The sequence below is a fragment of the Bolinopsis microptera genome, chromosome 9 (genome assembly GCF_026151205.1).
Source record: "Bolinopsis microptera isolate Bmic1 chromosome 9, MBARI_Bmic_1.0, whole genome shotgun sequence".
NCBI lineage: Eukaryota > Metazoa > Ctenophora > Tentaculata > Lobata > Bolinopsidae > Bolinopsis > Bolinopsis microptera.
In genome coordinates this window covers 7,682,652-7,754,740 of record NC_087080.1, presented here as the reverse complement: position 1 = coordinate 7,754,740, position 72,089 = coordinate 7,682,652, and the positions used below count along the sequence as shown (strand labels likewise).

The following is a 72,089-nucleotide window of genomic DNA, read 5'->3' as shown; positions in this document are numbered from 1 at the left end:
GGTACACAATGTGAGTGAAAATATAGTGAGTGGTTACTGATTGTGAGCGAGATGTGAAAAAACATTAAAACTTACTACTGCTAGAAAACTTAAACTGTATGCAATAAAAAGGGAATGAAATAAAATATCTAAAATTCTTCAGTACTAGCTATGATAAAACGTTTAATAGTATCCAGTTCTTCTCTCTTGTTAATTGTAGTGTTCAGATTAATAATAAACATCGCTTTAAAAATCTTTCTTCTGACAGTATTGGGTTCAATTCTTAAAATATCTACTTCTAAACTGGGATTTAACCCCTCATGACGGTAAGTACATCATCTTGTACATCATCTTGTCATCTGCACTCTGCAGTGCATTAACTTTAATTATTTAAATTGACCGAAAATGAATAATAAAGCATACGAAACAGCTGAATATTAAAAAACAACATATGAATCTAGTGTTTAAGCACGCTGGTTTGTTGTTTACTTTAAACACGGGCGCGTGCCGGCAACAGGGCAACAAGCACAAAGGATAGTTTTTAAAACTATGAGACTTACTGAAGTGTTCTATATCGCTGAAGCTCATAATTATATTCATAAAGTTAAGAGGTTTTGGATTTTGTACCGAATAACAATGGTTATAAGTGGCACGTGCCTGAAGTTAAAACTGTGTGAATAAGGGGCAGCAACCTCACCTTCTTATAGCCACTGCATAAGGGCCGGTTAATAGCCGATTAATAGCCGGTTAACATCCGACTAACATCCGGCTAAGCGGTTAAATTAACTGCCCCATTGTCTACATAACAAGTGGTTTGTTTTCAGGGGTGTTACAGTTTCTATTTGGTCTGACGTCAACGACTCTCAACGTTCTTGTTTTTATTGGCTTCATCAGACTTGGTAAGGAACTCGGCAGGCTCGTTAAATTATCCACGTTGGCATGTTAATGTAGTTATTATTTAAAACACATGTTCGTTTTGCAGATCCTGCTCCTTGACTGGCGTACGGCTATCTGCTAAGTAAATTTACTGACTGTCAATCAGCCCTTCTTCAGATCTTTAGTCCAATTTCTGAATTTAAAAAACTCTCGCTAATTGGCTAATTGCTTTTTTTGCCATGAACATGTTGCCGAATGATGATTAGTTTTAGAGAAAGAACATCTCGAAAAATGCAGTTAACGTTTACGATGCCGCGGACTATGACAAATTTGTACATCCTTGATGGATAAACTATGAAATATATCAAAAATAAGCACAAGAATAACCAAAATCGATAATAAAAGGCCTCTGCATTATATTCTCTTGTCAAAAGCGTACGTGCTGCGCTGCTGCTAGAATGTAGATGCACTCGGACTCCTCCTTTGTCGAATATAACAGGCGTTGAGAGTTTAAGTAGCTTGCTGAATACTAAGGCTTCATCGGCGGTTGTGTGGATTTTGAAAAGTTATAAACAAAGCACTTGTAAAATATGCAAGTTTTTTATTCTTCCTTAGAAATCTTACAACGGATAACGTCTCTTTTTCAGGAGTAAAAGGAAAAGTTGCTAATGTTTTGTACTGTGTATTGTCAGTATCAGATACATTGACTGGCATCTCTTCCATTGTCTACTCAATCCTTCTACTAGATGATGGTAACCTAGAACTGCTTACCGGTAAATCTGAATTAAGAGTCTTATTTATTACAAGTGGAGCAATATCTAAAAGTCCAATTTCTATTTTTTAAACGTTTTTTATACTGACTATTAGCTATCTAACTTAGTAATTTTTGTAACAAAATGAAGGTTGATACAAATTGTTATAATCAAGAATTATTCAAAGAAAATCCACAAGTTGTTAAAAAAATCGCCAGGTGACGAATCGTTTTTCAACGTTTTTAAGCTGAAGGAGGGTTTCCGGATCTGTGTTTGGTTAGGCCCACTCTTCGCATTTTCAATGATGATGACAATATCCCTCATCAACGTTATCACTTGTTGCAGAACTTTCGCTGTTGTTGCCCCCTTCTACTACAAGCTTTATCTCAGGTGGGAACGGTTTTTATTTTTTGAAAGTTTTTGACAAGTTTTCACTTTCTGTAACGGCATATCGTCCTCGTGTGATCATGTTCGTGAATATTGGTCGGCAAATCCCAGATTTAGCAAATATCCACCTGGTGCTTTGTGAATGATAACTATTCAAACAAAGGGAAACAAATGAAACACTACTGCTTTGTTATGTAATTTACACATAAACATACACTCTTAGATCACAGCCCCATAGAAGAAACTCACAAATTCCGGAACCGCAAATGAACAATTATGTATGAAGAATAATACAATGTAATGATACAATGTAATACAGACATTATCATGTGGTAACAAATGAACAATCATAACCTCATCACTATTTTCTTACGTCAGTACGAACACCATAATGAATTGTATATCCAACCACAAGTTACTGGTCCTGGTTTATTTGTAATTTGTATAACTATAACTAATTAAGCAATATTTATGAGATTTACAAGTACTTAGCGTTTTATCAGCCTATCAAAAGCCTTCATAATAGCATCTTGCCCTCAGATCCATAATCAATAGAGCTAATCTTAAGCTTATACTTATAGCTACGGCTTGTCCAATTTCATTATACTGTCCTGCCACATAATTAACATAAATCACAGTGTTGTAAGAATTGTCTTGATCCATAATTTAAAACAAAATCTCCAAGTTTGAGTGCCATCGGGTATGTGGCGATGACGATGCTAAGGAGCTAGATCGAGTGATACCATTGTCAGAATATAGTGGTATCATAATAATCATGGTTGGGATTTAGCCTGTATTTGATGAATGCATAAAACTTAGAAGTGAAGTGTGATCAGATTTAACAGATATATTCGTAGGCGATGTTAATAAAAGAAACAATGAGTGAAGCACGGGGAGTAAAATAAGATTGCTTTAATCAAACAAAGTTTTGTGACCAAACATGCAGTTACCTTGATTCAAACCGGTAATCAGGATACACGTATACAAACCTGTATCGGAAGGAGCAACAACAACCACAAGAATGAGGTGTATCGTACTATGAGTCGTATCGGTATAGTATCTGTATAGTACTAGTAGTACGATACCAGACATATGAACTGCAAGTGCTAGTTACAACACGGCTAATGGCTATGTCGACCATTATTAGAAACGGCTATAAACTATAAACGATCATCTCGTCGGAACAATTCCGACACTTCCAAACTGGTAGTCGGCCGGAAGTTGACAAATGACATATCTGTAAGAGTGACATATTTGTAAGAGATCAGGACTAGTCATCAAGTCATGTGTTGACAATTAGTTGTAGTCTGTACAAATTGAGATATATATTCATTACCTACGATTGTCGGTCTTAAATATGTTTGTTTCAAGTCAAGATTTACTGTCAAATTAACACGACGTACTGCACTTGCGAGGCAAATGGTCGGCACGTTCACTTTTATTCATGCGGAAAGTTGTAAATGCGCACGTGCTCATTTACAACTTGTAAGGAGTACAAAATCTCCATCTTACTAAAACTGCCGAGATTTACTGAACTCCAACTACAAATATTGGTGATTTTAGTATTCTTGAAAAAATTAACGAAGTTTAAAAAAAGTATTTTTCTCCACTACACGTTTTTTTTTCTCCACTACACACCTTTTTCTCCACTACACGTTTCATGCAATTTGATAGCTTTTGGCTATCAAATTTCAAGTCTTGAAAACAAAATGGAAGTGAAAAATGTCGAAGTTTTTCTAAAAACTACTTTTCTCCGTGATTTAAGCTAGGTATTCCAATCATTTTGAGCAAATAAACATTTTTTAAATTTTTGCTTATAAGCTATTGATAATTATCCAACTAATTGATTAACTGACGTAAAAATTGTCTGCATAAAGTTTTTCTTCCTGATAATATGAAACACCCTCGATTAATCTGCAACCTTTTACGATGTTCACAACTAAAGATATTTGACAAACAAGAAAGGTGATAAAAAGTGGTAACGTGGCAAAAAGTGGCCTTAAGACACGTGGAAAAGTTTGGAAAAGTTGGTCAGCCAAGGTAACCTAATGGGACTCAATACGTCCAAAATTTTTTGTAAGCTTTGTGTGTCGGCAGATCGATTTTTTCAGACGGATCTGTCTGTACTAATGAATAACATTAACAAAGTGCAGAGTTAGAGCAGTTTGAATGCAAAACATCAATACCGGCATTAGTCATCCGCGGATACGTATCATGATCTACATATCGCATGTGGTATTGCACTCACGCGATAATAAACGTGAAATGAGTTGGTAGTCAAGTTTACTACAAAATAAGAAGAGCGCAATTTATTTTATTCGGTCTAAATTTTATTTTATTGTAGTCTGTCAGGCTGTTAAGAGTGATCAAATCAAACAGATATGACTATATAATACTGGCTTTGAACAATATATTTTTTATGACATCATAGATTTAAGTTATGTTCAAATTTCAAAAGGTTCGGCGATATAAGTACAAGGTCATAAATGAGGAAATTAATGCCCAAAACAGCAACCTCCTGTTTGCCTCGAATGATTTGTCTCAATAACTTTAATAACTTAACTTTTGTAGTATAACAAATCTTAGGCCGCGGCCGATATGTAATAGCAACATTACTAATTTAACGTTTAAAATTCGCATCACCCTTATCCAGTCTGATCGTTACAAAATTAGTCTGATAAGGCCAAAATTTAGGTTTCTCCTTATCGCCTAGTGGCTAAGCCTATAGAAGAATAATACTTGTCGATTATTTCTGCCTCTCTATATTAAATCGAAAAATTATGCGAAAACGGAATACCCAACAAAGAAATAACACCATCATAAACGAAGTAAACGGTCGATATAACGAAGAGGTGGGCCGGGAAAAGAAAGCAACAAAAGAAAACGCTCCCTTCTCTCGTCTCTTTATGTGGCAATTTGCTAAACAATCCACGTTGCAAGATGTGGGGAGCTGGTGAAAGATAAAACAGCTGCCATTGCCAAACATGAGCTGCACGTTTACAGCTATGTCTAGTATTACAGAGAGTATAGAGTCTCATTGTGTCATGTAATGTAGACAGAAATTGTGTTTAGTCTTAGAAGTGAGCAAACTATTTCCCTATTCATGACCCCTGTCCCTAGTTCATACTTTTAGGTTCGTAATCCCTCTTTATGTTTATAATCTCGATTCTTTATCACGGATCTTTAGGTAGCTATACTATACACAGTGAACACATTCGACACATTGAGCATAAAGGGAGAGATGCTATAGCAATGGGAGAGATTCTATAAGCAAAGCATAGCATTAACAGGTACAAGCAGAGAGGCAGAGGAACAAGCAGCAGTACTAATAGTAATAGGCGTGAACATCAAACATACATACAATCGCAGTAATCGTTATTATGGGTCTGGTACGATGGTGGTTACTCCAGGTTACTGTTGTTATGTTGAACTGTCCATTAGACAGATTACCATAACACATGTTTCATTACCTTAACACATGTACCATTACCGTAACACACACATCCTATATATAGGATCACATCCGGGTGTTATAACTTATATAAAGGGAGAGCAAAAGGAATATTTGTTTGTCAAATTATTGATTCAAAAACGCCGAATATCTAAAAACTCGTGATATATGTCGACATTATCTCAATAGTTTTAAATATGAGAGATGCTATAGCAATGGGAGAGATTCTATAAGCAAAGCATAGCATTAACAGGTACAAGCAGAGAGGCAGAGGAACAAGCAGCAGTACTAATAGTAATAGGCGTGAACATCAAACATACATACAATCGCGGTAATCGTTATTATGGGTCTGGTACGATGGTGGTTACTCCAGGTTACTGTTGTTATGTTGAACTGTCCATTAGACAGATTACCATAACACATGTTTCATTACCTTAACACATGTACCATTACCGTAACACACACATCCTATATATAGGATCACATCCTGGTCTTACATAGAGGGAGAGCAAAAGGAATATTTGTTTGTCAAATTATTGATTCAAAAACGCCGAATATCTAAAAACTCGTAATATATGTCAACATTATCTCAATAGTTTTAAATATGAGAGATGGATTTTTGGTTGTTATATATAACAACTAAAAATGTTTCATATGCAAAGGCACGTTCACCACAATCTGAACAGAGGCAAGGTGGCGAGTAATTAAACAGATAAAGAAAACAGAGTTTCAAGGGCTAAGTATTACATATCACTATTTGAGCTGTGGTTATGTAACACGGACGGCAGGGCGTACCTAATGTTATATTTATAAGTGAAACAAGTTTAGTTTAGTGACATTGACAGAGAAGAATTATCAAATGGAAATAAGAAATACAAAAAGTTACAACATAGAAAAGAATTTCTGAGCAAAACTTTTAACAATTGACTCGATTATAGACTCACTCGAAGAAGTCTATAGATTATCGCTCGGATTAATTAGATTATAACTAAGACAAATTAAGCTGTTACTGTTAGCTCGAAAACTTAACAATTGAGATTAGTCAAAGGCGCTCTTCAGATTTACACTCAGAACTGCCACGCTACAATACGCGACGGTGCAACGCATCAGTGTCGCACCACGCGACACGCGTCACGCGTCACGCGACCCGGCCAATGGGCTTCCCGATAGCAGCCACCCTGTACTCGCGATCACTCGCGGGGACCAATCAGAGGGGCTGGCTGGTCAGGTGCGCAAAGAGCTGACATCCAACAGACTACAATAAGTAATTTTCAAATAATGAGCCTTAAAGTTTTGACAATTAACAGTAAATGCAAGTTTCCGTAAAGTTGAACATTAACTGCAATAAAAGCATTGGTTCTATATAATTGGTTCTATATATATACCCGAAACTACAAATAATAATAATAATGCATATAATAAATAAACCATGTTCCATTAAAGCCTAAACTCTCTCCAAAATACCCTAAATAATAATACATTACACAACATGCACTACTTTACCGTTATAATTTACTTAACAAGAATCACGTCCCTTAATAATAATAATAGAACCGGTGCGTAAAAAGGACACAATTTGTACAAAAATTTAATTCGTCATCTCATAGATCTAATATCTAGAATCTCATGACATACATAACATCGAGATTTGCGATCACATTATCTTAAAATAACTTTAGATTTGTTTGGAGAGGCGAATCATACACAGTTTAGGCTCTTGAAATCTTCGATATAAAAATCATCTTGAGAGAACCTCCTCAAATTATTTGTTATATAGTAGTGTTGAAAGTATTAAAACGTAAAGCTGAGGTTAGTAGATTTGAGACGAAGACCGAAGTAGCAAGTATAAGATATATATATATATATATATATATAAACAAAAGCTCTAAGAAACAGATAGTAAACAAAGTAAACATTTCTGTCCCCTAATCTTTCTCAAACAAAAGTCATGCAATCTGCATACTTCTCCATTTAACTCTATTCTGAGCAATTAACGTTAATCAGTTCAAATCACATAAATTATTTAACGATAATTTTCGGACACTAAGGTCGTGTAGAATCAGTGAGAAAAGGTTTGACTGCGATCTTCCACGCCGCCCTTGAAGCTGTAAGGTGTTGACAGCAAAAACAAGCGACGAATAGGCTGGGCCATCTGTAGGCCCACGCAGTACATGTCCGAGCATCCTCCACCGACTACGAGCCACTTTAGCTGACAATGGTTCGCTATTGCAGCGTTTATACAAGTTCTTGTTGGAGATGATGTGAGGGTATTTGTAATTCAAAATTGATCGCAGATGACGTCTGTGAGCAATATCTAGTTTTTCCAATACTGATTTAGGGGCAGCCCAGCAAGATGAATTGTACATTAAGACGGATACTACCAGAGCCTCATACAACAGAAGCCTCTTGCTCAGAGGGATCTTATGGTTCCAAGCTTTCTTGTATTTGTTAAACGCGGCATATCCCAGACATATCCTTCTAGAGATGTCCTCCTTGCTACAAAGCATGGAGCCAAGCGTGATACTCTTTCTCCAGAGCTCGTTCCCTGCAATTGGCTTACCCTGATCGTCTTTAGCTCCCTTTTCAGCTAAGTACACATGAGTGAAATCAGTTTTGTCTTCGTTAACGAAGAGATTCCAATCTTTAAGGACTTCTGTTGCAATAGGCAACAGCTCCCTCAAATTGTCTTCATCTTCATCATTGAAGTCGATATCATCAGCATACTCACTGTCAAGTGGAAGACCAATATCGGTGATAGGTGGGTTAGGCCTATTCGTTGCAGTTTCAAGCCTGTTACGGAGGTCACGCAAGGAACCCGCTAAGACAAGTGTGAACAAGCATCCAGACAGACAGTCACCTTGGAATGCACCGAGAAAACTCTGGAATTCAGCAGACAGTGTACCGTTGATGTTGACTTTGAGCTTGGTGTTGGAAAGCAAAAGTCTTACCAAACGGACTTCGTCATCATCACAGCCACACTCAACAAGAAGATCGAGGATGGTAGATCGTCGTATAGTGTCAAAGGCACTAGACATGTCGATCCCCATACGATGGTATTCCCACCTCTTCCTCTGGACAACTGATAACATCACACGCTGGCACCATACAATGTCAGCACATGATCTACCCTGCTTGTAAGCACATTGCCATGGACCAGTGAAGGCATTGACTTTATTCTCAATTCTCTTCAAGGTTGCCATTGAAAGAATCTTTCTAACAGCATTTGAGAGAGTGAGGGGTCGTAGATTCTTCACTGGACCAATGGGCTTATTTGGCTTCTGTAAGGGGGTAATGTTTGCCTGTCCAATGGGGTCAAGGTAGGAATTGGTCTCGAAGCTTCTATTGATAATGTCTGCAAAACGTCTGTGTACTGATCCAGTAGAATACTTGAGAAGCTCATTAGGAATCCCATCTGGGCCGTTAGCTCGACCATTTTTGAGACTTCTAGCAGCTGATCCGATTTCTTCACTAGTGAATGGCTTAACTAGTGGGCGAGGAGGTCCTACAAAAGGTTCTAAAGGTGCTTCATCACGAGTAAGTTGTTGCTCAAGGTACTTAGCAACTACGGCAGCTTTACCAGTGTCTGTTGCAATATTGCACCCTTGCTCATCATGAACACCAATACTAGAAGGGGCTTTACTTTTAGGTAAGTTCAGGGTTCGAACAGCTTCAAACATTTTCTTACTATCTGTTGTTGAACTGATGGTATTACAGATAGCATCAGCAGCAGCTGATCGTATGTTAGAAAGTCTCTGCTTGATCTGATTGGTGAGGCAGTTAATAGATGATCTAAGTGAGGTTCTGTCTAAAGACTGGTTATCATTAAGCTGCTGTCTCAACAAGTAACGCTGGCTAGATAAGTTTTTCACCTCATCATCGTCGCTGCGATTACGTTTCCTGTGTCTGATGACACCAATTGACGATTTTGCAGCATCCTTTATGGACTCAAGTAAGCCATCCATATAAGATACAGAATTTAATTATGATGATGTGCTCAGTGTAACGGCGTGAGAACAATAACCGGCAAGTTATTTTGTGGAAACTTTCCCAATAACCCAGCCGCGGTGATATTTCACCATTTGGTTAGCACCACTTTCAACTATTGTGCTGCAATTACACACACTAATAGTGTACGTGATCCAAACAACAAAAGTGTTACCTTTCAGCTTCAAATTATAAGGTCCATGGTCCGGGAATAAAGGAAAACAATTTAACGAATAACAACTAACGGGACATTGTACCTAACTAAGTAACTAGTGTATCTACGAGTACATCACTGATCATTGATCACATCACTGATCAGACGATCAGTGCAATCAGTGATCAGAGTCCATAACACATATACATTAACGTTCCGCCATTTCATTATTTATTTATGGGACTAATTTGCGAACTGGATAAGTTCTGTACTTCACATTGTAGGATATTCCACGAAAATTCTTCGAAACAAAAAATACACTTCGCGGTATGAACAATGTACAATGCCATAATGTACATTGTACACCATGTATCAAGGGCCTCGGTGATACAGGGAGCCTGGCTTATAGCTGCAAACAAATAGAAACAAGGAAGCAGCAGAGTGGTATTAGATTAGATGAATATTTACATAGGATAAGGCCGGAATGTTTCTTTCGTGACCTCACCAATGTATGATCAGTGTTTTTGTTGATACACTAATTATACCGGATATTTTACTAGGTAAAGAATTCCTGGTAGAGAATTAGTGTAATTGTTACTGGGCATGATATTGTAGATATCCTTTCTTTGAATATAAGAACCAACTCAATCATATGAAAATTTAGGATCAACGCGATCAAAACTTAGGGCTCCGCATTTTAAAGTGATCGTAAAAGACAGTAGAAAAGTTGAAGCAGATAAAAGATATGCGTCGGCCGGGAATCGAACCCGGGCCTCCCGCGTGGCAGGCGAGAATTGTACCACTCAACCACCGACGCATGTTATTAATGGAAAAAATAGTATCTTTAATCATCTCAAAGGTACAGAGTATTCATCGTGGAGCAGACAAATATTTGTATTGCATTGTACTTATAATTTGTTCGCTCAATTTTCTGAATGTGAGATCAGAAAATGCTGCGCACACGTTGAACACAACAATCGAAATTCTGTTCGACCTAAATTTGTGTGATAAAGAGATCGTAGCATTGGCATTTGGCAAGATATCAACGTTTAACCATTTTGTCGGTCAACTGCATATAAATATTCAAAATTACAAAATAAATTGGAATTTCGCATGCGAAATTCCAATTTATTTCATATCCATGTATGAAGAGTGCAAAATGTTGATGTAAACGGACAGACTTTATTTGAACGGACATTAAAATGAACGCTAGGGCCTCGATCCAGCGTACAATTCATTGTTAATATCCGTTTAGATAAAGTCCGGTAAGAAAATTAAGGTAAGGTAGGTGCTAATTAGTAATTACTATACATATTATATCATTCGTCATTGTCACATACATCGATGTAATTTGATACGCCATTATTTTTCTTGGCTTCTTATATTTATATTATAATATCTAGTTTATGATTTTATAATGTATTCTTGTAGTATTCGTGTTGCTTGAAGCAAATTATCATGCTATGATTTATGTCACATCATATTTGATACACGAAAACGGCCACTCTTGGACATGAGGAGGATTCAGATCTCCTCGAACTACGTTAAATTAATTCTGTATTATTATTGATGAAAGATACAGATTTGTAGTGGGGGGGGGGGGGGGGGGGGGGGGGGGGCTTTTTTGATGGAACCTATGCTGACTTTTCGAAATTTCTGAAAATAACCACCCACCCACCTCCTTCACGAATGGAATAACAAAAAAGTACCACGGTACTTTTCGAAATTTTCCCGAATGACCCCCACCCCCTCCTTTTTTTTTCAAAAAATTCCTGTTCATCAGTTTTCCTAAACTGAAGATGTTCTGACACCTCGATGTGACTTGTGAGCAGGGTTGCCGGCATTTTTGAAAGTCATTTTAAAGGTTTTTTCACGTCTTTTAAGGCCCCTTTTGACCCATTTTTAAGGTCCAAAACAGTTAAATTCAAGGTTTTTTAAGGTCCACAGTGCGAAAGTTTGGACAAACGTAATGCAATAAAGTGCAAATTTAAGGTTTTTTAAGGTTTTCCGCTACAGAAATTGCAGAAAAACCCAATTAGATCTACAACAAGCTAGGTATAATTTCAGAAAAACCCAATTAGATCTACACCGAGCTAGGTACAATTTCAGAAAACCCCAATTAGATCTACAACAAGTTAGGTATAATTTCAGAAAAACCCAATTAGACCTACAACAAGATAGGTATAATTTCAGAAAAACCCAATTAGATCTACAACAAGCTAGGTATAATTTCAGAAAACCCCAATTCTAACATTTTGGTAATGAAAAAGTACAATATACTTTTATAATCATGTTTTGGGGTACCCCTTCTTTTTTTTGGGACAAAAACAGTACCATGATACTTTTCGAAAATTTCAAAAAAACACCTACCCACCCCTCGGGTACTTTTAGGGTTATGTTCCATCAAAAAAGTACCTGCACCCCCCCCCCCCCCCCCCCCCCCCCCCCCCCCCCCCCGTTGTACTTGTAAATAGTTTAAAAACAAATATATTATTCATATTTATATGAATATAAATTAATTACAACACTACTCATCTATTGCATTTATTGAGGACGTTCCAGAGGGAATTGATTTGATGTAGTCCGAAGAGTCCTAATCCACCTCGCGTCTTAAAACGGCGTTTCTCAATTCTCTTGTCTCATAAATTGAAAAAAAATTTCAGGATTTCATATCTGAATCATTTAATAAATTTTCCAGTTTTCCCCAAAAATCCCCATCCTTTTAATACTAATATTAAAATAATCTAACAGTAATATTCTAATAGAATACTATTTCAGAACCTCAGTTGTATTAGTTGTGGTGTTCCTACTCGCTACTCACGCCCTCTTTATCGGTGTTATACCCCTTATTAACGACGTTCACGTTTACTTCCTAGACGCACACTCTGGTATCTGTGCTATCATCCCCCTCCCTGGCCTGGACAATGTAGGTTTACTTCAGGTTGTTAAGGTTACCTAAATTTAAATTAGACAAAGACAAAACTAGTTTTATCGATTATGCCAGTACTTTATACTAGTAGTATAGGTACTAGGTAGTTAGTGAAACGGAGTAGAGCCAGAGGCTATCACTGAAAGATGGGTAATAGAGCCATAGTCATAAACATAATATAAAGGTAGAGAATAGCTTTGGATTTGTTAATCCGACATGTTCGATGGGACGTTTAGTTAGGTACAAGCTTACAAGGCTTTAAAGTTTGTAATCGCTTTATAGTTTGCCGAGGATATAAACTTAACTGTGCACAACAAAATTAAAGGATAAAGTTTCAAATGTTCGGACAAGCAAGGGGTCATAGGTGCGGATTGTGGTGGGAAGGCGAGGCATATTCCTTTGAGTTTGACACGTGACAGAAATTAACCAATCACCTATCACTATTGACCAATTAAATCTCAGAATCATTGTCACGTGTCAACAAAATATGCCACGCCTTCCCACCAGAATCCAAATCTATACAATGCAGAGGAATCGACACAACGTTGAGGGGAAGTGGTAGGAAAATAACTAGAAATGAGCGAGACTCGATATCTAAACGTTTAACTTTATCTGCTGAGTGCTGCGTCTATAAGTATTGTTCAATTTATAAAATTAATGCTAATAACTTGCTGAACAGCCAGTCAGGGATAAAAAGTGATTTTAATTCAGAATTCACAAAATTATGATTTAATGAAAGAACATCTAAATTTTATGGATTAATTTGGCATCAATACAATCCAAGACAAAGGTATGCACCATGCAAGGCTCCGACCAAATATCATATTCCTGGTTCCTGCTGATTAGATTTAGTAAACAGCACGAAGAACTATCTTATATTCTATAGCTGATGACGATTTATTTAGATGTTAAAGCACCTACAGATATTCCTGGTGACAATGCCTATTACTCTGCACTGCGTGATGGTGGTTATTGGAACCTTCATCCTGCTCTACTTCCTTGACAAACGACGCAAGAAAGTGTGAGTGTTTTTGCAATCAAGTCGTAATAAAAAAGATTTAAAAATTTGGTATTCCAACATCTTCAACTTTTTATGATCAAGAAATTTAAAATATTCATATGTTTAATCTCCAATAACATAATTACTAATCAAAGTTGATTTTGTAGGATTGAGTAAAATATTTCAGGGCGAAAATATCTAAAAAGCAGACAGTCACGATAAATTGCATTGATAACAAAAATATAAACAAAACAGCAGCTTTATTTGTTGATGACAAAAGAAAGAAGGCCAAGAACGATCAGCACCTTCTCTGATCCAAAAATGTTGGCTATAAATTATAATTATAAACCGTAATTTGAACCCAAATATTTCTAGGCAATCAATGAAGTTCAATTATGAGGGAGTTTAACTAGATAAGCCAGGATTTGATGTGACATATTCCGAAGTATAACTAAAACTTACATAGACCTAGAGATAATGGTAAACCAATTTACCAATTATGTATCCACATTCCACGCGTATGATGGTAATTCGTTAACAGCGCGCACAAAATAGATCTGCACTCGTACAGATAAAAAAACTTGTGAGTTCACTGTGGTGGTCGTGAGTGTTACTACTATACTATCACTACACAGTTAAAGTATAATATTAAATAAGTTAGCAGGATTGTGATGGAACAGGATTCTGATCAGTTTCACACAGCAAACAAACTGCAGGGTTGTGAACGAGTCTTCAGGACTGCTGACCCTGTGTTACAAGGGGATTACCGAGAGTAACATGTTTGGTAGATCGGATCTCAACAGGGAGGATAGTATCTCCGCAGCAAAGAACAAGGTCCAACAGAAAAATAGCGCACCGAAGTGTGAGTTAGTAGTAAAATTCTCGATTCGAATAAAAATAATGAACTATGTTTTATTCGAGCTTTCCATTTAGAATTAAATTAACAATGCAGGTTCTTCATATTATGGAGCCAGGACTGGCTGCACCTGGTTAAAGCACTTTTATCCTATTTTATAAGATTTAATGCACAAATTAATGACAACTATCTTTAAATTTAATCTGGCAGTAGAACTAGTTAAAGTAGTGGAAAGTTTTAAAATAATAAGCTAAAATCAATAGGTGTAGTTACTTCATGTTTTTGTCACCAACCCCTGAGCCCCATATAAATATCGAGCAGTGCTAGTAACGTGAGACATGACTAATCCTGTGACACATTTATAATGACCAATGTTATCTCCTCATTGTCATTATCATGTCCTGAGAAAACTTATCACCCATATTCCCCCATATTCTGCATGTACGGAATACGGACCAACCCTGTCGAAATGTAATGCGTTTTTGGTTTCGTTAAAACCAGAGAGTCAGTGACCAGTTATAGTAACCAGTTAGTAAGTGCCATTAGATTATTATCAAACTTAAATAATAATCTGAATAAATTTAAAGAATATTCGTTAATTTAAAGCAGACGAAATGTCCATCTGCACATGGTATAAGTTGATAAAATGAAGACCACAATGATCACTACCAGCGGTTAAACTAATGCAACAGCCAGAACCCGTGCCATTGAATGAGGAACGCAATTATGTAAATGATGATAATTATGATTATGGCGGGAGAACACTTAAATACTGCTCTAATAGCGAATTATAGAATTATACGCGTCAAAAGCGTATTGATCCTCGTTTAAAATTAACGATTGTTATCATAAACCAGACAGTCCTATTATTAGCAGGAATTTTAATCGTGTGAAATGGCAGAATTTCGTAATGAAAAAATCTTAACAGTAAGGTAGAAGCAACGTACTCTACATATGCACATGTTTTGTGCACGTTTTGGGCATATTTGAATTTAAACGATATGAAAATGCTGTAAACTGAGCTCATATACGCGTTGCTTATTTGAACTACGAATATATGCACTACGGATATCAGATATAGACTAATGTATCTAAGTTTGAAGCTAGACTAATATATAAGTTTTAGTGACGTTACTGTTATTAGGCTGCTTTACTATTCCCGTTCTTTTATATAACATAGTGAAAAGTTTTTATTTATGTAGTTTTTATAGCGTGGTATTACTTAGTATTGGTTCCATAGTTGGGGAAATCGCACTTAACGAACTTTTATAAAAGGTGCCGAACTCAACGAACTTTTAAAAGTAATAACCTACCGAACGTTTCGCCGATAAAGTAAAAATAACCTATTGTACTTACTATCTTAATGAGCTCAAATGGTTTTTATAATGTTCATTGTTCATAAATCATTAAAATATTCATAATTAACGATTTGGTCACATGTTTTTCACTATTTATCTGAAACTTTATTCGACTACTACATTTAGTGAACTACTACGTCTTAGTGAATTGGAAAATTTTAGATGCCGAATTTTCTCGAATTGTAAACTGAAAAAATGTAACAAATTCGAGGAACTTTTTACAAAATGTTGCTTAACTGCCCAACTATGATTTCTTCACATTTCTTTGCGTTTTATAATACTTCTTGGTACAAGTCCTAGATATAACTTACTACTACTAGAAGTTCATATGGTGGCATGACTTCTTATCCATCTGTATATTGTCATATGACTTCTCTAGACGTTGACACAACCGTGATGTTATCCCAAACCATATCTCTCACCATAAAACATAACCAAGAACTGAGTCTGACTCCAATCATAAAACTAAGTTTAAAACGTCAAAAATATCTGTTCCTGAAAAATTCAATTCCGCGACTTAAAGTTAAAGTGGGCAAGTTATAAAAACATATACCCTAACTCAGGTAGTGCGGGCCAGTCTAACGCGGATCAGATTGACAAAGCAACAGTAAGAGCAGAGAGAACAGTACTGGGCCTCCTCTCCAGCTTCACTATCACCTACTCTTTCTGGCTGGTCGGGTTCTACATGCAAGTTCACGCTACAAACAAGGGTGAATGTTTGTTGTTAATAATTACGGTTTGTTCGACTGTGCCAAAAACAATTGTCAGAGTACGCGGCAAACCTTTGAAAGATTTTTCAGAATTTTAACTTTTTTTTAATGTGCGAGAATTTCTTGTGGGTGATAATCTGATTTATAACCGAGGGGCGAGGACCTTACGGTTTGCTATTGCTGACAGTTTGGCGCCGACTGGCAATAGTTTTTATTCTAATTTTTATATTCTACTCAACGTGGGATTCGCTCGGTATGAATAATTAAAGATTAAACAACTCGGTGAATTCATTGTATATCCTAGTCTTATACGGATTAACAAAGTCATAAGGAAAACTAAACGTACATTGCCTTGATTTCAGTGGAGTTACCAGCAGCCTGGTTCGGCATAACGCCACACGTCTCCTACTACATGTTCAGAAACCAAGAGAACGAGAAGGACTCCGAGGAGTACTTTCTCTTCACAGCATACGGTCCTCTCTGTTTGGTCATCCTTGTCATTCTCAACTCGGTAAGTTTTACATCCTCTCTGTTTGGTCATCCTAGTCATTCTCAACTCGGTAAGTTTTACATCCTCTCTGTTTGGCCATCCTTGTCATTCTCAACTCGGTAAGTATTACATCCTCTCTGTTTGGTCATCCTTGTCATTCTCAACTCGGTAAGTTTTACATCCTCTCTGTTTGGTCATCCTTGTCATTCTCAACTCGGTAAGTTTTACATCCTCTCTGTTTGGTCATCCTTGTCATTCTAAATTCGGTAAGTTTTACATCCTCTCTGTTTGGTCATCCTTGTCATTCTCAACTCGGTAAGTATTACATCCTCTCTGTTTGGTCATCCTTGTCATTCTCAACTCGGTAAGTTTTACATCCTCTCTGTTTGGTCATCCTTGTCATTCTCAACTCGGTAAGTATTACATCCTCTCTGTTTGGTCATCCTTGTCATTCTCAACTCGGTTAGTTTAACATCCTTTCTGTTTGGTCATCCTTGTCATTCTCAACTCGGTAAGTTTTACATCCTCCAATATTCCCGAAGATTAAAATGATAAAACGATCGTATTCGGTTTATTTCTCGTTTAAAAACATGACAAACAACCCCACAGATGGTGAACCCGATAATTCACTTTGTCTTCAACAAAGATCTCCGAGAGGCTGCTTTCTTCTGCATAAAGAAAAAGAAGAACTCTCCTCCCAACTCGCATGGCTCACTTCCCGCTCACAAAGGTCCGCTAGGTAAAGTAACTTTTTAGACATTTCAGCTATGATTTGAAGTCTATTTTATTCTCAAAATATAAATTGATAGATAACACGAAATTTTCAATTGAAGGTAACTAATATCTATTTCTTTTTTAACAACCTATATATAACCTGTATATAACATAGGGATAGAATCGTATCAAAATTTTCTTCAAATTCAATCTATCTTACCATTTCGTCTGCCTACAGGGAAGAGTGCTAGTGGAAGGACAAATGCCACTAAATTGTCCATGTCCGGCTGCCACGACCACAGTATGACCATCTCCAACCCTCTAGCTAGTGCCACGATCTGTGTTGAGATGCAAACCATCAATCCCTCCAGGTTTAGATTAAAATAAATTGTATTAATTTGATTTAATTGGGAGCTCAGTTTCAACAATTAAATGGGCATAAAGCATTTGACAAGCTTAACCTCCAAGCTCATCATCTGTCTACATCAGTTGTTCATGGTTTTATATTTGTATGACACAAGTTACAAGGTAAGTTGTATTCTATCATAAATCTCACCCCAGTTCGGGATCAGATAAGCACGTTTACGCTGATCTCTCAGATCATGCAATGATGGAATGTGCAGAGAAGGAGTTTCAATTTTTAGAGGAGGAGGGAGAGGTTACAACAGGACCTGATGGTAAGTTATGCCGGGAAGTTAGTTCACCGGTGTCTTGTGTGTGTCCGAGGCAGGATCAGGAAACAGCAAACAACACTGAGGAATTCGTGATGTCAGATAAGATTAAATACGAAGTGTTTGAAGATGATGGAAAGTTTGACGAGAGTTCAACCCTTGATGCAGCAGAAACTTTGGGGTTTGAGATTGATGCCGAGGACGGTAGAAAAGTCACAGTAGGCACGGAAGTTTTTAGGAAGCCAGAAGGGAACGATTTCGTTGTTGTTGAAGATCATGATGGGAATTTCGTGAGAAATTCGGCCACTATAGATCAGAACGTTCAACTTGAGGTCTTGGGCCTGGAAGTTGAAATGATGGAGAATTTAGCCACTACTGAGGGGGAGATGGCTGGCACAGTTATTAACCCGGTAACTGACCAACACCCTGATCCTGAAAATGAACCGACTCACAATCCCTCGGTATGACTAGATGAAAGGGGTTAACTCACAGATTGGTGAAATAGAGGTGAAGAATGCGTCCTGATAGCAAAAGGGTGTTCTGAAGCGAGAGACAAAAGGATTTAATTTCGTGTCAAGTAAATGTTCAGTCAAGAAGGTTGATATTAAAACTTGATATATTAACTTAACAATGATGAGAAATCGAAAGGGTTTCATGGATTTTATGTTTTTAATTATCTATAACTGTTTAGAATCTAGATTATTAATTTGATTAATAAATGAATCAGAATATGAATAAAGCCCAATAATTCGCTTTTTAATCCATTATTAATTCGTTGTTGTGTTTTGAGTGTTTGTTGTTTTATCGTAGAACAAATAATTCTTTTGAGCTTGATTAACAGAGCATGAATTTTTGATTTTAAAAATATTTTATTTTTGTCGGTTCCTACCATTCAACTTACTTAACTTATTTTCATTCTACTTTCGCAAATAAAAGGAAACGACCACTTTGATCTATAAGTCAAATGAAAAATTTTGTATCCACAAATCTATCGTCACTTATCAAATATCAGCTATCTCAAATCTTGAAAATTCGTGACCGTAAAAGATTAACAAAATTCAATTGGTTAATAAATATTAAATTTAAGTCAACACAACATCTCGTGTAATTAAAAACAAACAAATAATAGTTACAGCATCATAGCCAAATCACAAATATTATGGCTAATGCTGTTGAAACTTTAAAAGTAAAATTAATTTACAAGCTCAATATACAGAACAATAAATCCCAAAATGTATCATCTTATGCAATCTGTACCTTTCCTCTATCAGTATCATGCTACATCACAATCAAATGTCATGTTGAGACCCACCTAGCAACCCTCCCAGGGTATCAGATGTCATATCGAGACCCACCTAGCAACCGTCCAAGGGTATCAGATGTCACTTTGAAGGTTGATACTCACCTAGTAACCCCCCCCCCAGGGTATCAGATGTTATGTTGAGACCCACCTAGCAACCCTCCTAGGGTATCAAATGTCATATTGAGACCCACCTAGCAACCGTCCCAGGGTATCAGATGTCACGTTGAGACCAACCTAGTAACCCTCCCGGCTCCCAGGGTATCAGATGTTATGTTGAGACCCACCTAGTAACCCTCCCAGGGAATCAGATGTCATGTTGAGAGACATAATCACATCTATTGGGTTGAGATCCCTGACCCTGGGATCAGATTCCGCCAGTGTTTCAACAACACTCTCAAACAGTGCCTTGTCCCCTTCAGACAGCGAAGACAGAAGGTCCTTATCGTAACTTGCCCTGGTCTGTGGGGCGGGATCAGGTAACTGAGATGTGATCTGCTGCTCGCTCGTCACCATGGTATCACTTGACTCGTCCTTCCCACTGACGGGTAGTACAGAGAGAGTGACTGTTGTAGAGTTGATAACTTCTGTTGAGGGAGTTGCTGAGACGGGTATTGAGGGGTCTGCTGTGGAGACGGTAGTCTGAGAGAGGCCCCCTGTTAAAGGGTAGATGTTGTACAAGGAACTGTTTTTCTGGGTTGAGTCCACGATTACCTCATCTTTCTTAGGTTCGTTCCCTTGAGTTGAATCCTGTCGGAAAAGTTATAGTGAGGCCACTGACGTGCAGCTAACAAAAACACATGCTTATCAATAGATTTACAATTCTTGACTATTACTAACTGCTGGAGTCGTTGTTTTGCAAAGAAGTTGACTCAACAATCACCAAATTGTGTTTATGTACCGTATTGTTGAGAAGATTAGGATCCCTAAATGTTTTCAAGATCTCATCACTGAGTCCAAGTAAATGAGAGGTAGTGGCTGTTGGGGATGAGGGATCGTATGTTAACATCGAGGGTCTGCTTACTTTCTCTTTCTTTTCCTCTGTTGAGTCGTTCTGAAACAGAGACCAAGTTATTAGAGACTATCATTTAAGTTTTCAGGCCCTTTATTTCGCAGACAGGTTTCGTAAATTTAAATTGATTTAATGCTTTATTATCAAATAGTATGTGATCTTCTCAACAAACTATTCGACTGTTGAAGAAATGTTACTAACCAGGTTTTCAGGAACCCAGTTAGGGTCAGCGGCCCACTGAGGACAGGTAACAGGTTGAGGCCTGACACTAATCACCTGGTCTCTACGATACACATGAGCTGTTGCCTTCAGCTGTCTTGCACTGCAGATCTTCTTGAACTCAGAGTCTAGATCTGCTTTGCACTGTTTGAGGGTGGGACTGGACCAGGGGAGTCTCCTTACCACCCGCGGTCGGGGACCTTCTCGTGATTCTACTGTGTTGTCCTGAGGGTTTTTACATAATGGTTTCGGTACTGTGCAGTGTGCACGATATCATTCAGCTTCCTAAAAATCTCAAGATGTTTTAATCGAAGGCCAATACCACTCTAGGAATATATAAATAACAATTTGCAAAGCAAAGCAACCCACCTCTTCCTCACTGCTCATGTAATCCAGAGTGAGTGTCTCTGCAAACAACTGCTTCATCTCGGTACCCCAACTCACTAAATTGATCGCTTTCTGCCTGGACTTCAATTTCCGTTTCATGATCTCTCTTCTGATGATCATCCTACGGTGGTTGTACTTCTTACCACTCAATTCCCGCTGTCTGTCGTCGCGTAGACTTCGCCAATATGTTCTGATCGCGTCTGAGTGTGTTATCAGGGGTTAAACTGATGGTAGGTAGACTGGTTTTATGAATAATGCTTATACTCAGCGAGCGTATTATTTGAATTTGATAATGAAGATGGATGATATATCAAAAAATTGTATTTCATATCGGTAAAAATAATCAAATACAACAATAAATCAACCCCAGTAAAAGAATTACAACTCACACAACATGTCAGCCTCCTCCCAGGAGCAGTTACTGGTAGTTTTCTTCATGTACTCGATCACTTGCCAATATATTTTTACATTGTGAGCACTCTCTTGCCCTTGGTGCAGGTCGAAAGCGTTGATCGCTTCCCTTCTGACAAGTTCTCTGTACACGTTCTTCACTATCGACTGCGGACAAAGTTTGTTGAATTTGGGAGTCGACAATTCCTTTCGCCATCGACATTTAAACTGTTATTAATCAATAACTGTAATAACCGTAAAAGTGATAATATCTGATGCAGCAATTTCTTAATTCATAATCTTATGCAATACAAAATTGTAATCAGGTCTCACCCTACAAGCAGCTGGAACGTTGCTCTTCAGCTTAGCATCCCCAGCACGTGTTCTCTTGGCTCCCAAGGGCATGTGATCTAAAGGCTTTATCACCGGTATCGCCCATTCCTTGCTCTCTCCTAGCTTCAGAAGACTCTTGATGTCGATCATTTGGTTTGAAGTTTGTTGAGATTCCGTGGTGAATGGACTTGGGGACGCCTGAAATTATTGAAATAAGGTTCAACGCTTCATTATGTGTACACTTTTATGTTATGAGAGGCCTAGAAGTACATGGCATCACGTGGTCACGAAGTAATTTCTCATGAGCCATCCGACTAACCTGATATAATAAGCCATAACTCTGCACTATCAGTATAATACAATAATATCTAGCCCATAATTCCTGTGAAACTCCTACAACTGACCCAGATAAATACAAAAGTTCATACTTTCTACCTTATGAACTGGGTATGGTGAGTTTGATGACAGATCTTGGCATAACTCGTTCGATCATTGGGTACTTAAACCTAATTTTTGTGCCTCGTATCGTATTTTGTCCACGAATTGCACACAAATCCACATCATGTCTGTTAAAAACATTGTTTTGTTGGCACTGCTAGTAGCAGTGGTTGTTGAAAGTAAGACTATCGAGAAGATCGAAAGAGTTCAGTTTAAATACTGGAACCTTGCCATGAACCTCAACCCCTCTGATGGTCACATCATGGACTACACCACAGGATGGATTGACGACTCCTTCATCGGGACCCACTCTGAAGCTCTAAGCAAGGACTACCTCAACAGGTTCATCTGGAGACACCCTGTTAGTTACATTGCTATAGTGAGACACCAAGATAGTGAGGTTGATGCTGTCAAGGTGTTCCGGTTTAAGCAGGGAGACAGGTCCCTTCTCTCAAGATTCCAGGCTATGGATCCAGGTAGAGACGTTGTCACAGAGGGGGGTCCCATTCAGGAGAGCGTTAGTAAAAACGCTCAAAACATGGAGGACGACCCAATATTTTCTGTGGGAGGAGACCTGGCTTTTAATTGGGTGTACACCAACAATGGACACAGAGTGGTGATGACTGGAGGGTATCTCTCCCCGGCTGATGTTAATGATGACAAAACTCGTGGTCTCGGAAACCACTATTATTGTTATCCGCTAACTGGAGTATCAAAAGGCCCTACATCTAGAACTGAGGTATCCACTATAGCGTATGCTCCTGCGAATCATTGGCAAGGAACAGATCATGGATATGGCCCCCAGAAAGATGGTCCGGTATATGGAAACTATGCCATCTACGTTTCTGAGGATGCGACTTCTTTCCCTGGACCAGGCTACAAGTTGGGTCTTGAAGTGGAGGTTCAGAATAGGCTCAAGTTCCTTGAAAGCGCAGAGCTATAAAAGTCTGTGCCATGTTTGAAATTGGTCGAACAGTTTTAATCACGTTTGTTACTAATAGATTTTTAAATTGTGTCTTTTAAATGTCTTTAAATTTGTCTTCATTGGGAAAAATATGACCACATACTTATTATATCTAATTTCAATTCACTACACTCATGATCGTTTGACTTTGTATTTGCATAAAATCAAATTTAACTCGTATATTTATTCCAAAAGCCATGATATCCAGCTGTTTATGATTATCGTTAAGACCTAAAACTACTAACCCAACATTTAATAACCATTCTGAACACGTCCTGTACTATCTGACTACAATACTTACCGAGCCCGGGGTGGAGATGTTATCGTTAGAATCCCAATCTGTTGAGTTCCTATCTTGAGACGGACTGAACACTTCATTCCCTGTTCTTGCGTGTAGTGGGGTTTTAACATCTGTTTGGTTTGTTCCCCCTCTATCTGAAAGTTGTCTCCTGAGTTCTTTGATCTCTTCTAGCGCTACAGTTAGACAAGTCATGAGCTGCTTGTTGATCTCCCTGTAAAGGTTATAGTTGCAGTGAGGCACCGTGGTGTTGATAGTATTAAGCTTGGCAACCAGCGTGAAAATATGGTTACTACAGTAACCATGGTATTTGGTAAGTGGTAACTTCATGGCAACCGTGGTAATAAATGGTTACCACGTTACCAGTACTTACCAACAAAATGGTAACGATGTTGAAACATGATTTCCACGGTTACAAGGTTACCATGATTGAAACGCCATCCCAGGCATAAATTAACGGTATATCAAATCAAAGTAACGACGTTGTTGCTATGAGTTAAATATGTTTCTGTGGTCAAGGCGTGGTTTTCATGGCAATAACATTGACTCCATGGTAACAGCAGTCTGTATACATACAGCTTGTAGTTGTACACAAGCCGCGGCCGGTGTTAGTGATACGGAAATCACAACGTGGCACGAGTCCTGAAAAAGTCTCCGCGCAGCTGGTATACTGGTAGCTACGTGTTACATTTTGAAATAAAGCGTACAATCACTGTTTAACGACTAACGTAGATGATATATTCTGGAAATGGAGATTCTCAAAAGACTTACAGTTGGCCGTTCAGACTGTTCGACATGATGTTAGCGACATTAGAAACTGTGTCAGTTTTGTGCTTGTAGTCATCTGAAAATATTATTATTAATAAATGGATTGGTAAAGGGTAAACTGTTTAAGGTTTTAAAATATCAAATACTTGGAACACTGAACTTCTAACGATAACGAAGTTTATCAATATGGGAAATTATTAAAGCACGGTTATAACTCTTAATCCTTTACCATTTCCATTTGCTGGGAATGGGATGTCTTTTTGAGAATCCAGCTTTATATTGGAAGCCAGATCAGGGATCTGCAAACTCGACAAGTTAGGACTGACCAGTCCGTTGCTAGTAAACTTCGCCAGTGTTTCTGCAGCCAACCCAGATGATTCCATATTTGCGACGGAACCCTCACAAGACTTTGCTGCTGCTAGACTGGCCAGGAGATCAGGTATTGACTGAGGAGAGGTTGGGTAGCTGAGAATCTGGGAGTTGATAGCTCCAAAGAGTGGAAGGTTGGAGGGTATCGGCAATGGGAGGCATGTTGTAGGCACTGTTGAGGGGGATTGCGAGGTCTTAGGATGATCTAATTGTTTTGTCTGGTTCAAGAAGGGCAGTTTTGATAGGAGTGATAAGTTTGAAGCTTGCAGTAGAGACGAGGTAACAGTGGGGCTCAGTGAGGTAGGACTGGCGAAGTGGGACAGATTCAGAAGAGTTGATAAAGTAGGATTCTGCTCTGAGCTGCTCTGACTTATCATAATATTCCTGTTCTTATCGTCACTGTTGAAATTCAGAAGATTGGCTGGTTGAGATAAGTTGAGCAGGGGCGAGTGCTTTTCTGCAATGTTCTGAAAACTAAGAGAGAACATGTTATCTCGAGGTGCGGCAGGTTTAAGTAGATCCTGGTTGATGTTGATGGATGGGGAGGACAGTTCTAGCTTGACGTTAGGCTCCGACAGTATATTTAGGGTATGATTGTCCATATTTATACCGGTGATGGGCAAGCAAAATGCCATAAAGAGCCGATCTTCTGGATATGGGATTTTTGGAGCTTCAACACTTTACATGAACTTGAAATCTTTCAACCGCTGTCCTGATATGTAGATAAGGATAATATGTTTGTTCACTGAATAAATTGTGATTTTGTGTGCACCTAAATTATAAGCAGAATAATATTAATGAACGACGACGATCTTCATACCCAAAAACAAAAAATATTAAAAAGTATCAACGATCAAAAATATTTGAACTCAGCACAGTACCAATTCCCATTTCAAGCAAATTTCGCGGGATAACACATGGAAAAAGAAGATTCACGACAGGGTGGTCTCAGAATTTTACTAGAGACTTACGGTCAAGCACGTGTTTGCCACGTGACGTTATCAAACGGAAACTAACGTGGTTCTGTACAACTGAAAATTAAATACAAAGTATAAGAATCAGTTTAAAGGTTCACTCAGCTACTAGAGTTCAGAATTAGATCGAAAAGCGGCGTGGCTGCAGGATCAGATCACGTGACTATAATTCATAAGGAGAGGCTTGGCATTGTGAACTGTGATAGTCGGAATGGCGTCCGAACTGTTGGTATGCAATGATTTGATCGATACTATACTACGATACTTTACGTTTACTGTATAATAAGGTTTTGCTGCATAACCATTTGCTTGTTGATTGAACTCGCTCGGAAATTTGGTGCTGTTTTGCTGGTTATCAAGATACAAAAGAATCGTGCTCGGAGGTAGATCATGATTAAAGTGCAACAGTTAAGCGATGTAATTAGTAATCTTGTTGTGATCCAACAACACGGTGTCTCGCCAGTGCACTCTTAGTGCCACCGCTAGTGTTATCATTCACAACCAGAGGACTGGTAAAACTCTCCAATAAGCACCGTAAAACACGACAAATCAGCCCAAGAATCCCAGGACCCCGAAGACAATAGGAGCCCTGAGCTCCACATCCGGTTCAACGGGACTCCGAGCCCCGCTCCCCCTAATCCGCCATTATCTCACCTTGTTTCTCTCAACACAATCCGCTCAGTGCTCACGTCACGTGACCGAGCTCGACCAATCATAGCCCTGCTTCTAGCAGCTAAGCCAATGAGAGGACTCTTCTCTATGGTGGGGCTGCTATGTGGTGCACGGTGTTTAATGCTATTGTGGATAATTTTTCCATGCTTCCAGTCCAAGAGCCTGTGGAAGTACAAAACGCTGTTCCAGCTGTGAACCGATTTTATGGAAATGCACCTTCCTTCATTATAATAACAAAACATCATGTTTAATAGAAAGAGTTAGTATTTCATGATAGTTGGACTATATAATATGACCTTGCTTGGAAATAAAATGTATATCACCTTGCCATCTATATTAGTATTACAAACGGAAATTTAATTCGTGGGATGCGAAACATTTACTAAAATCATTAATGGATCAATTTAAACTGGCGGAGCTGAACTAAAAATACAGTTACATGACTGTCCGAAACCACAGGCATGGATTACACTCGGACAGTTGCGGAAGATGAAATCAATGTACAATATCGCCAGTATAAAAGCAGGTTTGAAACCAATGACTCGGATCTCTGATCAAAAGATCGGAAATCAGAAACAATAGAGGTGAACATTTGGTATTGATGGAAGTCGAAACAATCTGTACATGCATCCGCGCTAAAATATTGCATATGTTCGTCTTTTGATTTAGAACAATAGGTGATTGTAAAACTAATGCTCCGTAAAGTCAAATGGTTTCAAAATTATGTGGCATGATCGTAACTACAAAACAGTATAACTGAAGCCAAAAAGGCATACAAATTACACTCGAAGTGGTTTAACCTAAGAAATGGTTAGGAACCTCAGAACAATAAGCTACTAGCTAAGTTACTAAGTTAGGCCCACATGGAAAACAAGCATTTGCGCTAGCGGAAATTTTTTGGACGTTATTCCATTTCCCTCTGAAAGTGTCTAAACGAGAATATATCTAAGCAAGTAGTGCTATCAGCCAGTTTCGTAGGCACAACAGGAAAGCATCGGTTGTTCTGCTGCGGTAAAAATATATTCCGAAAAGCTTTAAAGAATTTCATTTCCGTGTTGCGGGCTCAGTACGTACCTGACACCGAAGTTTTCTGTTGATGAATCCACCATTTTCTTTTTTGTTTTCTTCAATTGTTGTTAGTTCGTTTTCGTTGTACTTGAAATGTTTACTGAAAATATGTTAGATTCGTGTCCGTCAAAATTGGCGGATTTTTGCAGCAAGATGTAAAATTACTCTGCTTATAGAAGTCTCCAAGCTTACTACTCGATTTTAATGCTTCCTGTCTTGCTGCTGCAGCGCATGAGTACGTGTTGTAAGCCAATCAATGACAGCTCTGTGAACGACAACCACTCACAGGCCCTCCTAGTGGTCACCTGAGAGTATCACACTGACTTCAGAATTATCGTGTATACTAAATCCAGTGCTGGAAATCATAGGGTCGTGAATTGATTTATAATAACGAAATGGACGGGTACTATTACAATAGATGTGGATACTGGCGGGGAGGTGATCATTGTTTGTTTACGTTTTAGTGGCGCCTCTATCAAGCAGGTCAAAGAGGTGATTATTGTTTGTTTACGTTTTAGGTGGCGCCTCTATTAAGCAGGTTGAAGATGTGATGCAAATTTTGTATTATCGAAGGCTTGTTACAATTGTAACGCCTTCTTGTTACCCCCCTTTGAAGGTCCCGAATTATTTTCTGAACGAAAGCTCAAAAATAACCGAGAAATCGACCTTCGTATTAACTTATTTTGATGACTGTTTCTGACCTAAAATTGCACGAAAAATCGATTTAACTAGGTTTCAGAACCTATAAACACTTCCTAATCCCTCAAAATTGATGTTTTATAGTTAATACGAGCAACATATATTTTGATCCTTCGGTTCTACTTATGACCTAAGGAGTTAAGCTGAAACCGAAAGAGCGAGGCAATCCTCACCTTAGCTTAACTGATCAAACTGGTACTAACACAATTTTCAGATAGAAATGTTCTTTGCGATACGTTTATTGCAGCTTTGCAACTTGAGTGAAGACCAGAGTACGAAAACACACAGCAGGTAAGCAACTCACTTTTGGTGACTGTTCCTCACGAACTAAAACGTAAACAAACAATGATCACCTCCCCGCCAGTATCCACATCTATTAGTATTATAAACAAATAAATAAAAATCATCGACTTTGAGACACGAGAGAAGCATTTTATCAAAAAACATTATGTCGCTACCTCGTTTACCAATACACAATACCTCTCTCGGAAATGCAGGCGATATCCATTATCCAATACTAGTAGCAAATAGGTTTGGTGGGTAATGATCACCCTCCTGCGGCTTTTATGTAACTATATCATCGCGTTTTGCTTGACTCTTTAAAATTTCGAGATGCAGGCCAGGTAAATATGAAATAGGTTATGAATTTTACAACTTACGTAGCTACCGCGACAATTGGGCTTTTGCTAATTCGCTCGCCCAAAAATTTCACGCAACTTTGCATTTGGTTTTTATGGTTTTGCAGCCGTACAAAACGGTTTTACATAAACCCTAATCCCAACAATAACCCCGAGGCCGAAGCTAACCATAACCCTTACCACAACCTTTGGCTTTACCCTAACCCTGAACCCGAGCCCCATGGCTAAACAATCGAATTCATGGTTTACTAGCCTGTCACGTGACTTGCTCTAACCAGAGCCCTCTCGCTTGCAGTAGCGCGCGACCGCCGTAGTTGAAATATATTCAACTTGTGAAACAAGCGCGTCACGCAGTACGCGTATACACATGGCTATGTGAATCACGTGACCAAAGGCAAAACGGTTTTTTCCCATATGCTATACACTATAACTCTCCAGGGATTACTGGGCCGCGCTCAGCCTGTCATTCCGCCTAATCTCTATTACCAACATTAAAGCCTGGGGTCCTCAGGTAATCCAGGGATCAAGCATTTTCACCTTACTATACGTCAAGGAGGGGGGGGGGGGGACTGTAAGTTTATAACCTAGTACCAGGACGAGCGCCGAGTTGGACTCGTCGACGGTCCCTAATATATGGAACAAATATTTTACGAGTATCACCCGTAAGGGGGGGGGGGGGTGTGATTCGGAATCAGCGTCCAAAAATACACCGATGAATATCAATTTTGAATTTCTTACCCAAAGGGCCTTTTCACAAGAATTTTCTTAAAATTTGGGCGAGCATTTAGTAGGAGCGTTACCTGAGGACCCCAGGCTATTATGTTCATTAACCGAATAAAGATTTGGCGGAATGACAGGCTGAGCGCGGCCCAGTAAGTAGGAGCGCTAAATTTGAGTTGGACCCCCGACAGTTGACCACCCGACAATTAACCCCTTATGTAATTACACTGGGGTCAATTGTCGTGAAATCTAGGGCTAACTGCTTAGCAGTTGCCCGGGCCTGATCATTAACAATGGTCAACGCGTATACATAATGCTGTGTGAATCTTAGCAGTAGTACGATATAAACAGACAGTTGGTTACGATTACTATTAGGGTTGGGGTTATAACCATCGTCCTAAGAGTTGCTCTATCCAGAGCCCTTGCGCTTGCAGCAGCGCGCGCCCGCCTCACGGCGGTAAAAGGGCTCTAGCCATTAACCCACCCATCGATTTTGGCACCACTCTACAGTGGTGCCAAAATTACCCGCGCTTTTGTCCTCATATGCGACGTGTTCACCTAACCATGTGCTTTCGCGCCACTTCGGGCGCGCTTGTTTCACAAGCCGTGAGGCGGGCGCGCGCGCTACTGCCAGCGCAAGGGCTCTGGATAGAGCAATGCGACGTGTGTAGCCTTTCAGACATTGATCGCGTAAACGAGGTGTCGTACGTCACCTCAAGATCGGGTGACAGGGGGCTGACCATGCGCTGCCCGAACCTAATTGATCATTGATTGGGTCTGGGGTCACGTGATTATGAGCCTATGAGGTCACGTGACTATGACGTCCGAAGACCTTGTCCTCCGTTCGCGTTTGGCTAATATTAAATACTAGTGGACTCTATGCAACTCTCCCAGCGCCGCTAATTTTACTGATCTGGAGGTCACATTTTATTGAGCCAGTACAGGCTAATATTAAATACTAGTGGACTCTATGCAGCTCTCCCAGCACCCCTAATTTTACTGATCTGGAGGTCACATTTTATTGAGCCAGTACAGGCTAATATTAAATACTAGTGGACTCTATGCAGCTCTCCCAGCGCCCCTAATTTTACTGATCTGGAGGTCACATTTTATTGAGCCAGTACAGGCTAATATTAAATACTAGTGGACTCTATGCAGCTCTCCCAGCACCCCTAATTTTACTGATCTGGAGGTCACATTTTATTGAGCCAGTACAGGCTAATATTAAATACTAGTGGACTCTATGCAGCTCTCCCAGCACCCCTAATTTTACTGATCTGGAGGTCACATTTTATTGAGCCAGTACAGGCTAATATTAAATACTAGTGGACTCTATGCAGCTCTCCCAGCACCCCTAATTTTACTGATCTGGAGGTCACATTTTATTGAGCCAGTACAGGCTAATATTAAATACTAGTGGACTCTATGCAGCTCTCCCAGCACCCCTAATTTTACTGATCTGGAGGTCACATTTTATTGAGCCAGTACAGGCTAATATTAAATACTAGTGGACTCTATGCAGCTCTCCCAGCACCCCTAATTTTACTGATCTGGAGGTCACATTTTATTGAGCCAGTACAGGCTAATATTAAATACTAGTGGACTCTATGCAGCTCTCCCAGCGCCCCTAATTTTACTGATCTGGAGGTCACATTTTATTGAGCCAGTACAGGCTAATATTAAATACTAGTGGACTCTATGCAGCTCTCCCAGCGCCCCTAATTTTACTGATCTGGAGGTCACATTTTATTGAGCCAGTACAGGCTAATATTAAATACTAGTGGACTCTATGCAGCTCTCCCAGCACCCCTAATTTTACTGATCTGGAGGTCACATTTTATTGAGCCAGTACAGGCTAATATTAAATACTAGTGGACTCTATGCAGCTCTCCCAGCACCCCTAATTTTACTGATCTGGAGGTCACATTTTATTGAGCCAGTACAGGCTAATATTAAATACTAGTGGACTCTATGCAGCTCTCCCAGCACCCCTAATTTTACTGATCTGGAGGTCACATTTTATTGAGCCAGTACAGGCTAATATTAAATACTAGTGGACTCTATGCAGCTCTCCCAGCACCCCTAATTTTACTGATCTGGAGGTCACATTTTATTGAGCCAGTACAGGCTAATATTAAATACTAGTGGACTCTATGCAGCTCTCCCAGCGCCCCTAATTTTACTGATCTGGAGGTCACATTTTATTGAGCCAGTACAGGCTAATATTAAATACTAGTGGACTCTATGCAGCTCTCCCAGCACCCCTAATTTTACTGATCTGGAGGTCACATTTTATTGAGCCAGTACAGGCTAATATTAAATACTAGTGGACTCTATGCAGCTCTCCCAGCACCCCTAATTTTACTGATCTGGAGGTCACATTTTATTGAGCCAGTACAGGCTAATATTAAATACTAGTGGACTCTATGCAGCTCTCCCAGCACCCCTAATTTTACTGATCTGGAGGTCACATTTTATTGAGCCAGTACAGGCTAATATTAAATACTAGTGGACTCTATGCAGCTCTCCCAGCACCCCTAATTTTACTGATCTGGAGGTCACATTTTATTGAGCCAGTACAGGCTAATATTAAATACTAGTGGACTCTATGCAGCTCTCCCAGCACCCCTAATTTTACTGATCTGGAGGTCACATTTTATTGAGCCAGTACAGGCTAATATTAAATACTAGTGGACTCTATGCAGCTCTCCCAGCACCCCTAATTTTACTGATCTGGAGGTCACATTTTATTGAGCCAGTACAGGCTAATATTAAATACTAGTGGACTCTATGCAGCTCTCCCAGCACCCCTAATTTTACTGATCTGGAGGTCACATTTTATTGAGCCAGTACAGGCTAATATTAAATACTAGTGGACTCTATGCAGCTCTCCCAGCACCCCTAATTTTACTGATCTGGAGGTCACATTTTATTGAGCCAGTACAGGCTAATATTAAATACTAGTGGACTCTATGCAGCTCTCCCAGCACCCCTAATTTTACTGATCTGGAGGTCACATTTTATTGAGCCAGTACAGGCTAATATTAAATACTAGTGGACTCTATGCAGCTCTCCCAGCACCCCTAATTTTACTGATCTGGAGGTCACATTTTATTGAGCCAGTACAGGCTAATATTAAATACTAGTGGACTCTATGCAGCTCTCCCAGCACCCCTAATTTTACTGATCTGGAGGTCACATTTTATTGAGCCAGTACAGGCTAATATTAAATACTAGTGGACTCTATGCAGCTCTCCCAGCACCCCTAATTTTACTGATCTGGAGGTCACATTTTATTGAGCCAGTACAGGCTAATATTAAATACTAGTGGACTCTATGCAGCTCTCCCAGCACCCCTAATTTTACTGATCTGGAGGTCACATTTTATTGAGCCAGTACAGGCTAATATTAAATACTAGTGGACTCTATGCAGCTCTCCCAGCACCCCTAATTTTACTGATCTGGAGGTCACATTTTATTGAGCCAGTACAGGCTAATATTAAATACTAGTGGACTCTATGCAGCTCTCCCAGCACCCCTAATTTTACTGATCTGGAGGTCACATTTTATTGAGCCAGTACAGGCTAATATTAAATACTAGTGGACTCTATGCAGCTCTCCCAGCACCCCTAATTTTACTGATCTGGAGGTCACATTTTATTGAGCCAGTACAGGCTAATATTAAATACTAGTGGACTCTATGCAGCTCTCCCAGCACCCCTAATTTTACTGATCTGGAGGTCACATTTTATTGAGCCAGTACAGGCTAATATTAAATACTAGTGGACTCTATGCAGCTCTCCCAGCACCCCTAATTTTACTGATCTGGAGGTCACATTTTATTGAGCCAGTACAGGCTAATATTAAATACTAGTGGACTCTATGCAGCTCTCCCAGCACCCCTAATTTTACTGATCTGGAGGTCACATTTTATTGAGCCAGTACAGGCTAATATTAAATACTAGTGGACTCTATGCAGCTCTCCCAGCACCCCTAATTTTACTGATCTGGAGGTCACATTTTATTGAGCCAGTACAGGCTAATATTAAATACTAGTGGACTCTATGCAGCTCTCCCAGCACCCCTAATTTTACTGATCTGGAGGTCACATTTTATTGAGCCAGTACAGGCTAATATTAAATACTAGTGGACTCTATGCAGCTCTCCCAGCACCCCTAATTTTACTGATCTGGAGGTCACATTTTATTGAGCCAGTACAGGCTAATATTAAATACTAGTGGACTCTATGCAGCTCTCCAGCACCCCTAATTTTACTGATCTGGAGGTCACATTTTATTGAGCCAGTACAGGCTAATATTAAATACTAGTGGACTCTATGCAGCTCTCCCAGCACCCCTAATTTTACTGATCTGGAGGTCACATTTTATTGAGCCAGTACAGGCTAATATTAAATACTAGTGGACTCTATGCAGCTCTCCCAGCACCCCTAATTTTACTGATCTGGAGGTCACATTTTATTGAGCCAGTACAGGCTAATATTAAATACTAGTGGACTCTATGCAGCTCTCCCAGCACCCCTAATTTTACTGATCTGGAGGTCACATTTTATTGAGCCAGTACAGGCTAATATTAAATACTAGTGGACTCTATGCAGCTCTCCCAGCACCCCTAATTTTACTGATCTGGAGGTCACATTTTATTGAGCCAGTACAGGCTAATATTAAATACTAGTGGACTCTATGCAGCTCTCCCAGCACCCCTAATTTTACTGATCTGGAGGTCACATTTTATTGAGCCAGTACAGGCTAATATTAAATACTAGTGGACTCTATGCAGCTCTCCCAGCACCCCTAATTTTACTGATCTGGAGGTCACATTTTATTGAGCCAGTACAGGCTAATATTAAATACTAGTGGACTCTATGCAGCTCTCCCAGCACCCCTAATTTTACTGATCTGGAGGTCACATTTTATTGAGCCAGTACAGGCTAATATTAAATACTAGTGGACTCTATGCAGCTCTCCCAGCACCCCTAATTTTACTGATCTGGAGGTCACATTTTATTGAGCCAGTACAGGCTAATATTAAATACTAGTGGACTCTATGCAGCTCTCCCAGCACCCCTAATTTTACTGATCTGGAGGTCACATTTTATTGAGCCAGTACAGGCTAATATTAAATACTAGTGGACTCTATGCAGCTCTCCCAGCACCCCTAATTTTACTGATCTGGAGGTCACATTTTATTGAGCCAGTACAGGCTAATATTAAATACTAGTGGACTCTATGCAGCTCTCCCAGCACCCCTAATTTTACTGATCTGGAGGTCACATTTTATTGAGCCAGTACAGGCTAATATTAAATACTAGTGGACTCTATGCAGCTCTCCCAGCACCCCTAATTTTACTGATCTGGAGGTCACATTTTATTGAGCCAGTACAGGCTAATATTAAATACTAGTGGACTCTATGCAGCTCTCCCAGCACCCCTAATTTTACTGATCTGGAGGTCACATTTTATTGAGCCAGTACAGGCTAATATTAAATACTAGTGGACTCTATGCAGCTCTCCCAGCACCCCTAATTTTACTGATCTGGAGGTCACATTTTATTGAGCCAGTACAGGCTAATATTAAATACTAGTGGACTCTATGCAGCTCTCCCAGCACCCCTAATTTTACTGATCTGGAGGTCACATTTTATTGAGCCAGTACAGGCTAATATTAAATACTAGTGGACTCTATGCAGCTCTCCCAGCACCCCTAATTTTACTGATCTGGAGGTCACATTTTATTGAGCCAGTACAGGCTAATATTAAATACTAGTGGACTCTATGCAGCTCTCCCAGCACCCCTAATTTTACTGATCTGGAGGTCACATTTTATTGAGCCAGTACAGGCTAATATTAAATACTAGTGGACTCTATGCAGCTCTCCCAGCACCCCTAATTTTACTGATCTGGAGGTCACATTTTATTGAGCCAGTACAGGCTAATATTAAATACTAGTGGACTCTATGCAGCTCTCCCAGCACCCCTAATTTTACTGATCTGGAGGTCACATTTTATTGAGCCAGTACAGGCTAATATTAAATACTAGTGGACTCTATGCAGCTCTCCCAGCACCCCTAATTTTACTGATCTGGAGGTCACATTTTATTGAGCCAGTACAGGCTAATATTAAATACTAGTGGACTCTATGCAGCTCTCCCAGCACCCCTAATTTTACTGATCTGGAGGTCACATTTTATTGAGCCAGTACAGGCTAATATTAAATACTAGTGGACTCTATGCAGCTCTCCCAGCACCCCTAATTTTACTGATCTGGAGGTCACATTTTATTGAGCCAGTACAGGCTAATATTAAATACTAGTGGACTCTATGCAGCTCTCCCAGCACCCCTAATTTTACTGATCTGGAGGTCACATTTTATTGAGCCAGTACAGGCTAATATTAAATACTAGTGGACTCTATGCAGCTCTCCCAGCACCCCTAATTTTACTGATCTGGAGGTCACATTTTATTGAGCCAGTACAGGCTAATATTAAATACTAGTGGACTCTATGCAGCTCTCCCAGCACCCCTAATTTTACTGATCTGGAGGTCACATTTTATTGAGCCAGTACAGGCTAATATTAAATACTAGTGGACTCTATGCAGCTCTCCCAGCACCCCTAATTTTACTGATCTGGAGGTCACATTTTATTGAGCCAGTACAGGCTAATATTAAATACTAGTGGACTCTATGCAGCTCTCCCAGCACCCCTAATTTTACTGATCTGGAGGTCACATTTTATTGAGCCAGTACAGGCTAATATTAAATACTAGTGGACTCTATGCAGCTCTCCCAGCACCCCTAATTTTACTGATCTGGAGGTCACATTTTATTGAGCCAGTACAGGCTAATATTAAATACTAGTGGACTCTATGCAGCTCTCCCAGCACCCCTAATTTTACTGATCTGGAGGTCACATTTTATTGAGCCAGTACAGGCTAATATTAAATACTAGTGGACTCTATGCAGCTCTCCCAGCACCCCTAATTTTACTGATCTGGAGGTCACATTTTATTGAGCCAGTACAGGCTAATATTAAATACTAGTGGACTCTATGCAGCTCTCCCAGCACCCCTAATTTTACTGATCTGGAGGTCACATTTTATTGAGCCAGTACAGGCTAATATTAAATACTAGTGGACTCTATGCAGCTCTCCCAGCACCCCTAATTTTACTGATCTGGAGGTCACATTTTATTGAGCCAGTACAGGCTAATATTAAATACTAGTGGACTCTATGCAGCTCTCCCAGCACCCCTAATTTTACTGATCTGGAGGTCACATTTTATTGAGCCAGTACAGGCTAATATTAAATACTAGTGGACTCTATGCAGCTCTCCCAGCACCCCTAATTTTACTGATCTGGAGGTCACATTTTATTGAGCCAGTACAGGCTAATATTAAATACTAGTGGACTCTATGCAGCTCTCCCAGCACCCCTAATTTTACTGATCTGGAGGTCACATTTTATTGAGCCAGTACAGGCTAATATTAAATACTAGTGGACTCTATGCAGCTCTCCCAGCACCCCTAATTTTACTGATCTGGAGGTCACATTTTATTGAGCCAGTACAGGCTAATATTAAATACTAGTGGACTCTATGCAGCTCTCCCAGCACCCCTAATTTTACTGATCTGGAGGTCACATTTTATTGAGCCAGTACAGGCTAATATTAAATACTAGTGGACTCTATGCAGCTCTCCCAGCACCCCTAATTTTACTGATCTGGAGGTCACATTTTATTGAGCCAGTACAGGCTAATATTAAATACTAGTGGACTCTATGCAGCTCTCCCAGCACCCCTAATTTTACTGATCTGGAGGTCACATTTTATTGAGCCAGTACAGGCTAATATTAAATACTAGTGGACTCTATGCAGCTCTCCCAGCACCCCTAATTTTACTGATCTGGAGGTCACATTTTATTGAGCCAGTACAGGCTAATATTAAATACTAGTGGACTCTATGCAGCTCTCCCAGCACCCCTAATTTTACTGATCTGGAGGTCACATTTTATTGAGCCAGTACAGGCTAATATTAAATACTAGTGGACTCTATGCAGCTCTCCCAGCACCCCTAATTTTACTGATCTGGAGGTCACATTTTATTGAGCCAGTACAGGCTAATATTAAATACTAGTGGACTCTATGCAGCTCTCCCAGCACCCCTAATTTTACTGATCTGGAGGTCACATTTTATTGAGCCAGTACAGGCTAATATTAAATACTAGTGGACTCTATGCAGCTCTCCCAGCACCCCTAATTTTACTGATCTGGAGGTCACATTTTATTGAGCCAGTACAGGCTAATATTAAATACTAGTGGACTCTATGCAGCTCTCCCAGCACCCCTAATTTTACTGATCTGGAGGTCACATTTTATTGAGCCAGTACAGGCTAATATTAAATACTAGTGGACTCTATGCAGCTCTCCCAGCACCCCTAATTTTACTGATCTGGAGGTCACATTTTATTGAGCCAGTACAGGCTAATATTAAATACTAGTGGACTCTATGCAGCTCTCCCAGCACCCCTAATTTTACTGATCTGGAGGTCACATTTTATTGAGCCAGTACAGGCTAATATTAAATACTAGTGGACTCTATGCAGCTCTCCCAGCACCCCTAATTTTACTGATCTGGAGGTCACATTTTATTGAGCCAGTACAGGCTAATATTAAATACTAGTGGACTCTATGCAGCTCTCCCAGCACCCCTAATTTTACTGATCTGGAGGTCACATTTTATTGAGCCAGTACAGGCTAATATTAAATACTAGTGGACTCTATGCAGCTCTCCCAGCACCCCTAATTTTACTGATCTGGAGGTCACATTTTATTGAGCCAGTACAGGCTAATATTAAATACTAGTGGACTCTATGCAGCTCTCCCAGCACCCCTAATTTTACTGATCTGGAGGTCACATTTTATTGAGCCAGTACAGGCTAATATTAAATACTAGTGGACTCTATGCAGCTCTCCCAGCACCCCTAATTTTACTGATCTGGAGGTCACATTTTATTGAGCCAGTACAGGCTAATATTAAATACTAGTGGACTCTATGCAGCTCTCCCAGCACCCCTAATTTTACTGATCTGGAGGTCACATTTTATTGAGCCAGTACAGGCTAATATTAAATACTAGTGGACTCTATGCAGCTCTCCCAGCACCCCTAATTTTACTGATCTGGAGGTCACATTTTATTGAGCCAGTACAGGCTAATATTAAATACTAGTGGACTCTATGCAGCTCTCCCAGCACCCCTAATTTTACTGATCTGGAGGTCACATTTTATTGAGCCAGTACAGGCTAATATTAAATACTAGTGGACTCTATGCAGCTCTCCCAGCACCCCTAATTTTACTGATCTGGAGGTCACATTTTATTGAGCCAGTACAGGCTAATATTAAATACTAGTGGACTCTATGCAGCTCTCCCAGCACCCCTAATTTTACTGATCTGGAGGTCACATTTTATTGAGCCAGTACAGGCTAATATTAAATACTAGTGGACTCTATGCAGCTCTCCCAGCACCCCTAATTTTACTGATCTGGAGGTCACATTTTATTGAGCCAGTACAGGCTAATATTAAATACTAGTGGACTCTATGCAGCTCTCCCAGCACCCCTAATTTTACTGATCTGGAGGTCACATTTTATTGAGCCAGTACAGGCTAATATTAAATACTAGTGGACTCTATGCAGCTCTCCCAGCACCCCTAATTTTACTGATCTGGAGGTCACATTTTATTGAGCCAGTACAGGCTAATATTAAATACTAGTGGACTCTATGCAGCTCTCCCAGCACCCCTAATTTTACTGATCTGGAGGTCACATTTTATTGAGCCAGTACAGGCTAATATTAAATACTAGTGGACTCTATGCAGCTCTCCCAGCACCCCTAATTTTACTGATCTGGAGGTCACATTTTATTGAGCCAGTACAGGCTAATATTAAATACTAGTGGACTCTATGCAGCTCTCCCAGCACCCCTAATTTTACTGATCTGGAGGTCACATTTTATTGAGCCAGTACAGGCTAATATTAAATACTAGTGGACTCTATGCAGCTCTCCCAGCACCCCTAATTTTACTGATCTGGAGGTCACATTTTATTGAGCCAGTACAGGCTAATATTAAATACTAGTGGACTCTATGCAGCTCTCCCAGCACCCCTAATTTTACTGATCTGGAGGTCACATTTTATTGAGCCAGTACAGGCTAATATTAAATACTAGTGGACTCTATGCAGCTCTCCCAGCACCCCTAATTTTACTGATCTGGAGGTCACATTTTATTGAGCCAGTACAGGCTAATATTAAATACTAGTGGACTCTATGCAGCTCTCCCAGCACCCCTAATTTTACTGATCTGGAGGTCACATTTTATTGAGCCAGTACAGGCTAATATTAAATACTAGTGGACTCTATGCAGCTCTCCCAGCACCCCTAATTTTACTGATCTGGAGGTCACATTTTATTGAGCCAGTACAGGCTAATATTAAATACTAGTGGACTCTATGCAGCTCTCCCAGCACCCCTAATTTTACTGATCTGGAGGTCACATTTTATTGAGCCAGTACAGGCTAATATTAAATACTAGTGGACTCTATGCAGCTCTCCCAGCACCCCTAATTTTACTGATCTGGAGGTCACATTTTATTGAGCCAGTACAGGCTAATATTAAATACTAGTGGACTCTATGCAGCTCTCCCAGCACCCCTAATTTTACTGATCTGGAGGTCACATTTTATTGAGCCAGTACAGGCTAATATTAAATACTAGTGGACTCTATGCAGCTCTCCCAGCACCCCTAATTTTACTGATCTGGAGGTCACATTTTATTGAGCCAGTACAGGCTAATATTAAATACTAGTGGACTCTATGCAGCTCTCCCAGCACCCCTAATTTTACTGATCTGGAGGTCACATTTTATTGAGCCAGTACAGGCTAATATTAAATACTAGTGGACTCTATGCAGCTCTCCCAGCACCCCTAATTTTACTGATCTGGAGGTCACATTTTATTGAGCCAGTACAGGCTAATATTAAATACTAGTGGACTCTATGCAGCTCTCCCAGCACCCCTAATTTTACTGATCTGGAGGTCACATTTTATTGAGCCAGTACAGGCTAATATTAAATACTAGTGGACTCTATGCAGCTCTCCCAGCACCCCTAATTTTACTGATCTGGAGGTCACATTTTATTGAGCCAGTACAGGCTAATATTAAATACTAGTGGACTCTATGCAGCTCTCCCAGCACCCCTAATTTTACTGATCTGGAGGTCACATTTTATTGAGCCAGTACAGGCTAATATTAAATACTAGTGGACTCTATGCAGCTCTCCCAGCACCCCTAATTTTACTGATCTGGAGGTCACATTTTATTGAGCCAGTACAGGCTAATATTAAATACTAGTGGACTCTATGCAGCTCTCCCAGCACCCCTAATTTTACTGATCTGGAGGTCACATTTTATTGAGCCAGTACAGGCTAATATTAAATACTAGTGGACTCTATGCAGCTCTCCCAGCACCCCTAATTTTACTGATCTGGAGGTCACATTTTATTGAGCCAGTACAGGCTAATATTAAATACTAGTGGACTCTATGCAGCTCTCCCAGCACCCCTAATTTTACTGATCTGGAGGTCACATTTTATTGAGCCAGTACAGGCTAATATTAAATACTAGTGGACTCTATGCAGCTCTCCCAGCACCCCTAATTTTACTGATCTGGAGGTCACATTTTATTGAGCCAGTACAGGCTAATATTAAATACTAGTGGACTCTATGCAGCTCTCCCAGCACCCCTAATTTTACTGATCTGGAGGTCACATTTTATTGAGCCAGTACAGGCTATTATCACACTTTCGAGCCAAATTTGGCAGGAAAGCAGAATTGATATTACATGCCCAGATGGGGAGCACTGGCTCTCACCCGGGGGCATGAAATATCAATCAGTTGCTCAGAGAGAGCCCGATATTCCCATAGGAACAAGGAGCCCTCTCTCAACAACTGTTCTACTACTGTGAGGTACTGATTTAAATAAAGATTTAAATCAACAACCCGAAGTAGTCTATGACCGTTAATGCAATGATCAGATGAACTTTCCAGGATAAGGAAAAATTTATATTTATAACTGGTTTTGAAAATATTTCCTTGTGTTTGAGATGCGTCAAGCAAAATAAAATTTTTTGTTGTAAAACTTTTTCAAGCTGTTCCCTTTTTATTGCACTTTATAGTTCAAAGCTTAATTAGGCTTCGGATGATGAAACAAAGTAAAAACTCCCTGGCTTGTACGAGCTTTAAGTGACTTAAGGTTATTGAAAACGAGATCAAAGTTTACAAGCAGACTTGAAAGTTTAACAAAGTTTTGGTACTTGTCAGCGATACAATCAATCAGGATAATTAATTTCCTTAATCGCTTACTTGAAATTAAAAAGGAAGTGTCAGAACAAACTACAGTCACCCTCACAAAAAATAGTAAACACTAGACGATGTTTGATTAATTCGAACGAAGAAAACACACAAAACAAAGCCAGATTTCAGCCATTTCAGACCTCAATTTTAACCCCCTCTGATCCCTTCTTTGAGCCATATTCCATATAGAAATTGTGCAGAAATTATGCTTGGCTTTTCCAAACCGGTTTCGCCTAGATTAGCTTGCGAAATTCGTGGCTGATCTATAAACAGACTGATAAAGAGACTTATATGTAGATTCTGTACAATAAAGAGCGGAAATTCTATCCCAGGACTAGTTTTAACTGAATTTTAGTTAGTGCAAATAAGTGCAATAAAAACATCCTATAAAATATATTATTTATATAAATATATCAAGGGACGAATGACGTAACTTAATCAGCTAATCTGGTTATAAATTAGTCTGGGCACTGGGGCAAACAGGTCCGATGATTAATGTGCTGCCATTCATTAGACCAATTCAATATTGGTAACAGTACGGGTGAACTACCTGGCCATGACCAGGGTGGTTATAGGCTGGTGGAGTACTGCGTTCTAAAATGTTGAAGAGATACATTTGAATATTACAAATGTTCTGATAATTTCCAGTTCAGATAATTTCTAGCTCGAAGCAGATAATGGCAAATAATGGCAAGTAAAGATGAATACTGACTAAGAACTAAGAAGAATACTTGATAAAATTCTAAGTCAACGATTACAAGTTGCATTGATTAAATCATTCTGAAATAACAGACAATCAAGAATCAAGACGGACGATAATATTGTTGATGTAAATTAGGGAGTGTAGTGTATAATGTGGACTGATAAATAGACACTAATTATGACCCCACAGCTCTATTCAAATACAAGAACTAGGAAATTCTTTCACCTCATCGTAGATACAGATTATACGATAAGAACTGTGATGTATAATCAACACTTAAACGGATGTTCTATACATTATACTGCATCTACAGTTTTAATGACTCTAAAAATATCTAATAGAAATAAAGTATTAGAATCACCTCACATCAATTGATTTGCATGATGTAATTACGTATCAAACGCGCTCGCGGCGGAATATTCTAGACTCATAAGTACAAGACCAATAGGCGGAAAACACATTAATATTGCATGCACTAGGTATCAGTACAAAGCAAATTCAGCGCGGCACACAGCATTCACTGTGTCATAAATGTGAAACGCGAGATTCTAATTTCACGTATTGTATCTTTAATATCTGAAATACTAACTTATCGAGAGCTATATATAGCTTGGACATTATAAACATAAATAAGTTCGACATGTCCAGTTTTGCTTTGGTGAGATTTATAACTAACGTTTGATCAAATTCTGCTTTCCAGGCCAAATTTGGCTCCAAATAATGGCAAATAATGGCAAGTAAAGATGTATACTGACTAAGATCTAAGCAGAATACTTGATAAAATTCTAAGTCAACGATTACAAGTTGCATTGATTAAATCATTCTGAAATAACAGACAATCAAGAATCAAGACGGACGATAATATTGTTGGTGTAAATTAGGGTGTGCAGTGTATAATGTGGACTTATGAATAGACAATCATGGCGCCACAGCCCAATTCAAATATAACAACCAGGAAATACTATCACCTTATCGCAGATTAGTATTACATGATAAGGACTAGGATGTAATCAACACTAAAACAGATGTTCTATACATTATACATCTTCAGTTTTAATGACTCAAAATATATCTAATAGAAATAAAGTATAAGAATCACCTCACATTGATTGATATCTAGGATATAATTTATGATTCAAAGACGCGCTTGTGGTGGAATATTCTAGACTGCAATAAGTACGAGACCCATAGGCGTGAATATATTTAATATTACATGCACTACGTATCAGTATAAGAAAGCAAATTGGGCGCGTCGTACAGCATTCACTGTGTCATAAATGTGAAAACGTGAGATCCTAATTTTACGTATTGTATCTTCGATATCTGAAATACTAACTCATCGAGAGCTATACATATAGCTTGGACATTATAAACGTTCGACATGTCTAGTTTTGCTTTGGTGAGATTTATAACTAATGTTTGATCAAATTCTGCTTTCCCGGCCAAATTTGGCTCCAAAGAAAGTGTGATAAAACATTAATCACATGCCTTCTCATGCGATATCAACATTTTCAAAACTCGGCAAGCCTCGTGATTGAAAATGTCGATATAACCCTCGGCAAGCCTCGGGAAATATCGAAACTTTCGCTAACTCGGCAAGCCTCGTGGGCGAAAGTTTTGATATCGCATGAGAAGGCATGTGATAAATGTATAATATTAAATACTAGTGGACTCTATGCAGCTCTCCCAGCACCCCTAATTTTACTGATCTGGAGGTCACATTTTATTGAGCCAGTACAGGCTAATATTAAATACTAGTGGACTCTATGCAGCTCTCCCAGCACCCCTAATTTTACTGATCTGGAGGTCACATTTTATTGAGCCAGTACAGGCTAATATTAAATACTAGTGGACTCTATGCAGCTCTCCCAGCACCCCTAATTTTACTGATCTGGAGGTCACATTTTATTGAGCCAGTACAGGCTAATATTAAATACTAGTGGACTCTATGCAGCTCTCCCAGCACCCCTAATTTTACTGATCTGGAGGTCACATTTTATTGAGCCTATGCAGTATATGCAATTCTGTTTTAGACAGTCAATTTATTTAAAAAAGGTCTCACCCTCTAAAAAACTTCCGTTGGAAATGTTTCTATTAATTTCACATTGGAAAACTTTTCATTGTGTTTGACCTCAACTTAGATGTATTTGTTTTTTTTGCTATTTTTTAGCAACTCCAATTCTCTTTTGTAGAGCTGATTCTTGTTATATAGAAGTACACTCGATACAGTTATCTTATATAATATGAAAATATATTGAACAGCCAAACTACTGGTATATCTTTATATTGGGAAGAAAAATAATACAAGTTCTAGTATTCTTTTTAAAATAGCCGTTCATAACATTTACTTCATTTTAGGTATGTGTGTGTGAAACATCAGAACTGAATAATGGACCAGAGAATTCAGAGATCTTTGGTTACCTGTTTCCGGTTTCGTCGGTTCACACTTCACATTGCTGCGTTCCTGACCTAGCTTCGCCTGCATCAGTAGATCATATTATAATATGCATTATAGACTATAGTTATACAGCTTGAATTTGAAAGAGCTACATGGTTGTTGTTTCGAGTGCTTTTTCATCTGCTGTGATGAATTGGCAGACAGCATCAACGGTTACCAACATAATAGGTGCATTGCAAGTTGTGCAATGCTGAATGCATACGTTTCGTCAGTGACTTCCTTCTGCCTCATTGATGCGAAACTGATAATAAACATGCAAGACAATACAGCTATAGTTACTCTGGACTGCCATGATAGAAACATTGAAACAGATATTGACTGGCTTTAGGTATGTGAGACGTAAGTATTGAAACCTCAAATTGTTATGATCAGGTTCAACATACTTGCTATGATCCTTTATATAATATCAATATATTATATAAAATATAATATATTACATTGTATATTAATCTTGATATAAAATCTTCGCTTTTTGATGATTGTAAGATGTTCTGTTTCGTTGTAACCTTGTCCCCTACATAATTATACTAGAAAACCCGTGGTCACAGGGAGGAAGCTAATACTATTCTTTGGTAGTCAGTTTCTATCGCATCAAAAAAATATTCATCACAACCGAAGATACAGCCAATTAAAATATAGCTCGCACTTAACACCACGTAATAACAAAAACCGATCAAAATGCCTCTCTCAAATCCTTGCACGTGCACGTGGGAACAACAATCTTCGTTACCATGGTTACTATGCAACTTCCTATTTCTCATCTAATTTGCACGTGGGCGGTCGTACAGACAGAAACAATTCTCTGAACTATAGTAGAGATAATAGTACATCATTACTTCCATTTTTCAGGTTTTTATTGGTGTTGCAAACGATGTAACGATCACTAAATTCTGTGCCTATGTGAGATTTGTTGGTTCATCGAATAACATCAAAGTTACAGTGTGAGTAATTCAACTATCATGCACTTCATATTTTATGTCCCCCTACTCATTGTTCACTCTCTGTCTTCATCAGTGTTACTCTACATTTCTCTCAGTAGTTACTCTTCCACTCAGTATTAACTCTCTGTCTTCATCAGTGTTACTCTACATTTCTCTCTGCAGTTATTCTTCCACTCAGTATTAACTCTCTGTCTTCATCAGTGTTACTCTATATTTCCCTCAGTAGTTATTCTCCCAATCAGTGTTAACTCTCTATCTTTATCAGTGTTACTCTAGACATTTCGTTCAGAAGTTATTCTCCCACTCAGTATTAACTCTCTGTCTTCGTCAGTGTTACTCTATATTTCCCTCAGTAGCTACTCTCCCACTCAGTATTAACTCTCTGTCTTCATCAGTGTTATTCTACATTTCCCTCAGTAGTTACTCTCACACTGAGAGTTAACTCTCTGTCTTCGTCAGTGTTACTCTATATTTCGCTCAGTAGTTATTCTCCCACTCAGTATTAACTCTCTGTCTTCGTCAGTATTACTCTACATTTCTCTCAGTAATTATTCTCCCACTCAGTATCAACTCTCTGTCTTCATCAGTGTTACTCTACATTTCTCTCAGTAGTTATTCTCCCACTCAGTATTAACTCTAGCTCTCTGTCTTCATCAGTGTTACTCTACATTTCTCTCAGCAGTTATTCTTCCACTCAGTATTAACTCTAGCTCTCTGTCTTCGTCAGTGTTACTCTATATTTCCCTCAGTAGTTATTCTCCCAATCAGTGTTAACTCTCTATCTTCATCAGTGTTACTCTAGACATTTCCTTCAGAAGTTAATCTCCCACTCGACTCAGTATTAACTCTCTGTCTCGTGAGTGTTACTCTATTATATTTCCCTCAGTAGCTACTCTCCCACTCAGTATTAACTCTCTGTCTTCATCAGTGTTATTCTACATTTCCCTCAGTATAGTTACTCTCACACTGAGAGTTAACTCTCTGTCTCTATCAGTGTAACTCTACATTTCTCTCAGTAGTTACTCTTTCACTCAGTTTTAACTCTCTGTCGTCATCAGTGTTACTCTACATTTCTCTCATCTTAGTTATTCTCCCACTCAGTATTAACTCTCTGTCTTCGTCAGTGTTACTCTATATTTCCCTCAGTAGTTACTATCACACTGAGAGTTAACTCTCTGTCTTCGTCAGTGTTACTCTATATTTCCCTCAGTAGCTACTCTCCCACTCAGTATTAACTCTCTGTCTTTATCAGTGTTATTCTACATTTCCCTCAGTAGTTACTCTCACACTGAGAGTTAACTCTCTGTCTTCGTCAGTGTTACTCTATATTTCGCTCAGTAGTTATTCTCCCACTCAGTATTAACTCTCTGTCTTCGTCAGTATTACTCTACATTTCTCTCAGTAATTATTATCCCACTCAGTATCAACTCTCTGTCTTCATCAGTGTTACTCTACATTTCTCTCAGTAGTTATTCTCCCACGCAGTATTAACTCTAGCTCTCTGTCTTCATCAGTGTTACTCTACATTTCTCTCAGCAGTTATTCTTCCACTCAGTATTAACTCTCTGTCTTCGTCAGTGTTACTCTATATTTCCCTCAGTAGTTATTCTCCCAATCAGTGTTAACTCTCTATCTTCATCAGTGTTACTCTAGACATTTCCTTCAGAGGTTAATCTCCCACTCGACTCAGTATTAACTCTCTGTCTTCGTGAGTGTTACTCTATTATATTTCCCTCAGTAGCTACTCTCCCACTCAGTAATAACTCTCTGTCTTCATCAGTGTTATTCTACATTCCCTCAGTATAGTTACTCTCACACTGAGAGTTAACTCTCTGTCTCTATCAGTGTAACTCTACATTTCTCTCAGTAGTTACTCTTTCACTCAGTTTTAACTCTCTGTCGTCATCATGTTACTCTACATTTCTCTCATCTTAGTTATTCTCCCACTCAGTATTAACTCTCTTCTTCGTCAGTGTTACTCTATATTTCCCTCAGTAGTTACTATCACACTGAGAGTTAACTCTCTGTCTTTGTCAGTGTTACTCTATATTTTGCTCAGTAGTTATTCTCCCACTCAGTATTAACTCTCTGTCTTCGTCAGTATTACTCTACATTTCCTCAGTAGTTATTCTCCCACTCAGTATTAACTCTCTGTCTTCGTCAGTGTTACTATATTATTTCCCTCAGTAGCTAACTCTTCCACTCAGGATTAACTCTCTGTCTTCATCAGTGTTTATTCTACATTTCCCTCAGTACTCAGTAGTTACTCTCACACTGAGAGTTCACTCTCTGTTAACTTCTCTGTCTTTTCCCTCAGTAGTTATCTCCCAATCAGTGTTAACTCTCTATCTTCATCAGTGGTTACTCTAGACATTTCCTTCAGAAGTTATTCCCTCACTCAGTATTAACTCTCTGTCTTTGTCAGTGATACTCTACATTTCCTCATGCTCAGTAGTTATTCTCCCACTAAGTATTAACTCTCTGTCTTCGTCAGTGTTTATTCTATATTTCCCTCAGTAGCTACTCTCCCACTCAGTATTAACTCTCTGTCTTCATCAGTGTTATTCTACATTTCCTCAGTACTCAGTAGTTACTCTCACACTGAAGTTAACTCTCTGTTAACTTCTCTGTCTTTCCCTCAGTAGTTTATTCTCCCAATCATGTTAACTCTCTATCTTCATCAGTGTTACTCTAGACATTTCCTTCAGAAGTTATTCTCCCACTCAGTATTAACTCTCTGTCTTCGTCAGTGATACTCTACATTTCCCTCATGCTCAGTAGTTACTCTCCCATTAGTGGTAACTCTCTGTCTTCATCAGTGTTACTCTACGTTTCCCTCATTAATTACTCTTCCACTCAAACTTCTCTGGGATTGGTGGAAAAAGAAGAGAAAACTTCGACTGAAATACGATAAGGGTGAGTTAAAAGTTTCAAACCCGCTTTAAAACGACGACACTAACTTGGTGCTATATCACTACATAATATGTGCAAGGCAAATTTCTGGAGAATCGAGTATTTTTTTGTAATAATTTGAATTATAAAGCGACAAAATATTATGTGTTCTCTCTTGGTTTGATTTTTTGAACAACAGCCAGTAATTTTAGAAGGTAAACGGTCAAGCAAAGTGTGCAAGGTCGTTGATGGAGTATTCTATGTGAAATCCTCTCACCAGTCTGAGCCCCACCAACTGAACATCAGAGGACCAACTTGCACCTGCAGACATATTTTTCAAGCTATTGATGATGGTTTAATGAAATGCAATGGGAGGACCTACCTGAAGATTACAGAAACATACTGTTCTCGTAAAAGATAAAGGTCTGTTAAATTGATCTGTATGCATGTTTACATTCCAATTTGAATAGACAAGACAAAATTGAGGTTCATAACTCGTTCATGTGCTATGGCAGTGCGTCCGCGTCGATGTAGGAGGTGTGGAGCCTGCTAGTAGAGAAAATATGAAGTTTCCAACAGTAAAATTTATTATCAATATCAAAGGCAGGGCCTTACTTCGACCTCCGAGGCGAGGTATCCGTGTGGACCCTGGTTGTTATCAGGGTTGGAAAGACAAAGATAATTTGTCTGTTAAAGTGGGTTATCACTCTCTGCCATCAGACTCATAAATCACATCTCCGCAGGGTTTGCCAGGTTTTCCCTATTGCTTTGCTTCCAATTCTTATAATAGTCAAAATATAAAATCCGATATTATTTTTGCAGGAAGTGATATTGGGATATGGCCAGCTGATGCAGATGTAAACAAATGCTGCGATTATCCAGCATCAGAAGACGAGGATGAAGAAGTAGAAGATGATGAGGTTGGAGGAAATGGGGATAAAAGAAAGAAGAAACGGGACATAGAATATAAAGGAGATTGGCGGGAGCTTTCAAACAGAATAACTTCCTTCGTTAATGATCCTGAGTTTGACGTGATGGACGATGATGTCCGTGCATTATTATATAAGAAACTGTCAGATACCGTCAATGATGTGGCATCCTATATTTACAAAAGAAACTAAATTAGATAACATAGATAAGATAATGTTTGATAATATATTACTTTAAAAGCCGTGCAATCATTTTAGATATTAGATATTAAACTAACCATATTATGATATTCTCCGTCTAACTATTCGATCTGTCTCCATCTCACTATTCAATCGGTCTCAACGTTCATTCTCTGTTTAACTATTCAATCTCTGTCTCAGTGTTCATTTTCTTGTTTAACTATTCAATCTTTGTCTCAGCGTTCATTCTCTGTCTCGACATTTATTCTCCGTCTGACTATTTAATCTGTCTCAATGTTCATTCTCTGTCTCGACGTTCATTCTCCGTCTCACTATTCAATCTGTCTCAATGTTCATTCTCTGTCTCGACGTTCATTCTCCGTCTCACTATTCAATCTGTCTCAATGTTCATTCTCTGTCTCGACGTTCATTCTCCGTCTCACTATTCAATCTGTCTCGACGTTCATTATTTGTTTAACTATTCAATCTCTTTCTCAGTGATCATTCTTTGTTTAACTATTAAATCACTGTTCCTTCCTGTCTCGACGTTAATTCTCCGTCTCATTATTCAATCTCTGCATCAGTGTTCATTCTCTATTTTAGAGTCAATTCCCTGTCTTACCTATCAATCTTTCTCGGTGTTCATTCCCTGTCTGACTGTTCAATTTCTGTCTCACTGTCCATTCTCTGTCTCGCTGTTCAATCTTCGTGTTTCTTTCAAAGTGTTACAGTGACAAGGAGACCGAATGATATTGTTGTAAAATAAAAAGCTTGTCCGCTTTAGTTATAGTGATATTAAAACATATACAACACCATGTATTATGAAATTTTAGATTTTGTTACAAAATATGGACAGTGAATTTGATGTTGTGAGTTGGACTTTCTGTTCCATTTGTTCCGCGGAACAATATTTGACGAAAGTCAATTATCTTGAGATCCTACTGATAAATTTTCTTTAAACTTTCCAGATAGTTGTATGGCTATGAGACGGATATTCTGTGCAAGTTTGGGCGAATTTCTATGTGCCAAACCTGAGATATGACCTCAAACACAAGAAAATATCTCTAAATGGCGGTTTCTAGCGGAACGCAGGCACATATTTCGAGATCCTACTGATACATTTTCTTTAAACTTTCCAGATAGTTGTATGGCTGTGAGACGGATATTCTGTGCGATTTTGGGCGAATTTCTATGTGCCAAACCTGAGATATGACTTCAAACACAAGAAAATATCTCAAATTGGCGCGTTCTAGCGGAACGCAGGCACATATTTCGAGATCCTACTGATAAATTTTCTTGAAACTTTCCAGATAGTTGTATGGCTGTAAGACGGATATTCTGTGCGATTTTGGGCGAATTTCTATGTGCCAAACCTGAGATATGACTTCAAACACAAGAAAATATCTCAAAATGGCGGTTTCTAGCGGAACGCAGGCACATATTTCGAGATCCTACTGATAAATTTTCTTTAAACTTTCCAGATAGTTGTATGGCTATGAGACAGATAATCTGAGCAAGTTTGGGCGAATTTCTATCTGCCAAACCTAAGATATGACTTCAAACTCATGAAAACATCTCAAATTGGCGGTTTCGGAACGATATTTGACGAAAGTCGATTATTTTGAGATCCTACTGATAAATTTTCTTTACATTTTCCAGATAGTTGTATGGCTATAAGACGGATAATCTGAGCAAGTTTGGGCGAATTTCTATGTGCCAAACTTGAGATATGACTTCAAACTCATGAAAACATCTCAAATTGGCGGATTCGGAACGATATTTGACGAAAGTCGATTATTTTGAGATTCTACTGATAGATTTTCTTGAAACTTTCCAGATAGTTGTATGGCTGTAAGACGGATATTCTGTGCGATTTTGGGCGAATTTCTATGTGCCAAACCTGAGATATGACTTCAAACACAAGAAAATATCTCAAAATGGCGGTTTCTAGCGGAACGCAGGCACATATTTCGAGATCCTACTGATAAATTTTCTTTAAACTTTCCAGATAGTTGTATGGCTGTGAGGCAGATATTCTGTGCGATTTTGGGCGAATTTCTATGTGTCAAACCTAAGATATGACTTCAAACACAAAAAAATATCTCAAAATGGCGGTTTCTAGCGGAACGCAGGCACATATTTCGAGATCCTACTGATAAATTTTCTTTAAACTTTCCAGATAGTTGTATGGCTATGATACAGATAATCTGAGCAAGTTTGGGCGAATTTCTATGTGCCAAACCTAAGATATGACTTCAAACTCATGAAAACATCTCAAATTGGCGGTTTCGGAACGATATTTGACGAAAGTCGATTATTTTGAGATCCTACTGATAGATTTTCTTTAAACTTTCCAGATAGTTGTATGGCTATGAGACGGATATTCTTTGCGATTTTGGACGAATTTCTATGTGCCGAACTTGAGATATGACTTAAAACACAAGAAAATATCTCAAAATGGCGGTTTCTAGCGGAACGCAGGCACATATTTCGAGATCCTACTGATAAATTTTCTTTACATTTTCCAGATAGTTGTATGGCTATAAGACAGATAATCTGAGCAAGTTTGGGCGAATTTCTATGTGCCAAACTTGAGATATGACTTCAAACTCATGAAAACATCTCAAATTGGCGGATTCGGAACGATATTTGACGAAAGTCGATTATTTTGAGATCCTACTGATAGATTTTCTTGAAACTTTCCAGATAGTTGTATGGCTGTAAGACGGATATTCTGTGCGATTTTGGGCGAATTTCTATGTGCCAAACCTGAGATATGACTTCAAACACAAGAAAATATCTCAAAATGGCGGTTTCTAGCGGAACGCAGGCACATATTTCGAGATCCTACTGATAAATTTTCTTGAAACTTTCCAGATAGTTGTATGGCTGTCAGACGGATATTCTGTGCGATTTTGGGCGAATTTCTATGTGCCAAACCTGAGATATGACTTCAAACACAAGAAAATATCTCAAAATGGCGGTTTCTAGCGGAACGCAGGCACATATTTCGAGATCCTACTGATAAAATTTCTTTAAACTTTCCAGATAGTTGTATGGCTATGAGACAGATAATCTGAGCAAGTTTAGGCGAATTTCTATGTGCCAAACTTGAGATATGACTTAAAACACAAAAAATATCTCTAGCGGAACGCAGGCACATATTTCGAGATCCTACTGATAAATTTTCTTTAAACTTTCCAGATAGTTGTATGGCTGTGAGACGGATATTCTGTGCGATTTTGGGCGAATTTCTATGTGCCAAACCTGAGATATGACTTCAAACACAAGAAAATATCTCCTCCTCAGTCCTCTTCCTCCTCATTCTCCTCTTCAGTCCTCCTCATCCTCCTCTTCCTCTTGATTATCTGTCCCATAGCCCTACAATTATCTGGAAAGCCGAAGGGGGATCATGTTTTGTGTCCGTTTCTGTCTGTTGGGTACCCTTTATTTTCAAAACGGACAAAAAGTAGGGCGAACAAAAACAGAATAAAACGGACAAAAACGGAACAAAGATGTTATGGAAAAAGGGAAAAATGGAAATAACATTTATATGCTTCCTCCTCCTCCTCCTCCTCCTCCTCCTCCTCCTTCTTCTCCTCTCCCTCATGTCCCTCCTCCTCCTCCTCCTCTTCCTCCTCCTTCTCAGTCCTCCTCCTCAGTCTTCCTCCTCCTCCTCGGTCCTCCTCCTCCTCGTCAGTCCTTCTCCTCCTCCTCATCAGTCCTCCTCCTCCTCCTTCTCTTCCTCCTCCTCCTCAGTCCTCCTCAGTCCTCCTTCTCCTCCTCCTCCTCTTCTTCATCCTCCTTCTCCTCCTCCTGTGTCCTCATCCTCCCCCTCCTTCTGAGTCCTCCTCCTGAGTCCTCCTGAGTCCTCCTCCATCTGAGTCCTCCTGATTCCTCCTCCTCCTGAGTCCAACCTCTCCTGAGTCCTCTTCCTCCTCCACCTCCTCCACTTCCTCGTCCTCTTCAGTCCTCCTCCTCCTTCTGAGTCTACCTTCTCCTACACTTCCTCCTCCTCCTCAGTCTTCCTCAGTCCTCCTCCTCCTCCTCCTCAGTCCTCCTCCTCCTCAGTCATCATCCTCCTGCTCCTCAGTACTCCTCCTCCTCCTCCACCTCAGTCCTCAGTCCTCCTCCCCTTCCTCCTTCTCCTCCTCAGTCCTCCTCCTCCTTCTCCTCCTCATCAGTACTCCTCCTAAGTCTTTCTCCTCATCCTCAGTCCTATTCCTCCTCAGTCCTCCTCCTCCTCAGTCCTCCTCAGTCCTCCTCCTCAGTCCTCTTCCTTCTCATTCTCCTCTTCAGTCCTCCTCATCCTCATGCTCCTCTTCCTCTTGATTATCTGTCTCTTAGCCATACAACTATCTGGAAAGGGGGATCATGTTTTGTGTCCGTTTTTGTCCGTTCGGTACCCTTTATTTTCAAAATGGACAAAAAGTAGGGCGAACAAAAACATAATAAAACGGACAAAAACGGATCAAAAATGTTATGAAAAAATGGAAATAACATTTAGATGCTTCCTCCTCCTCCTTCTCCTCCTCCTCCTCCTCCTCCTCCTCCTCCTCCTCCTCCTCCTCCTCCTCCTCCTCCTCTCCCTCATGCCCCTCCTACTCCTCCTCCTCTTCCTCCTCCTTCTCAGTCCTCCTCCTCAGTCTTCCTCCTCCTCAGTCATCATCGTCCTCATCCTCAGTCCTCCTCCTCCTCAGTCTTCCTTCTCCTCCTCCTCCTCAGTCCTCCTCCTCCTCCTTCTCTTCTTCCTCCTCCTCAGTCCTCCTCAGTCTTCCTTCTCCTCCTCTTCCTCCTCCTCCTCCTCAGTCCTCCTCTTCATCGTCAGTCCTTCTCCTCCTCATCAGTCCTCCTCGTCAGTCCTCCTCCTCCTCCTCAGTCCTCCTCATTCTCCTCGTCCTCATCCTCTTCTTCAGTCCTCCTCTTCCTCCTCCTTCCCCTCCTCAGTCCTCCTCTTCCAGTCCTCCTCCTTCTCCTCCCCCTCCTTCTCATCAATCCTCCTCCTCAGTCCTCCTCAGTCCTACTCCTCTTCCTCCTCCTCCTCCTCAGTTCTCCTCCTCAGTCTTCCTCATCCTCCTCTTCCTCCTCAGTCTTCCTCCTCCTGAGTCCTCCCGAGTCCATCTCCTCCACATCCTCCACTTCCTCCTCCTCCTCAGTCCTCCTCCTCCTTCTGAGTCCACCTCCTCCTACACCTCCTCCTCCTCCTCAGTCTTCCTCAGTCCTCCTCCCCCTCCTCAGTCCTCCGCCTCCTCCTCCTCCTCCTCTAGCCATGTAACTATCTGGAAAGTTTTTAAAGATTCTATCATTTAGATCTCCAAATATATGCCTTTGTTCCGCTAAAAACCGCCAATTCGGAGATATTTTCTTGTGTTTGAAGTCATATCTCAAGTTCGGCACATAGAAACTCGACCAAAATCACACAGATTATCCGTCTCATAGCCATACAACTATCTGGAAAGGTTAAAGAAAATTTATCAGTAAGATCTCGAAATATGTGCCTGCATTCCGCTAGAAACCGCCAATTTGGAGATATTTTCTTGTGTTTGAAGTCATATCTCAGGTTTGGCACATATAAAGTTGCCTAAAATCGCACAGAATATCTGTCTCATAGTTATACAACTATCTGGAAAGTTTAAAGAAAATTTATCTGTAGGATCTCGAAAAATGTGCCTGCATTCCGCTAGAAAACGCCAATTTGAGATATTTTCATAATTTTGAAGTCATATCTCAAGTTTGGCACATAGAAATTCGCCCAAACTTGCACAGATTATCTGTCTCATAGCCATACAACTATCTGGAAAGTTTAAAGAAAATTGATCAGTAGGATCTCGAAATATGTGGGCCTGCGTTCCTCTAGAAACCGCCAATTTGGAGATATTTTCTTGTGTTTGAAGTCATATCTCAAGTTTAACATATAAAAATTCTCCCAAACTCTCACACATTATCTGTCATATAGCCATGTAACTATCTGGAAAGTTTAAAGAAAATCTATTTGTCAGATCTTGAGAAAATCAAAAATATATTCTAAGTTATTCACTAAAACACTCTATTTTCGAACTTTTCATTTGGAACAGATTTGTCGAAAGTCCTTCTGGATGTTGTTGTCTAATAATACAAGACGTGAGGCGCGGCGACATTATAAATTTTAGAATTGCCCGCGCATTTTAGTACTTTGCCGCGGCTCCACTAGTATTTAACGTTTACCTTCGCGTTTCCCGCTTATTGGACCAGGTGAGCTTGCATGCTTGTGAATGAAGGTGTAAGTACAGCTGTACTGTAGTTTATACCTAATTAACCCCTATACACTGTCACTATGCACTATAGAAACCTGAAAAGTGGTTACTGCATACTGTAGGGAGAAGTGCCAAGACTACCTGCGCTACATAGACGCTGTTGTCAGCACTGCGCACGCGCGCACGAACCTTCCCATCGGGGTATGTGGATAGGTGCTTTTCTTGACTTGTGAAACAAGCGCGCCCGAAGTAGCGCGAAAGCACATGGTTAGGTTTACTTGGGGACCTCAGGCTATTATGTTCATAAATAAAGTCGAGATTCGGCAGGATGACAGGCTGAGCGCGGCCCAGTAAGGTTAAGTGAATCCTTAGAGCCCAGTTTATCTTCTTTTGAGCCCGCTCGTGACAATCCCTTGTAGCGCAATGCACTACTGGGCCGCGCCGCGCATCAAATAATTATTTTTCGGTAATCGGCGAGATGCACCACTGGGCCTCACCGAGCTGCAAAGGATTGACCATTACATTGTTAATGATCTGGCCCGGCGCGCGCTACTTCGTAGCTCGTGCCATCGGGCCATCATTAACATTTCGAGAAGAAAGCGGCGCGCGCTACTTCGAAGAAATTTAGACGAGTAACATCCGTCAATGCAAAGGATTGAAATCGTGAATCAAGACAATCCCGTGATACTCACGTTTTGTGTATCACCTGCATCGTGACATGTGTACAACGTGATAGAAGGACTTTCCTTTAGAGCCCGACGTATATGGAATAATTGGGATGGTTTCCAAACCCAAGATTGGAAGTTTTCTTTAAAGCCCGTGGTTTCTTTTTTAGAGCCCAGCATACTCGGATTAAGCGCGGAATTAACTTAAATTGTTGGTTTACGTTTGGTTTGATAATTTTATTTTAATTAAAACTAAAATTTCTTTTGTCATGTTAAAGTAAGCATTTTTTTGAACATTTAAATATATTAAACCAAAATTTTTGTCCAAATTAAAATTTGCGCGGTTTTTAAAAATATTTTGCGCGTTTTTTCGTCAATTATTACCGTTTGATTTTTTGGTTTATTTTCTAAACTACTTAAACCACAATTTGATCTTTGACATGGCGAGTAAGAGGATATCAAATTTGTAGAATTTTCGATATTTTTCCAAAGTTACACAGATGTTTGTCGCGTCGGAGCGTTTAATAAATATAGCGCAAGTGACAATATCTTACAAAAAATTATCGGCTATTACAATTTCAATATTTAGCCACAAAAATCACTGTTATATGTTAAAGACATTTTTAATGTTTTAAAAATGAAAATTGATCAATAGTAAGTTTTTTGTTTTTTATGCCGCGCAATATAGATAGTTTGGTAAATATATGCAGCGTTTTAATTTTATGAAGTTTATGGTCGTTGTAGTTTTACAAATTTCTCTTCTGTGAGACATTTGTTTATCAATTTTGTAGGTTTACAACCTACCAGGACGCGCGCCGAGTTGGACTCGTCGACGGTCCAATATATGGAACAGATATTTTACGAGTATCACCCGTTAATATCAATTTAGCAATTGTTTTGCTTTTAACTGCAATACAGTATATTGAATTAACACAACTTATCGTTAGACTTATAAATTTATACTGTAGACCCTCTGTGAATTTGGGCTCAGAAACTTTTTAGAACTTGAGTTTGGCTAGGATGTTTTAAATGCAATGAAGGAATCAATCCTGGTCTTAATAGCCCTACACAGACTCGTCCGGTAATCTGGAACACGACCTTACCAATATACCCAAGTGTGCTCAAATCTTAGAAAAAGGCAGTGGCGTAACAAAGGGCCCCGCTGACCCCGCTGTGCAGGGGGGCGCCGTCTTAGGGGGGCGCCAAATCGTCGTTTGAATGTGGGACAATTTCGAAAACTTAACTAATGTACTAGCAAAACTGCGCGTTTTGCTCTAGATACACACTTTTTTAGAGATTTTACCGGCTCATCCTCTAAAATCACCTAATTTGTTCAATTTTAGGGAGGGGCACCAAAAGGGGAGGGGGCGCCAACAGGGGGGCGCCTAAATAAATATCCGAATAAATTTGATTTAAAATTACAATAATATACAAGTATACAATAATATACAAGTATACTAGCAGCTGGCGCGCTGTTAAAAAGGGCCTGACCACACCGCCACTCACATTAGCACAGTTGGTGAAAGGACACAGGCGCTTTTAAGCTTTTATGAGCCCTGGTTTGACCGCTGAGAGTGGCGACGGGTCTGACATTAAATTTGTATTAGTTTTCTTCATATTCCAGTAAAATTTAAGTTTTGCGTTATTTATGATTTTCATGCCATATTAAAGTCACAGCTGCTCACAATACATTATTGCTTACAAATTGTTAAATATGCTTGCTATACACTTGCATTTTAGATACCAAATAATAATAATAATTAAAGTAAAAGCATGAAGATTGAAGAGGTCCAAAACCAACTCAAGCATAACACTAGATTGAACACATTGTCCTGTCTTTTTACAGGAGTTCTGCAAGGCGATGGATTAAGGAGATGAAGAAGAATAAGAAGAGGAAGAAGAGGACATGATTCACCCCGAATTTTTATATAGAACTTTTATGTAGGGCTATTGTTATATTATGTGTATATTGTTTTTATTATTTACTAAATTGAATGCTTTTTTATCAACAATCGGGTAATAAAAAAAAACTATATCTACAAACTTAAAAGTTTGTAATTATATGGTTTCAAACGTAAAGTGTTCATTTTCTATGAATTTCTTTTTGAGATGCCCAGAGAGGCATTATTTATAATGTTATGTTATGTTATGTTATATCTATCACACCCCTATCTGCCATATTAAATCTGCCTACAAAACTCACTGGGAGCTAACAAATCCGTGTATTCTAGAATGAACATGGAGAGCAACTTAGAACAAGAATATATACATTACCGCGATCCAGATTTGTATTGTTACGAATTTGGCACAAAATCTGGTCACCTTTGCCACTCCACTGACCCTTGTTCAGCTCACTTGGACCACTACAAGGTAGGTGGTGTACGTATTATTGTATTTGTGTAAATATGAGACTCCTATATATAATAAAAAGAAAGTCCAGCAACGTGATTGTATCTTTTTTATACAGCAGCTGACACAGAGAATATTTCAGACCCTGAAGAACGGAAGATCAAGAGAGAGAACAAGTACGGACAACACCATCAGACTACAACTTAAACTTAGCAATATCAAAGGTGACCCCGTCGAGGAGCTGAGGTAGAAATCAGCCCAATGGATGTGACGGTTGCGAAAGCTCCCGCAGTCGAGCCCAAACCCGAGTCGATGCCGGTCCAAGATAACACCGGATCGGGATCCTCGGGAATGGTCGAAACTCGGAAGCCGGAACAGCCTGAAACCTCCACCGCCGCTAAACTACCATTAGACTAACCATGAATGAGGTATTTCATTGGACCAAATATGAGTGGGTGCTCAGACTCGATAGTAGCTCCACACTATAGTATTGTATTTATTGCATATTGCTTTGTAAAAATTATTTTTATTTGTGTTAACAAACTTAAAACTAATATATATATACCTACACAGATCATAATGTCAAGACCACAAAGAGTAAAAAAACGCCTCTTAAACTGGCGGATGTTCCACCTGCGTGTGCGAGGCAATATGCCAGAATCCAGTTTGATGATCAAACATATGATACGATCCCGTTTGATAAAATAGTGAGTATAGATTATAGATTGATATTACAATTTTGTTGATATAAGTCACGCAATTATTTGATTCACGATGTCAATCCTTTGCAGCTCGGTGAGGCACAGTGGTGCATCTCGCCGATCTACCGAAGATCTACTTGCGAGAAGAATTATTTGATGCGTGACCCAGTAGTGCATCGTGCTACAACGGATAACTGCACTAGGTGCGTTACCGTCACTAACCGGGGCATGGACCCCGCAATGTTCAAGGAATTTAAGAAAAATTTCGAGAGTAAGTAATGATTATTGTTTATTCATCTAATCTGAGATTCGTTTATACAGACCTAAACACATTAGAAGACACTGACTGATAATATTATGAATAAACGCGAACGGTTCTGCTTTAGCCGCCACGTTCAATTATTAAATTGTAAATTATATTTATAGATGATGATTCTGGTGGGGAGGTAAAGCATATTGTTTAACCCTTTTTTAGGGTTTATCTAGAGTCCAAATGAAATAAAATAGACAATCAAATAATGGGTACTAATTAATAATCTTCTGCTACGTGTCAAAAAGTTTGCCCCAGCCAGCCCCACCAGATTCAGCATCTATAAATATATCAACAGTATATAAATATCATTTGATTAACCATACAATAATTTTCAGGGTGTTACAATGTAGCAGGAAGAGGAACATCAGGAACTGAAATACTGTAAGTAATACTACAATAACAAATATTATTGTTCAAATGTGTTTTCTCTTGAATATCTTAAAAAATCCATAACATAGAACAGACTTGAAGTATCGATTTGTTTGCAGAACACGGAAACAATACGACTTACATAGAAAAACAAGTTGTAACAAGGAACCAACACCAGAACCAACACCAGAACATGGTAACTATTACTTTACATCATGCAAGAAGATAAACTGGGCCAAAAGAAACTGTTTACACGCAATAATTTATTAATTCACGTTAATCAATTCAAAATTGCAAAGATTAACAATATAGGGGAAATTCGGCTTGATTACAGTTGGTTCTGCTCGACGCTCCATCTTTTTCATTAAAAATAAAATGAGAACAATTTAAGTTGGGTTATATCCGGTCCAACCAATCGATGAATCAGTGTTGCTTTTAAATATCTTACATCAGTTCTATCTTAATGTGAGAACCAACACGAGAAGAATTATTTGATGCGCGGCACGACCCAGTAGTGCATCGCGCTACAACGCAATTATCTATGCATATTTTAATCCTGTCAAGTAACCAAAATATATACAAAAATGTACAACAAATCGAACAAACATATAATAAAATAGGCCAAAATGTATTATATAATACTAGAAAGCCCGTGGTAACAGGGACGAAGCTAGTCTAGTATTCTTTGAAAGAAATTTTCAATCGCATCAAAAAATATCCATCTCAACCGAGGATACAGCCGATTTAAATATAAAACACTTTAAAAGTTTAAACACAACGTAATTAACACAAAACCGATCAAAATAACGTTAAAACAATCTTTGCACGTGCATGTGTGCATTAAAACACCGTTGCTATGGAACCTTTTGGTTGTTACCTAAATTCCTATTTTTCATCTAATTTGCACGTGGGCGGTCGTACATCCTACAGACAGAAATAATTCTCTGAATTATAGTAGAGATGCTAAAAAGTGTGCGTCAGTATGTTGACTGGTAGTGTGTTATAGAAGAAACCTTTCAAACCTTATTTTTATGGCCGCCCAAAGTATCTATATAATCAAGTTTCAATTTATGAATGAAATGATGAATTAGAATTAAAATTAGAATTAGAATTAGAATTAGAATACAAAATAATTTAAAGAAGTTTCAAAATGCTGCGCAGGACATTCAAGTCAGTCAAAAACTGTTATCTAACAATGCCCTTCTAAGAATCAAAACATATAGTAGTATGTAATAAGTTATAGGATATAAGTAAATTTGTTACAGTACTAATATTTAATGTTAAACTGTGCGCATTAAATAGTGACAAGTGTGAATATATTTATGAATCATAATTGTCCTTTAAATACAGATACGAGAATTAACATCGGGAACAACAACTTTTACAGTTACTCTGATATCAGTTATATAACTTGCTGAAAATAACAACCTAATACAATCAGCAAAAACCATTAACTGGTGAGCCGGTAAAGGTGGGATTCAGATACACTGCTGTATACATCGAGGACCACAAAGAAGAGACCTACAATGTGGAGATCTTCCACATAATGAGTTAGTAATTGTCCCTTATCTGAACTTCATTATTTTCGTCTGTGAATGAGTTATTTTACACAACTCTCTCATTCCTGTTTAACTTATTATTTTAGTCATTCGTATTATTATGTGATTTTATATATTTTTTATTTCAATATAGGGCCCCCCCCCCCCCCAATATAATTGGCTGCCAATTCTACCCTTCATATTTATTGCATGCTTCTAACAGCAAAGGCAAGAGCTAACTGCAGTTGAGACTGGAGAGTTAGTCATTTCACAGAATTGCAGAATTTGTCCAAATATTTCCATCTGGATTTAGTAACCCTTTCTAAGAGTGGTTTAACGTTGTATACATACATATTACATAATATTATATCATATTATATCAAACATATAATTTATAATATACTAAACGGCCCGGGTTGAAGCTAGTATTATTCTTTGAAAGAAATTTGTGATTTAATCGTGTAAAAAAACATCCCAACATCCCAATTGAATTATTAATTATCATATAACATCTATTAGGTCAAAAGCAAAAAGTTGCACAGTAACGCATATAAAAACGTGCATGGGCTTCTAGTATATACGATATAATAAGAACGATTTATTAACGATCATTTAATTTAAATACTTCATGCAGATGAAGCTGATCTGTAAGCGCTTTTTGATGTTTGATAAAGTATTTTATTTACACATTATACACATTTAAAGATGTTTATAATTATATTAAATGCCCTTTATTTGTTTGAAAATTGCTCAGAGGTTGGTTGGTTGATTATAAAGTGTGTAAGAATGTAAATGTAAAGGACAATGAGAAGGCAAAGAAGAAACGAAAGACACTTCCGTAAGACACCAAATTACATCGAGTTCTTTTCTTAAAAATTCTTGTTTATCTTCTGATCACATCCAGTTAATTGTGTCGGAGAAACTTGGTTGCCAACGTATATTGCGCAATTGTCGTCAGAACTTTTATGAAATAGCCTTTTTTGTTGTGAAATTAAGGTAGACATGAGGTTTTTCAATAACAAGCCTGATTTTATCATGCAGTTGTTATTTTCAGAAAGGCCAATGTTCAGACTTCAGAATAAACGTGTTTAGCAGGCATAAAACATTACCTTGCTTTAAATTATATTACGAAAGATTTCTAAAATATTGCTACAGGAGGAAAAACCAACGATCAGAACCGCAACAACAGTCACCAGCCCAGTTACCAGCTCAGTCGCCACCCCCATCGCAACCCCCGTCGCCAGCAAAGACGCCAGCCCAGTCGCCAGCTCATTTGCCAGCCCAGACACAAGCCCGGTCGCCAGCTCATTTGGCAGCCCGGTCGCCCGCTCCGTCGCCAGCCCTATCGCCAGCCCCATCTCCACTCGCCAGCCTGGTCGCCAACCCGGTTGCAGTCAGTCAACCCGGCAATGGGTCAGTATTATAAATTGTTAACAATTAACGTACATCATCATAAACGTAAGGCTGGTCGAACACAAATATTTTTTGCAGCAATTACTACTTGTACTTGAAAAGGTCTCCTCCTAGTCGTACGAGTGGCCTGCACCACATAGTAACTCCTTTCTAATTAGACCTCTCCAGTGAACCCTGTCTGTAGCTTGTTGTTCTGCATCTTCTATCGTGATGTTATCGACACCTGTGAAGATTGCTGCATCCTCCCGGACACATGACAACCAGTTTTTCCGAGGTCTACCTCTTGACCTTTTACCATGCTTTGGGATCCAGTGCAGAAGATAGTTGGGTATTCTTTCTTCTGGCATCCTCACCACATGGCAAAACCATCGGAGTCTAGCTGCTTGTACGAAAGTATCAACAGGGGCTATGTTAGCCCGCTTAAGTACATCTAAGATGGCAAGTACGTACGGTACAGGGCTTTAAGTACGTACGGTACAGCTACTTTTAAAGGTACGTACCGTACAGGCCCTATAGGGTACAGACTTTTTTGGGGAAAAAAATGAAACTTTTTTCAAAGTTAGTGGAGTACTTGCAATGTTCCTTTAGTATTATCATAATTTTATTTGAGGTAGTAGTCGAAGAGGAACATGAATTATTAAGATAGTAAATTAACAGTGAGAAATAAAAATGAACAGTTGCAGTGACAGATAAAATCAGTATCACATTTTAATGTGCTTATTGGAGTAAATAAACACTAGTTTTTCAGCAAGCTGAGGCTTCAGCCTCATCCTTCTTTTATTCATAACATATTCGTAGTCTCTAAAGTTTGTTTCACACATTAATGCGGATGCGCTAAAAATCGCGTAAACAACATCTGCCAACTTTTTCAACCAACATAATTCAAAGCGCCAAATCCAATGTCACATGGTCCAACCCTTCTTGCTTCTGGAACATTCTTGTACAACTGCTCTAAATCTAATGGTATAAATTGAAATGCAGCGATGAGCGAATTCAGCTTCCATGAAAGTTGTCGTGTGAACGTGGTTTTTGTGCATCTTTTTGCAATTGCAAGCATTGTACCTTTCAAAAGTACGTACCGTACAGCTATTTTTAAAAGGTACGTACCGTACGTACTTGCCATCTTAGAAGTACATCAGCATTAGATACATGATAAAACCATTTGATTTTCAGGATTCTCCTCAGACATCTATGATGGAACACCTCAAATCTTTTCATCTGCGTCTGTGTGGTATTCCATACCTCACTTCCATAAAGCAGTACAGTGAGCACAGCCGCTTTGTAAATCCTGATTTTAGTTGGAGTCTTAATGCTGCGACTGTACCATATACTGCTAAGCTGATAGAATGCCCCAGAGGCCTTTTAAATTCGAGCTGATAGTTCTTTGTCAATTGTTCCATTCGCACTGATGATTGCACCCAAGTAAGTGAAATTGCTGACCTGCTGTATTGGGAGACCTTCCACATTGATGTCCATAGTTTCGTCTTTAGAATACGGCCTCTGCGATGCACTTTTGCTGACAACCATGCTCTGTGTTTTGCCAGCATTAATCTTCAGACCCGCATAGGCACTGTATTTGCAGAGAAGGTCAGTGGTTTCCTGCAGCCCCTCTTTTGAGTTATCTAACATGGCCATGTCATCAGCGTAATCAGTGTCCAAGAGATGTTTCTCTTCTACCCCGGGGGCTGGCAGCTGTAATAAAGCCCCCTTGCTAATGACTTTGTTTAGTTCCATAAGGTATGCCGAAAAATTCAAACAAAAGTTGAAGACTGGTGGTCCCTGTATATCAAATTATGAGATTTCTAAAATATTGTTTCAGGAGGGATCAGTATAAATACTGGGACAACCAGGAAGCCGATTTGACTGTCTTGACAGTCCCGCTCTTTGCTAGCCCTCAAGCTCCAGCATTGTTGACCACCCCGGCAACACCTCCGGCCCTGGTCCCGACGACACCTCCTACCCAGGTGTCAGCTACTCCCCCTCCCCCTTCTTACTATCAGACACCATATCTTGACCTGTAAGCGCTTTGTAATGTTTGATAAAGTATTTTATTTACACATTACACAGTTAAAGGTGTTTATGATTATATTAAATGACCTTTATTTGTTTGAAAACTGCTCAGAGGTTAACATATGGTTGGTTGGTTGATTATAAAGTGGACTCATTTACAAGAACTTGGAGAGGCACCCCTTAACGTCTGTGTACGTCTTGAACACATTTTATGTGGTAGAAGAAGAATTGTTTCAGTCAGCAATATTGCCTGCATCATAATTTGATTTCGCTAATTTATGCAATAGGACAATTTTCTGGAAATGGAGGTCCACATCGACTACGAATCCCAAAACGTGAGCTTTCCTCTTGATATCAGTATCACTTTCACCAATCACCATACCACCAAACTATCTTTTGTAGCTGAATAGCGGAAAGGAACAAAAGGATGAGGGGATCTGTTTGAGAATTCTATAGTGTGCAGCGAGAATTTTACTTCAAGAGCAGGTTTGAAGTTGTGTTTGCGTGTGATTTGCTTCAGATTGAGCAGTGGAATCCGGTGGAATTGAACAAAATGATAAAGGCTAAAGGTCGGAGGGATTAGCTTACAGCCATGAACAAATAAGAAGCTTCATTCATGTATGTAAAATGTAAAATGTATGTTGCATCTGGAACATCCACTTCTGATAAAGCAACAGGTTCTGCTTTTGTTTACTCAGACGTAAAGGACAGTACTGTATCTGACCTCAGATTGGGTACACAAAACCACCAATTCAACCATCTGTCGAATCATCATGTCGATTTTCATCATCAAAGTTTGTTTTCAACTTTAAAAGTTAAAACATGGTGTACATCACTAGCTGCACATAGTCATTACAAGTTTGCAATGTACGCACACAAAAAGAAAACTATGTTAACATTAAATTGTTACAAACAAAAAGTTATCCATTTTATGTTGAACGAATTTCCGGCAGAATTACCAATAAACTGTCTGATATTGTAATTACAGTTAATGCGATTACCGAGTTTTGTCCCATTATCTGATATATTACTCTACCATTGTTTTATATTAGTTGAGCATTTACAGCTGAATAGATCTTTACTTGAGCATCGCTTCTTTGTCTAAAGGTCAAACCAGAGTCGAAAATGAAAATTTGATACAGCAATTCTCTTAAGAATACGTTGAGACGGAAATTTGCCTATATTTTCAGATATGACAACCGCCAATTTGACCTTGACTGAGGACAACCTGTTCCGCCTATACCTGGAGGACGACACGAGAATGGAGGAAATATGCACGTTAATAAACCGCGTGTACATTGAGACAAAGTAAGCGAATTGTCCTAACATGAGATCAGCTACTATCAAGCTGACTGTATCGTTGCTAAAATAAAATATTACTAATTACATTAGTAATTTTTGTCATGGCGAAATCTAGGAGGCCGGGGCTAATTATAAATTTTAACTACTTAATTGTTGTCTATTTCAGGTCAAAATCACACACGAAGAAAGTCCAAAAAGGGATAGCTGAAAAGCTAATCAACATTCGCAATTCGATAGGTATGTTGGCACACTGAATTGTACAATTAGAAGGTTCAATTTAAAGCGTGAATTAATGTTCGAGGGCAATAACCGCTTGCACAACCAATCCCTGACCTGTGTTTCACTGTGTTTGAGAGATATTATCATCCTCTTTAAAGTTTAAATATGATGAATGCCAGCGTCTGCAATTTTATGTTTTATCGCATCGTCCGAAAGACAATTTACAATCACAGAATGTGAATCTTAAATAACTTCCTATCAGAAGTGATGGAGGACTTGTCTCAAAATGAGGACATTACAAAAGAAACATCAGTAGTGGTAACACTAGTCTTTAAAGTTCTTAAAGACACTAGTCTTTTAAGTTCTTGATGTGAAGTACAACTCTTACACCCAATCGGAGTTGAAAGATGTGGGACTTGACTTTTTAGCTCTAAATGCCGATGAAATGTTTGGAATCTTTTTCAGCTTCCAGCACGAAACCCACGAAAATTGGTAAGCCCCTTCCCTCCCTCCCTCCCCTCCTCCCTCCCTCCCTCCCTCCCTCCCTCCCTCCCTCCCTCCCTCCCTTCCTCCCTCCCTCCCTCCCTCCCTCCCTCCCTCCCTCCCTCCCTCCCTCCCTCCCTCCCTCCCTCCTTCCCTCCCTCCCTCCCTCCCTCCCTCCCTCCCTTTCTCCCTCCCTCCCTCCCTCCCTCCCTCCCTCCCTCCCTCCCTCCCTCCCTCCCTCCCTTTCTCCCTCCCTCCCTCCCTCCCTCCCTCCCTCCCTCCCTCCCTCCCTCCCTCCCTCCCTCCCTCCCTCCCTCCCTCCCTCCCTCCCTCCCTCCCTCCCTCCCTCCCTCCCTCCCTCATCCCTCTCTCCTTGGTCATTGTTGTTGTCATACTAAAAACGAATGTCGACAAATGTTGCAACAATACAGCAATTCTCTTAAGAATACGTTGAGACGGAAATTTGCCTAGATATTTTCAGATATGACAACCGCCAATTTGACCTTGACTGAGGACAACCTGTTCCGCCTATACCTGGAGGACGACACGAGAATGGAGGAAATATGCACGTTAATAAACCGCGTGTACATTGAGTCAGAGTAAGCGAATTGTCCTAACATGAGATCAGTTACTATCAAGCTGACTGTATCGTTTCTCAAATAAAATATTACTAATTACATTACATTTAAAAAATTCATTTTTTGTCAAGACGAAATCTAGGGGGCTAATTATAAATTTTAACTACTTAATTGTTGTCTATTTCAGGTCAAAATCACACACGAAGAAGGTCCAAAAAGGGATAGCTGAAAAGCTAATCAACATTCCCAATTGGATAGGTATGTTGGCACACTGAATTGTACAATTAGAAGGTTCAATTTAAAGCGTGAATTAATGTTCGAGGGCAATAACTGCTTGCACAACCAATCCCTGACCTGTGCTTCACTGTGTTTGAGAGATATTATCATCCTCTTTAAAGTTTAAATATGATGAATGCCAGCGTCTGCAATTTTATGTTTTATCGTCCGAAAGACAATTTACAATCACAGAATGTGAATCTTAAACAACTTCCTATCAGGATTGATGGAGGACTTGTCCCAAAGTGAGGACATCATAAAAGAAACATCAATAGTGGTAACACTAGTATTTAAAGTGCTTAAAGACCTCCAGAAAAAAAGAAAGGTTTGCGGTAACTCAAACTTCGGCGATCTAGCGTTTACAACGCCCATTATAAGGCATCCCCCTCCTGTGTGCCAACCAGCAGAGCTTTTGTCGAGACCTTTTTCCATTATAAGCTTAATTTATTAAAAAATCTCTACGCTGCACTCAATTGATTTTCTTATTCCACAGAAAGGGAGAAGCGGGTCCTCTTCGGACGAAAGAGGGCTGAGCAGCTGGGATTTTGAGTTCCTCAAAGCCCTTGATTTACTGGTGGACGAGGAAGTTTTAGCAAGAATAGACGAGGTACAATTGTGAATCTAGATTTATTCTGCGCAATGAAGTGATGCATAGTATATAATACCGTTAGAGATTCAAAAAAATCCTTTTGAGAACAGAAGAGCTAACTTTTGTTCTCAAAAAGTTAGCTCTTATGAGAGGTCATCTGAAAAGAACGTTATACAAATCCATAACTCAGTTGCAAGAGATGGGAGTTCTAGTTTGAGGACAGAGGAGCAGTGGCGTAACGTTAAGGGAAAGAAATCCCTAGTCACCAAGATTCTGAAGAGCCCTTTCTTTTCCATCATCCTTGACTCGACCCAAGATATCACCAAGGTATAATCACATTATCATCAATATTTCTCATGCCACACAGAACGTTTCTTGAACCACTGAACTTCAACACTTAACATGCCACTGATCATTCTTGATTATCGCAACGTTCTAACTTTGTTCAATGACAGTTCATTAATCATGATAGTTCTAAGTTCTTGCGCCCACACATTGTACTATTTAATCACTTTGACATTTCAGGTAGATCAGCTTAGCCTTATCGTTAGATGGGTTTCCATTTACGGTGAGGTAAAGGTGAAGGAGACCTTTCTGGGATTCGTATCAATGCAGTCGGGGAAGGCTCAAGTGGTAGCCGACACAGCTATCAAACTTCTTTCCGAGCTAGGATTTACTCTCGAGAAACTCCGTGGACAAGTTAGTTCAGAATCACCATTCACTTTATTGCAAGCAGTAACAGATATCGCTTGAAAGCCTGAGTGATAATGATAGATAATTCTAACGTTCAAGTAATGAATTCCTTGATCTCAGGGTTACGACGGGGCCAGTGTTGAGTGTTAGGTATGTCTGGTATTTACAGCGGTGTGCAGAAGTTAATATCCGACAAGATTCAAGCTCCCACACCCTTCGTCCACTGTTCAACGCACAACTTGAACCTAGTGATCCAAGACTGTGTGAAAGACAGCAATCACATGACTGACTTCTTCAACACGTTAGCTCAGGTATGTGATTTTGCGAACAAGACATAATGTACAATGTGAAATACATAATGCACAAGGTATAATGTACAGTACATAATGCTCCAAATGTTCATGACATAGAACAACCTGACAGTGTTATGATTTGCATTGTAGTATGTACTTGTAAGATGCGATTCAATTAGCCTGTAACTCAAAAAGTTTACGGCATGATCCAGGGAAATCAACAAATCGATGTGACAATTTACATCTCTGAGAACGCTGAAATTTTGGCCTCTGTGCAACCGGTTTTGAAATATCGCCATGTGTGGCACTTCTATACATATTTCTATAGTAATCTATTAAAATTAATTTTCAGTCTAAGGAGAGAGTTATATCCTGCTGAAAAGGCAACCTCCTGCTGAAAAGGCAACCTCTGCTGTTGGAGAGGCAACCTCTGTTGAAGAAGCTGTTCCCTTGAAATATTGGCTATTTTTTGTTACTTTGTTATCGTTATATTTGTCATTAGTTCCTTTAGTCGCAGTGTCGTCATTGGTGTACAGAAAATTCGAGAGAATATGAAATTAACAACGTTTGTGTTTTACTAGTCTGTCACGTGACCAAAATAGTTTTTTCCCTATAACTCTCCAGGGAAGCATTTTTACCCTACCTCCGCGTCTTGGAGGGTGATTCCGAATCAGCATAAAAAATACACCGATCTAGATTACTTTCATACCCGCAGCTCAGCGCCTTCTCACAAGAATTTTCAAAAATTTGGGTGAGTGATTTAGTGGCACATTCAAATAACTTGATTTTTGCATATTGCTCACTTTGCTGCTTCTGTTGGCATATTTCAGTATTGCCTGAGCAACTTTCAATAAATACCCGTCAACACAACACTGAGCTGTCTGAGCCTCATGTTACTTTGAAACAACATTACATTCTGAACTCAGTTGGGTAAAATTATTGTTTTTTGAAAAGTTTAACTTGCTAAACTTGGTTAATTGCAGGGCACAACCCCTTATAAAAACAGAGGCCAGTTGATGCTTACTCTGGGGGTCTCGGTCTGCTCGGTCCTCTAAAGAAGTAGAACTGTAAACAGAAGCTAGTCTGCCTCTATGAGCCTATGTTTATCCAAGGCATTTCGTGATAGTTAAAGGCGCGGTGCTTACCACAAGCAATTCAAACTAAAGCTTTACTGCTCAGAGAGACTTACTACAGGTGTAGGCTGTTGCACATCAGGTCATGTAAATCAAGATCCGAAGCATCTGTTGGTCCTGGTGTGCCCAATGATAATATGGGGTTTATAATTGTTGTGCACCAGACTTGCAGTTTTTACTTTTATTAAGTTGAATTAGTCTGCAGAGTAGTATGGGCACGTTGCATCTTTAAACCGATTACTGCACCTTATCAATATCAAGAATAAACATTTTAAACTTGGACATGAGTCTTGTAACATCCTGTATATAATAACCATTACCCTGTTTGATCATGGGACAATTCATCCTGAATTACCCCACTTGAAGATCGGTAATTCAAGAAAACAACAAATTTGTATTTAAATCAATTATAGCAACAACATTTATTCCATTACTCAGGAATTTTAAACTTTCAAACTTTGCATAGGATGAGCAGGATCTACAAACCACACAGAACGCTTGGCCTGGTATCAAATGATATCCCAGCAGTTCTGCAGACCAGAGGAGCAGAACACTTTGTTACAACATGTGTTGGGAGGTCACTCAACACATACAATGTTGGTGTCTTAACTTACAAATTATTTTAGAAGAACTTGCTGAATAAAGCAATTATGAATGTTTCTTTTTTAATTTTTATGATTAAAATTGTCGATTGTATCATGGCTTTAGAATTACTTTTATACAGCTATATTAATTCAACATCTTTGATGAAAATCATTTCAGTGTAAGAAGTTAACTCTACAATTTGTTTCTCCTCTCCACCATGAAAATATTGGCTGTCTTGCTGGGCACAAAGATTTTC

The 72,089-nt window shown here is 39.2% G+C and overlaps 4 protein-coding genes, 2 long non-coding RNA genes and 1 other non-coding gene across 10 annotated transcripts in view; 4 read left to right on the top strand and 3 right to left on the bottom strand.

Annotated features, from left to right (window-relative positions):
* Nucleotides 1-7,504: 7,504 nt before the first annotated feature.
* Nucleotides 7,505-9,407, bottom strand: LOC134821358 (uncharacterized). Its single transcript, XM_063832101.1, has 2 exons — nt 7,827-9,407; nt 7,505-7,654 (listed from the first exon to the last, which is right to left on the bottom strand). Exons 1-2 carry the CDS (start codon nt 9,405-9,407, stop codon nt 7,505-7,507), a joined length of 1,731 nt encoding a protein of 576 aa, XP_063688171.1.
* Nucleotides 9,408-10,329: 922 nt separating this feature from the next.
* On the bottom strand, nt 10,330-10,400 carry Trnag-gcc (transfer RNA glycine (anticodon GCC)). Its single transcript has one exon. It is a non-coding gene; the product is annotated as a tRNA-Gly (tRNA).
* An 8,749-nt stretch (nt 10,401-19,149) lies between these two features.
* On the bottom strand, nt 19,150-25,634 carry LOC134821334 (uncharacterized). 2 transcript variants are annotated; one of them, XR_010161006.1, is made up of 10 exons: nt 24,650-25,634; nt 24,424-24,496; nt 23,656-23,866; nt 21,953-22,150; nt 21,619-21,787; nt 21,212-21,429; nt 20,825-21,067; nt 20,513-20,665; nt 19,806-20,361; nt 19,150-19,666 (listed from the first exon to the last, which is right to left on the bottom strand). XR_010161006.1 is itself a non-coding variant. In XM_063832069.1 (9 exons), exons 1-9 carry the CDS (start codon nt 25,422-25,424, stop codon nt 19,876-19,878), a joined length of 2,526 nt encoding a protein of 841 aa, XP_063688139.1. In that variant the 5' UTR covers nt 25,425-25,503; the 3' UTR covers nt 19,261-19,875. The 2 variants fall into 2 exon arrangements, 1 of the variants encoding a protein (XP_063688139.1); XM_063832069.1 differs by having other exon boundaries at nt 19,261-20,361; nt 24,650-25,503.
* A 19,781-nt stretch (nt 25,635-45,415) lies between these two features.
* Nucleotides 45,416-49,262, top strand: LOC134821081 (uncharacterized). Of its 2 annotated transcripts, none has more exons than XR_010160969.1 (4): nt 45,416-45,477; nt 45,999-46,090; nt 48,910-49,006; nt 49,195-49,262. It is a non-coding gene; the product is annotated as an uncharacterized LOC134821081 (long non-coding RNA). The 2 variants fall into 2 exon arrangements; XR_010160968.1 differs by having other exon boundaries at nt 45,422-45,488.
* Nucleotides 49,263-60,625: 11,363 nt separating this feature from the next.
* On the top strand, nt 60,626-62,341 carry LOC134820562 (uncharacterized). The gene is made up of 3 exons (XR_010160901.1): nt 60,626-60,733; nt 60,841-60,917; nt 62,163-62,341. It is a non-coding gene; the product is annotated as an uncharacterized LOC134820562 (long non-coding RNA).
* A 4,809-nt stretch (nt 62,342-67,150) lies between these two features.
* LOC134820561 (uncharacterized) lies at nt 67,151-70,625 on the top strand. Of its 2 annotated transcripts, XR_010160900.1 has the most exons (10): nt 67,151-67,221; nt 67,466-67,695; nt 68,168-68,285; nt 68,452-68,522; nt 68,762-68,865; nt 69,034-69,147; nt 69,320-69,456; nt 69,655-69,828; nt 69,943-70,133; nt 70,468-70,625. XR_010160900.1 is itself a non-coding variant. In XM_063831008.1 (7 exons), exons 2-7 carry the CDS (start codon nt 67,638-67,640, stop codon nt 70,492-70,494), a joined length of 492 nt encoding a protein of 163 aa, XP_063687078.1. In that variant the 5' UTR covers nt 67,151-67,221; nt 67,466-67,637; the 3' UTR covers nt 70,495-70,625. The 2 variants fall into 2 exon arrangements, 1 of the variants encoding a protein (XP_063687078.1); XM_063831008.1 differs by lacking the exons at nt 69,320-69,456; nt 69,655-69,828; nt 69,943-70,133.
* Nucleotides 70,626-71,718: 1,093 nt separating this feature from the next.
* The window catches only part of LOC134821357 (WD repeat-containing protein 36-like), a 10,389-nt gene continuing 10,018 nt past the window's right edge, over nt 71,719-72,089 (top strand). The window contains exons 1-2 of the mRNA XM_063832100.1: nt 71,719-71,844; nt 72,011-72,089. The exon at nt 72,011-72,089 is cut by the window's right edge and continues 123 nt beyond it. The gene's annotated coding sequence lies outside the window, so the exon portion shown is untranslated. The remainder of the gene's footprint in view (nt 71,845-72,010) is intronic.

Coding starts and splice junctions, on each gene's coding strand:
- LOC134821358 (XM_063832101.1), bottom strand. CDS start 9,407: ATGGATGGCTTACTTGAGTCCATAAAGGATGCTGCAAAATCGTCAATT. Junction 7,655..7,826: donor TTCTGTTGTATGAGGCTCTG/GTAGTATCCGTC, acceptor AACCATTGTCAG/CTAAAGTGGCTCGTAGTCGG.
- LOC134821334 (XM_063832069.1), bottom strand. CDS start 25,424: ATGGCATTTTGCTTGCCCATCACCGGTATAAATATGGACAATCATACC. Junction 23,867..24,423: donor AACAGTCTGAACGGCCAACT/GTAAGTCTTTTG, acceptor TAACCTTTACAG/GGAGATCAACAAGCAGCTCA. Junction 20,362..20,512: donor CTAATCTTCTCAACAATACG/GTACATAAACAC, acceptor CTTTTCCGACAG/GATTCAACTCAAGGGAACGA.
- LOC134820561 (XM_063831008.1), top strand. CDS start 67,638: ATGCCGATGAAATGTTTGGAATCTTTTTCAGCTTCCAGCACGAAACCC. Junction 68,523..68,761: donor CAACATTCCCAATTGGATAG/GTATGTTGGCAC, acceptor ACTTCCTATCAG/GATTGATGGAGGACTTGTCC. Junction 69,148..70,467: donor TTTTAGCAAGAATAGACGAG/GTACAATTGTGA, acceptor ATTAATTTTCAG/TCTAAGGAGAGAGTTATATC.